The sequence below is a fragment of the Eucalyptus grandis genome, chromosome 8 (assembly GCF_016545825.1).
Source record: "Eucalyptus grandis isolate ANBG69807.140 chromosome 8, ASM1654582v1, whole genome shotgun sequence".
NCBI lineage: Eukaryota > Viridiplantae > Streptophyta > Magnoliopsida > Myrtales > Myrtaceae > Eucalyptus > Eucalyptus grandis.
In genome coordinates, this window is record NC_052619.1 from 898,550 (window position 1) to 970,638 (window position 72,089).

At 39.1% G+C, this 72,089-nt stretch overlaps 2 protein-coding genes and 1 pseudogene across 5 annotated transcripts; 1 reads left to right on the top strand and 2 right to left on the bottom strand.

Annotated features, from left to right (window-relative positions):
* The first annotated feature begins 13,891 nt into the window (after positions 1–13,891).
* LOC108956857 lies at positions 13,892–20,764 on the top strand (annotated as a pseudogene).
* Positions 20,765–30,146: 9,382 nt separating this feature from the next.
* On the bottom strand, positions 30,147–33,356 carry LOC120287737. The gene is made up of 2 exons (XM_039301063.1): positions 33,040–33,356; positions 30,147–31,752 (listed from the first exon to the last, which is right to left on the bottom strand). Exons 1-2 carry the CDS (start codon positions 33,254–33,256, stop codon positions 30,392–30,394), a joined length of 1,578 nt encoding a protein of 525 aa, XP_039156997.1. The 5' UTR covers positions 33,257–33,356; the 3' UTR covers positions 30,147–30,391.
* A 1,479-nt stretch (positions 33,357–34,835) lies between these two features.
* LOC120287738 lies at positions 34,836–39,920 on the bottom strand. 4 transcript variants are annotated; one of them, XR_005546007.1, is made up of 7 exons: positions 38,665–39,783; positions 38,520–38,558; positions 37,455–37,513; positions 36,403–36,656; positions 35,546–35,623; positions 35,377–35,431; positions 34,836–35,286 (listed from the first exon to the last, which is right to left on the bottom strand). XR_005546007.1 is itself a non-coding variant. In XM_039301064.1 (7 exons), exons 4-7 carry the CDS (start codon positions 36,641–36,643, stop codon positions 35,257–35,259), a joined length of 387 nt encoding a protein of 128 aa, XP_039156998.1. In that variant the 5' UTR covers positions 36,644–36,656; positions 37,455–37,513; positions 38,520–38,558; positions 38,665–39,778; the 3' UTR covers positions 34,836–35,256. The 4 variants fall into 4 exon arrangements, 3 of the variants coding, with proteins under 3 accessions (XP_039156998.1, XP_039156999.1, XP_039157000.1); XM_039301064.1 differs by having other exon boundaries at positions 35,546–35,606; positions 38,665–39,778; XM_039301065.1 differs by lacking the exons at positions 37,455–37,513; positions 38,520–38,558; positions 38,665–39,783 and adding an exon at positions 39,800–39,920 and having other exon boundaries at positions 35,546–35,606.
* Between the last annotated feature and the right edge of the window lie 32,169 nt (positions 39,921–72,089).

Here is a 72,089-nt window from a genome sequence, read left to right on the forward strand (position 1 = left end):
AATCTCGATTTCTATAGTTTCTTTCCAAAAATTGCTTTCTAAGGAAGATATTGCTTCAGAATAAGTCAAATGATCATTATCAATAAGATAAGTATAAAAATCATTCCCAAAAGAAGTTTCTTTCCTTATTCTTTTGCTCATTTTCAATTCATCATTTGAGTTTTCGAAAACGTTTTTATGAAGAGGTGCATGAGAAATAATATCAACACTTAATGGAAAAATATGCTCAAAAAATTCTGCATTTTTTGTCTCAACTATAGTATTATTATCAAGCACGTCACTTTTTAATACAAGAAATCTATATGTAACACTATGTTCAGCATAACCAATAAACATGCAGTCGGATGATTTAGAGCCTATTTTCCTTTTCTTAGAATTAGGAAGCATAACCTTAGCAAGACACCCCCACACTTTCAAATATTTTAAATTAGGACAATAACCTTTCCAAAATTCATAGGGTGTTTTACCTGTTTTCTTATGAGGTATTCTATTTTGGATGTGACATACAAATAAAAATAGCTTCACCCCATAAATTATTTGGAGCATTAGAACTAACAAGTATAGAATTCATCATCTCTTTCAAAATCCTATTTTTCCTTTTAGTTATGCCATTAGATTCAAGGGAATAAAGAGGTGTAGTTTCATGAATTATTCCTTCATTTTCACAAAATTTGTTAAGCAATACATATTCTCCACCTCTATCCGATCTAATTCTTTATATCATTTTATTCAATTGGTTTTCTACCTCAGCTTTATACAAAAGGAACATATCAAAAGTTTCATCTTTATGCCTAAGCAAATAAATTTTAGTAAATCTAGAATAATCATCAATGAAGATCACGTAATATTTTTTACCTCATTTAGTCATAATTTGCTTTAAATCTCCTAGATCGGTATGAATTAAACTCAACAAATCTGATTCTCTATTTATAGAAATACAAGGCTTTTTTGTTAATTTTGTTTCGGCACATATTATACATTTATTAAAACATGGGTTTTTAATTCTAGAAATTAAACCTTATTTTTACATTTTCCTAATATAAGAAATACTAACATGACCTAATTTACCATGCCATAAATCAATAGATTCAACCAAGTAAGCGAAAGTAGTAGCATTTTCATTGATAACATTGGAAACGTTAAGAACAAAAAGTCATTGATTACAATAACCCTTTCCTACAAAGACGTTATTTGTTGTCATTACAATTTTATTAGATTTGAATGACACTTTCACCCCAACCTTTCTTAAAAGCGCTACTGAGATCAGGTTTGCCCTTATATTAGGGACATGTAATACATCATTTAGGGCCAAAGTCTTGCCAGATGTGAGTTTGAGAAGAACATTTCCTTTCCCAAGAACTTGAGCCGTTCTTGAGTCGCCAAAATAAATAACTTATTCTCCTTCCCCTATTGGCGTGTAGGAGGAAAATGCATTTTGTTTGCACAAATATGCCTGGTAGCACTTGAGTTTACCACCCACTCTTTCACATTGGCTACAATGTTGGCCTGGAAAATAACCGCAACAATTGTCATTTGCTTTAACCAAATTGACTTTTGGTTTAGCAGGATTGTCATTTCCCATTATCCTTTTTCTGCAGTGCGCTACATGATGACCTGGTTTTCTATAGACAAAGCAAGAGCCTTTCTTTTTTAAGGTGGGATGAGCAACCTTGGGTTTGTAATTAGGTTTTTTGTTATAATACCTATTTTGGCGATGTTGAAATTTGCCTTGCACTAAATTTGCTCTGGTAGCAATTTCCTTAGCTTTGGCAGCTTTGATTTCCTTGCGAGTTATATCCTCAATGATAATATGCTCGATCAGATCGGCTAGTGACAATTGCTTGTCCTTGTGCTTGAGTTGTTGCTTGTGGTTATTCCAAGACTCATGCAACTTTTCAATCAGCAGGCCCGCAAGAAATTCTTATTGTAAATTGATGTTTTCAGCCTTCAAGTTCTTCACTAACTTGTGATATTCATTGATTTGTGTCTTGATCTCCTTATCATCGGACATTTCCCATCGATAATAATTTCCGATTACAAATTTTTGTCTGCCCACATCTTTTGCAGTGTACTTTGCAGTCATGGAGTCCCATATTTGTTTCACCTCCTTGTACGGACAATAGACATCAAACAATTCATTAGAAAGAGTACTAATAATTGCGTGCCTACATACCTTATTAGCGTGTATCCATTGATCTCGAAGCTTGTTATTAGTTGGTTCGACTTCCATAAGTGCGAAAGCCACACCGTGCACATCTAGGATAGAGAAAACCCTTTCTTCCCACTTTCTAAAATTGTTGCCATTGAAAACTTTGATCTTTGATATGTCGGGGAATGGTTTGGCATATGACATATGTGGTAGTGGTGGTAGTGCAACTGGATTGGTGGAGATTGAGGCATCAGCAGTATCAACTTGATGCTCCATGGGACTTATCCTTAAGATTGTAGGAAAAAAAAATGATGAGAACAAATAAATTTGTCTTAGGCGTGCAAGCGTAACCATTGTCTTTAAGGATAATTCCGCCCCTTGGAGAGCGAAACTCGGTGCGATAGGCTTCTGACGGCTATCCTCCCAAGATACAACAGACCTTCTTCTATATTCCGCACTGAATATTAGAAAGAATAGAAACAACATTGTGTATAACTCAGCAAGGAAATTAAAGATTTCAAAAGGAAAAAATATTCTCTGTTTCATTTAGTGTATATTTTAAGATTGTCTTATGAGATTTTATATTCAGACAAAATAAAGCCGTTAAAAGAGCCATTGTAAAATAATGAAGAATTTTTTTGAGAAATAAATTAAACATTATAAAATGATTGAAAAGCCGTTGTATGACCGTTAAAAAACCGTTATGTGACCATAAAAAATAATGATGATCTTCAATGCGTTCATAACTATTATCAAATTTATTATTGTAAATATTTCAAAATATTATTGAAATATCCAACAGCCGGAGAGATTCTTGCCAACGAGGAAGAGAGAGGCAACTCGGCTGCGAGCGCAAGCGATGCCGGAGCTGGAGAGGCGACACGGTGGTTCATCGGTCAAAGAGAGCTCGGTGGAAGAGAGAGGAGGCAGCGAAGAAAGAGAGAGAGAGAGAGAGAGAGAGAGAGAGAGAGAGAGAGAGCGTGTAGAGTGAGGGGAGAGACGAGAGGGAGGAGAGGAGAGAGGACGCTTAGTTCAAAGTTTAGCCACATGGTTTGGGCCCACGCGAGAATCACCGCTTGCTGTCGCCCTTCGTACTTTCCACGCTGATGTTTCGTAACACGGACAGACCTTTGAATCCAGTTCCTAGTCGGGTTCCCACATGGCACATGGAGTTCCCGGTTGGTCTAGTTCCCATCTCAGAATTGGGAAACAGATCGGACCGAAAAAAGCAGAAACCGAGAATCGACCGGAGGAACCTGTTCGATTCAGTTCCCGGACGGCCCAATTGAGCCAACCAACTTTTATGCGAAAATTCTTCAAACTACTTGAGCGAGCATTAACCCACCCCTTACTCATTTACCTTTCCCCATCGCTTTTGCTAGAAGGCCAAATTATATAGTATTACCACCGTCTGGCTTCATTTTTATTGGTAATCTTTCAAATGCTCTTTGAGTAATTGTTCAATGTGGGATTCTTGAAGGCTTAGAGTAGACACTTGCATGAGGGGCCAGCGAGAGAGAGAGAGGGGGAGAGAGCGCAAGAGGGAGAGGGTATTTTCACTAGTGTGAATGCTCATATTCTGGGCAAGTTAATAAAAATTCTAGTAATTAAAAAGTGGGCACTCTTGGGAACAGAGATGCACTTGACATGTAGCTGGGGAGTCTTGAAACCATTTATTATATTTTTTTTTAATCGAGTCCCAGCAGGACCATAAGATCACCGAGGTAGCACCAAGGGCTGCATAAATCGGCACCGGGCTAACAAAAAGATTAATAAGATCACTAATAAAATCATCGAGGCAGCACCGAGGGCCACATAAATCGGCACCGGGCTATACAAGAAGATTAATAAGATCACTAATAAGATCACTAAGGCAGCGTGGAGGGTCACATAAATCGGCACCAGGCTATACAAGAAGATTAATAAGAACACTAATAAGATCACCGAGACAACACCGAGGGCCACATAAATCGACACCGAGCTATACAAGAAGATTAATAAGATCACTAATAAAATCACCGAGGCAGCACCGAGGGCCACATAAATCGGCACCGGGCTATACAAGAACATTAGGGCCATACAAGAAGATTAATAAGATCAACGTAGCACCGCCTATACAAGAAGATTAAAATCAGAAACCCAGGCACCTAGGAGTAAAATCATGGTCAGGAGAAAGCCAAGCACTACGGCCACCGATCCAATTCCTCTTATTATTGAGCTATCACGCAGTTTGCCTCCAATAGCAGCTAAAAACCCAATCGAATAAACAATTGCAATGACGGGAATTAGTGCGTCGTTAATAGGAGAAGCGTTGCTCGTCTTCAGACCCACAAGAGCAAAACTTCCCTCAACGATCACATCCCACAATGAATCTCCTAGGATCGTCCATTTCAGCTTGCTATGAAGTTGCTACGTTCGATCCAAGCGATGGACGTAGCCTTCCGCGCACATTTCTCCCTCCTCAAGAATATCAATAACGGTATGTTCAACATTCTCATGGGCTACAAATGCATGGTGCTGTCTGTGGAGAAACATTTCTTCTAAAAAAGACAAGTCCTTCAATTAGAATCCAGTTCTAATAATAATCAAAGAAACTAAAGAATGAACGGGCAACTTATATTGTCTACTTTACCTCTATCATCCTAGGTCCTGATGACGGTCAACGGTCAGACGGGTCGAGGTCAACGGGTTGGATCCGCCGGGCCAGACGCGCCGGTCGGACCGGTCGGGCCGGTCGAGCCGGATGGGCCGGGTCGAATGAACTGACCGACACGTGCCACACACGTGCGCGGCTGATGTCACGATGATGTCAATCGATGCGTGCCGCACGCGCCAACGATCGCGCGCATGCGTCGCACGCGCCGATGACCCCCATTCGTTTCGACCATGCGTGGCAACACGTTTGGTGGCCCCCGACGGCGATTCACCACTCGTTTTTCTCGTATCGACGAGACCTTTGACCCTACATTATTAGAAACGAATTTTGATTTACAGAAAAAAAAAATGGGGTGAACAATACATGGGTGTCGGGAGTTTTCCATCCCCGATTGGCCGATGGCAGTGTTTCACGAAAATTCAATCAAAAACAATTCATAAACATGAAAAGGGGTTGGGAAACATGAACGATGGTTTTGATACCAATGTTGGGAATAACTGATTCCCTAAAACTGATCCGATACACAATCGAACTCCTAAAACGAATGCAGAAGATAAGCCCAGGAATCACATGTATCACCGATCAAAGATACACCACGGAATCGAGTGTACCTTATTGTCCACAGATTAAACACCAACGTTGAAGTTTGAGGAAGAATCATGATCCCGTTCTACCGAGCAGCATGCTATTGCTATTTGGGGCAAAAAACTCTGAAAAAGACGTACGTTCTTTTTTCTTGGAACGTTATGTTGTCTTATGTTGTCTGGAGGGGGAGAAAGCGTCTTCATGTACGTACGTTCCTTTTCCTTTTTTACTTTCCCTTGAAGCGTCTCCTCCAAAGGACGCATCTCTTCAATATAAAAATGTTCCCCCAAAAGACACAACCCTTCCTCCATGGGCCCTTAACTTGCGGGCCGGGTTCTTAGACCCAACATGGGCGGACGGGTCTACTTAGGCCCATCATCACAATTAAAAAACCCATCACCTAGAAGGGTCAAACAACAGGCCTCCCTCTTGGAACAGACCATTTCGAGTGGCGGTGGCCAGAAAGAAGGCCGGGGTGCCTAGAATCAGGCTGAGGAGGCTCTGAAGTGATTTCATCCAAAAAAAATCACCATGGAAGGAGATGGCGCGGATGGGGGTGTATGGGGCAGGTTTGTGTCAAAAGCAGAAGCCATGGCACGGATGGGGTTGTATGGAAGCCTTATGGTGAAACCGCCAGGGGCTCCTCCCTTCCTCGACGCATTTCTTTCTTTAAAAAAATAAAATAAAATAAAATAAAACAAGTCTTCATCTTACGCGTCTTATCCTAATCTCGAAAATCATTTAAACACAATAATTATCATTCGTGTGTTTAGTCGTAGAGATTACGTAAGTATTAAGGCTGTTGGGCGTGAGAGATGTGGAAAGAATAATTCCAAAGAAGATTCTAGAAAGAAAGAGGAAAGAAACAAAAAAAAAGATGAAGACGCATCAACACTCAACACTCAACACTGACCGACGCCGTCCCCCAAAAAGAGGCTTTGCTTGAATCGTGGAATTGATTTTCTCTAGTGGGGTCCTAGTGTCCTTATAAGATCCTAAGATTTGGTTTCTTCATATTTAATTGTTAAAGTAGAGGGAGACGAATGTTTTCAGTTGTTGGGTCATTGAGACATGAATCTATTCCAACTTATAGATGGTGAACCGAATTATATTGTCAATAAAGAAATGGATTGTTTTAATGCAACTCACTAAAAATGAATAATTTTAAAAATATTTTTCCTAAAAATAATCACTTGTATTGCGGGAAAATTGTTCAAAAAGTCCTAAACCTATCATACTTTCGCCAATTTAATCCTAAGCTTTCCAATTTTGTCATTGAGTCATTTCCACCTTTTACCAATTAAGTCTATCTAGCCTTTAATTGAAAAATTGCTGACATGGTAATTTTTAATAAATTTTTTTAAATATATATATTACATTTTTTTAGTTAAGGCTGATGAGGGTTGCCGGTTGACCCTCACGGACCCTTGGGCGAGAGTGTTATAGCCCTCACTAGCTTTAGGCAAGAGTTGGAATGGCCCAGGTTGGCAAAAGCAAGGGCATGTGAACCGTCGCCTAGAATCATGAGGGCCTCAACACCCTCGTTAGATTTGGCTAGGCAAGGGTGTCATGCGCCCGCTTTCGCTAGCTATCTAACCCCGTAAAAAAAATCATAAAAATCATAGAAAAAAGTTAAAATATCATTAAAATATTATTTAAAAAGTGGTTAGTGTCGGCTGTCCACATTAATAATTTTTAGTTAAAATTGGCTGGATGAACTCAATTGATAAAATGTGAAAAGATTTAGGACTCCATTGACAAAATTAAAAAAAAAAATTAGGATTAAATTAAAAAAGTACAATAGATTTAGAACTTTTTAGACAATTTTCTCCTTATATTGCTTAAAATTAATTAGTTAATAAAAAAATACTTTTTATCATTGGGAACAATTTATGTTTAAATATTTTCGTAAATGATGAAAATGTTTTTTGTTTATTCATTTTTGTAAGTGATATATACAATCATTTTTTAAAAAATGTTTTTATATCATTCATTTTCTATAAAATAAAAGGAGCTTAAAAGATTTTTGTACAATTATAATCTTCGCCTTTTCTTTCAAGAGAAAAGGACATTATCAACTTTGAGCACTTTGCACCCTCAATATTGAAAATTAACATTTTAAGACCCAGAAAAAACCTATGTTTTACCATTTCATATATGCAACGCCCGCAGAAGAAATGCTATGAAAATCAAGAATTAGATATTGCATAATGTAGATTTCTATTGAACCCTCGCGATGCAAAAACTTGTCATAACCCAGATCTATCAGTAAATGCTCATGTAATCTACAGAGCTCCCTTCATTCCCTACAAATCCATCCTCTAAACCAAAATCCACCCATCTTCGGAACCCCACCTTGTTGTCAACGAAAACCTCTCTCTAGAAAGTCTGGGAGCGATGGAGGGCAGCTATGAAAACCAGCTCCGCTTGTTGACCCTCTCACAGTAAACACATGGGAGATCTCTGGGCTGCGGATGATATTACGGAGTTGAATAATCACATCCCTGAGGCAAACCAAATGGCTGGTGAGCATCTATTATATGGAAAATTGTTTTCGAAGCCAAATGTTAACTTTCCAGCATTCTGGGCTACAATAAAAAAGGCATGGAAGGTAGAAGAAGTCAGATGTGAGGTGATAGAACAGGGTTTCTTTGTTTTCATATTCAAATCGGAGATAGATAAGAAGAGAGTATTCAAACAGGCCCTTAGTCTTTTGCCAGTAATTTGCTAGTCTTACAAGAAGGAGACCCTGCCGTTCCCGAGCATTGTTATGAATTCAAATCCTGCTTGTTCTGGGTGCACTTGATAGGGCTTCCAAGGGCTGCAATGTCGGAGCCGTGTATTAGCAAGATTGCTGGAAAATTGGGAGAGGTAGAGGATGTTAGAATTGATGCTCGGAACAATGATTCTCGAAAGATAGGCAAAGCAAAAGTGAAGCTGAATCTAATGCAGCCCCTTAGAACTGGCACAATCATTCACGTGGGAGATCGCAACTGGTGGATTGACTTTAAATATGAGAGACTCCCACACTTTTTCTATTCCTGCGGTTATATAGGCCACTATGCTAACTATTGTCCGACATATCCCTATGAAGAATCTGGACTTCCACAGGACAAACCAGGCCACTATGATTCTTGGTTAAAGGCAGAGGTGAAAACTCTTAGCCCTTGCTGGAATACCTTCTACGGTGACATCGATTTTACCTTGATAAAAGATGAAATGGTTCCTGAAACCCCTGTTATCCCCTCTTGTGATGTATCAAACAGGAAAAGTTCATGTGATGAGAGTCAAGCCCTTGTGCTTTATCAACCTGAGACACAAACAATACCAGAAGAACTAGATTCAGCAGAGCTTATTGCACAAAAGAAAGGGAAAAGGACATAGCAGCCTTCAGATTTTCTAAAGACATATCAAATACAGGATGAGGGTGTAGCGACTCAGGGGGTAGTGAAACTTGGTCCAACAAAACCAACACCCAAAAAATTGAAACGGTTTGCTCCCTATGAGAAGAGGGTTTCACTGACAGCTCTAGTGGATTTGGACCAACTTATGGAAACACCAATTCAAGTATGGGAAGGTGAATATGTAGGGGCTTTGGTGGCTAGCCCTAATAAGCCACCAAAGGAGCCATGAAAATGTTAAGCTGGAACTGTCAAGGTCTAGGCTCTCCCTTGACAGTCCAGCACCTACGAGCCTTAGTGGCTTGTGAGAGACCTAATCTGGTTTTTCTTATGGAGACAAAGAATCAATACCAGGTGGTGGAAAATATCAAAAAAAGACTAAGATTTACTTCTATGTTTGCTATTAACCCTATCGGCATTGCGGGAGGACTAGTAATCTTATGGGATGAGTCGGTGCATATCTCTATCGAGTATAGCTGCCACGAGATGATTGAAATTTCATGCACAAATGCTGGAAATGGAACTAAAATGAAGATTTCGATGCTACACGCGTCAACAAATTTCCAAGAAAGAGTCTCTTTGGAACTTTCTTAGAGCAAGAAATGGAAACACTTCACAACCTTGGCTATGCATAGGAGATTTCAATGAGGTTTTATACCATTGGGAGAAGGTGGGTCGAAGATCAGTGGAGAGATTCCGAATGACAGCCTTTCGAGAATTTGTTTGATTCATGTTCGTTAATAGACATTGAAAGTAAGGGGTGTGCATTTACGTGGACTAATAACAGGGAAGGCGAGGAATTAGTCAAGAAGAGACTTGATCGAGTATTTTGCAACCTAGAATGGAGGCTCTTATTTCCTAATGATGAAGCCTTTGTCTATCCAGCAATAGGTTCTGATCATGGTCCTCTAATGCTTTGTTTAAATTCAGTGGTACCGAAAAGACAAAAATTATTCAGATTTGAACCTTACTGGGTAGATCATCCTAAGTGTGCAGCTGTAGTAGATCAGGTTTGGAAGGCAGTACATGGGCAGCACCAAAACCTGGTAAGGAAAACAAAGCAAGTAACTCAAGATTTGAGAAAGTGGAGTAGAAGATCTTTTAGAAATGCATCCAAACAGATTGATGAGTTTAGAAACCAGCTCATCCAGATAATGAATAGAGTAGACCAGACAAATATGGGAGAGGAATACTATAATTTAACTGAGAAAATTGGCACATTTTGGCGCCAAGAAGAAATGTATTGGGGCATTAGATCTGGAATTAATTGGCTGAAGTGGGGTGATCGGAACTCGAAATTTTTCCATGCAACGACCATTCGAGGCGACAAAGAAACAAAATCAACATGCTCAAACTTGATGAGAATGTGTGGAGCCGCAAGCCTCGAGTTATCAAACAACACGTCACAACCTACTACAAGAATCTATACCAATGGGGGCACCGACACTATCGCCGAGTCTTAGAGCAATGTCCCAGCATGGTAGCAGAGAAATGAATGAGGCGCTCATAAGACCGAGTCACAAAGGAAGAAGTGCAGCGAGGTTGTTTTTCAAATGGGGGCAACTAAAGCCCCAGGACCGAATGGTTTAAGTGGCCTATTCTATCAAAGTCAGCGGCATATCATTCATGAAGACATATTTCAGCTTGTAAACTCTTTTTTCAGAGAAGGAACCTTTGATCCGGAACTAAACCTAACCCATATTACACTCATCCCCAAGGTGGCAAATCCTGAAAGCATATCAGAATTCAGGCCTATCAGCTTGTGCAACTTCAGCTATAAAATTATCACAAAAGTCATGGCGAATCGACTCAAACCTTGGCTCCATCTTATTATTTCTCCTGAACAAAGCGCTTTTGTTAGCAATCGACAGATACAAGATAACATCTTTATAGTCCAAGAAGTTATCCATCAACTACGAGTTAGAAAAAGGCGAAGAAAATTCCAGGCTGTGCTGAAACTAGATATGCATAAAGCATACGATAGAGTAGAGTGGGACTTTCTATGTGATTGCATGAAGAAGATGGGTTTCAGTGATAGATGGGTGCAGCTGATCAGATTTTGCATCTCCTCAGCCTAATTTGGAATTTTAAGCAATGGTGAAGCAGGGGAAACCTTTATTCCATCGAGAGGTATACGACAAGGCGATCCGCTCTCACCTTATCTGTTCATACTTTTGGCCAATGTCCTCTCCCACATGGTGCAAAATGTTGTTAGTGGTGATAGCCTAAAAGGTATCAAATTAAACCCTCACTGCCCCACTCTTTCCCATTTATTTTTCGCGGATGATGCTATTTTCTTTATGGATGGAACATTTAGAGAAGCTCAGAATCTTGCAAACTTACTGAATTGCTATTGCTTTGCGACAGGCCAGTCAGTTAATCGTAACAAATCTGGGGTGTTCTTTGGGGAAAGCTGTCCACAGGTTTTAAAAAGAAACATAGCATCGGAATTGAGGGTTCCTATCTTAGAAAAGACTGGAAAATACTTGGGGATACCATCCGATTGGGGTCCAACAAAAAAACAGATGTTCAATTGGATCATGGCATGGGTGGATAGAAAACTTGAGGGTTGGAAGGAGCAGTTAATTTCAAAGGCGGGGAAAGAAGTACTAATAAAAATGGTTGTTCAGGCTCTTCCCCAATATGCCATGAATATATTCAAAATACCCCTATCCATTTGTCGAGCGATTGAAAGGAAAATTTCAGATTTTTGGTGGCGAAAGAATGCAGCACAGAGAGGTGTTCACTGGAAGAGTTGGGATGTCTTAAAGATGAGAAAGGACCAAGGTGGATTGGGATTCAGAGATTTAATGGAACTAAATAGGGCAATGCTGGGAAAACAAACCTGGAGACTCCATCAAACTCCAGAAGCCTTATGGAGCAGAATGTTTAAAGGACTCTACTTCCCTAATGGTAGCCTATGGACTGCTACTAAGGGTGCCAGACCATCATGGGTTTGGCAAAGCCTTCTACTTGGCCGAGATGCTCTTGAACCTGATTTGAAATGGGAGATTGGGGATGGCAAATCTATAAACTTAAGAGAAGATCGTTGGCTCATGTCAGGCAAAATTGGAGGACCGGCGAATCAAAATGACCCAAAGCTAGTTGCAGATATTATCGAGCCACACTCGCGCACATGGAAAAATCAACTCATTAATGAGCTTTTTGACAGTAACATTTCAGAGGAGATCCAGCAAACGACACTCAGTATAAACACCAGACTTGACCACTTAATATGGATAGGGCATCACTCGGGGAACTACAAAATCAAACATGGATACCATAGACTACGAGCAGCAACCATAACAAACACAGAGAATCAGCCATCATCTTCTTTTCAAGTCCCCAACAGACTATGGAAGGAAATATGGCACCTACATACTAATCCCAGAATCAAGCACTTCATGTGGAGCTTATGTACTGAAGGCCTTCCTACAAGACTCAACCTGTGCCGGAGGAAAATCTTACCTGAGCCTACTTGCCCTTTCTGTCGCAAACATCCAGAGTCCTCCGAGCACCTATTTATCCTGTGCCAGTGGATAAACGCAATATGGTTGAACTTCAGTGATCAAATCAGCACATCCCCGACATCAGTTACAAGAATAGATCAGTGGGTATGCAACTACCTCTTCTCCGGCATCTCAGCAAGTCAAAAGGCGACCTTCGCAACCACTCTGTGGTACATATGGAAAGCACGAAACAGCCTAATCTTTCAAGGACGGAAAATAGAACAAAACAAGATAATTAGTGAAGCTCGCCTAGCTCAACAACTATTCGAGAAGTGGCAACCACAAAGGACAGCGCTTACCTCGGAACGATACTCATGGGTACCTCTAGATTTGGACGCGTGGAAGATCAACGTGGATTGCTCATGGCGGGAGCGGATCGGAGGGATCCATCGCTAGCATTTGTAGAGGAGCTGATGGGGTGTGCACCGCTGGTTTTGTGCAGAAAATCCGAGCTCAATCGGCTCACATGGCCGAAACCCTAGCTATCCGGCATTCGCTCGAGTGGTTGAAGGAGAAGAGAGCACATTACAGAGAACCACTTTCACCCGCACGAACCGAAGCCATCTTCTACGTATCTAGCGGCCCCCTTCTTGGCTGTTCGGTCAATTACCGGGCCGCACAAAACTCCATGGGCCTCGCGGCCCTTTGTCTGGACTACCGCAAGCTGCTGGGCCAAATGAAGGATGTCCTCTTGCAATTTGAACCGCGCGAGTCCAACCGAGCCGCGGACTGGATTGCAAAATCACACAGCTCCGGTTCCTTGCTTTGGGTAATTGGGTTACTAATCCCCCGCACGAACTCTTTCTTATCTTATGTGTTGATTTTCCTAATATTTGTATTCCACCTACTTAGTATCAATCAAACCATTCTCACTTCGACCAAAAAAAAAAGTGCAAAAATGTAGAGCCTTAATTCAGATATTGAGAAGCATAATTTTTGAAAGGGTTTTTACCAATAAATTCATAAATAACACACTTATGACATATTTACGTCAAATAAATTTTCGTCTAAAAAGAATGTACGAAATAGAAACCACACGATATATTTTCCCAAATTAATTTTTGTTTTACAAAATTCCTGATCTAAATTTTACCTCCGTTAGCATTCCATTCATTATCCTGTTAACATCCATATGTTTCAACACACTTGGTAGACGATTGCAAGGCAGATTTTATAGTGAGAATGTCATAATCAATGTGGAAAATTTCACGTGTGTGGACACGTAGGCATTTTAATAAAATGTAGATTTAGATCAAGAGTACAAGTTTAGCATTTTCGGTCTAACAAAAATTAGTTTGGCAGCAAATGTATCGCACGGTGCCAGTTGGGCATTTTTAATGAACTTAACCCTTTCCGAAATGTAGATTTTTTTTTTTTTTTTCAATTTTCTCTAGTTAAAGAAGGGCAGCTCACAACCAGAAAGAGAAAACAAAGAAAAGAAATAGAGAACAAAGGGGAAATTCATTTGGAGGCCCATGTGTCAAGTCCAACTCCGACGCAACACACCATGGGCTTTCCCTCTTGGGCTTAATCCGATTCCAGACAGCTCCGAAAAGGGAGACACAGAGAAAAATGTCCTTCTTCTTCCCCGTCGTACTTGGCAACGCTTCGACCGATCGAACTTCCAGCGCCGCGCAGCGTTCCCTCCGCCGTCGTCGTTCGGCGGCTCTTCCTCGACACTCCGAGCTTCAGTCCACGTCCGAAGCCCGACACTTCAGGTCCTTTCTCTCTCTCTCGCGTGAATTGTCGGCCTCGGTTGTTGATCAGGCAGTAACCTCACCTTGTGAGCTGGTCGCGGAGGTTCCGCATCGTCCTTCATTTAACGCATTGATGCAGTCAATTCGGAAGGCCCTCAAGTTTTTCCTTCCGTATTCGCTTCTCCGATAGAATTTTCATCGCGTGCCTTGCTGTTCCCTTCGTCGGGCAGTTTACTGATTGCTTAATCTTGTGCTGAATTAATTCCGAGTGTTAGTGTAGTGGGTGAGGGCAAGGCCTGGTTCATGGTTTTGGTTTTTGGTTCGGTTCTTTGCCTTGTAAGTCTGTAAATGAAGAAGCTTCAATCTTTACTTCTTAAAACCAAATCCTGTGTCTTTGCAGAGTTTTCTTTCCAATCATCAGCTGGGCATCTTTGCCTTGATATATTGTTCGTTGTTGCAATCTTCCTGATGGCAACTACGGCTTCTTCCCCACCTCTGCATATTTTAGGTACTGAAAAGTCTCTATCTTGATGCTCGTCCTGTGACTTGATGATTCGAACTTGACTTGTGTTGGTACAACTTGCTTTCTAGTTCGCGAACCGGAGGGTTCTCTCTGTGGAATGGACTCCCATTCGCTAATGGTCAACCCAGTGTCAAGCTTGAGAGGACTCCGTGCACAAGCACCGTGTTCAGCGCAGATGGGTCCAGGCTGATGGTGATAAGGTCCAACTCCATGGTTGGCGTGTATGACTGCAGCAACTTCAAGGAAATCAGGAATTTCGAGATCCCCAATTTGGCCACGGCAGCATTGTCCCCGTGCGGGACTTATCTCCAGACTTTCCAGAAATCCTCAACGCCACAGAAGAAGAATGTGATCTTGTGGAAAGTTGAGTCTGGGGAGTCTGTTTATCAGCTACTCCAGAAGAACATAACTAAAACGACATGGTACATGATATTATTCAGGATCATCAGTTGGTCAATGATAGATTACTCATGATAGCGTGTACGCATTATATAGCATTGCACCATTAATTTTCCTCATTTATGTGCATTGCCTCTCCATATTTTCACCACTTAATGGTTTGTGTGCTGCTCTCCAGGCCCTCCATCCGATTTAGTTCTGATGAAGCTGTTGCGTGTCGACTTGCGACAAATGAGATACAATTTTTTGATGGTTGTGACTTTTCAAAAGGTTTCAAATATAGGCTGAGAGTTCCTGGAGTTGCTGCAGTTGAGCTCTCTAAAACTCCGGGGTCCCACATTGCAGCATTTGTTCCAGAATCTAAGGTTTGTGTTTCATGGCTATCTTGAATTAGTAAGGGACTAGTTCATAACCTTGACTAATGTGCCAACTCACGAAAAGTTCTATGACCAGGCCAGAGCAGACAACAATGTGATGAACAGTATAAGTAGCTATAATGTCTAGTTGCATTCCTTTTTTATTAGACATTAGTTTCAAGCTGACTTTATGACCTGGAACCTTTTAATAACAAACTCTTAGATTGGTTGGTTTGGTATCTGCTGCTGATTCGAATAACTAGTAGAGATTCGGATTCTCAAAGGATGACACAGGTGCTTTTAACTGCTCCTTTTGATGTTGAATGAATACAGAGATCACTTGTATTACATGATTGCAAAGAGCATGATGACTTAGGAAGATCCATGTTTAGCACCATGTACGCACCATGTACTGTAGAGAAAAATAGTCTTTATTTGCAGCGACCTAACGTTTAGTGTGTTTTACGGTCAGCCATTACTGCTTTAAAGCATGCGGGTTTTATAATTTTGAATGGCGTTTCCTTCTTGTCTGGAGAGAAATGAGTTTGGTGCTTAAAAGTAGGTTTGTAGAAAGTTTTGTCCTTTGTTATTATATACGAATGGTCCTTTATGTATATCAAGTAACTTGACCTTGATAAGATAATTGTGGTATATAGGGTGTCCCTACCAGTGTCCAAATATTTGTGTGTAGGGAGGATCCGCAGAGTCAACCTGTTGCGCGGCGAAGTTTCTTCCGCTGCTCGTCCGTGCAGCTGCACTAGAATTATGGGTCTACTGGACTTCTGGTTGTGGTGCAGTCTGATGTTGATAAAACCAACCGGAGTTACTATGGGGAATTGAAGTTAAACTACCTGACAATAGATGGGACTCATGAAGGGCTTGTGCCTCTTCGCAAGTCTTTATTTGTTTTCTTACTAAAACTGCCTATGTAATTATTTTCTTGAAACTTATCTTTTGCAGTTTTGGTGCTTTATCAGGTAAAGAGGGACCTATTCATGATGTTCAATGGTCATACTCTGGTTCAGAGTTTGCTGTTGTTCATGGCTGTATCCTTCACTGTTTTCAACTAGTATCATCTCATTTATCACATGGGAGTATGATGGACAAACATCCATCTTCTTATTAAGATTGTATCCTCAAGGATCTCTGCTAGTGTTATTCAGCTGGTGGAACTTTGCAATGATTGTTCTTACTCTTTAGTAGTTAATTTGAGCTCTAGAAGGTACTAGGCCGTTTGATCTCAGTTGGATCTTTGGCCTGTGATAGAAGATTAGGATGCTCAACTAATATGAAGTTTGGTAAATTGTGATTAACTCTAAATTTGTTGTGTTATGGTTCAGAAGTTTCTTGTATTGACACTTCATTATCTACATTAGACATGTAGGCATCACTTCTCATGCATTATTGGAACTTTGTCGTTGCAACTGTTAGCTTTCATTTTGACTTTTCCTTGATCTGATCTAGTCATGCCTGCTAAGGCAACCATTTTTGACAAGAAGTGCAATCCACTTCTTGAGCTTGGAACAGGCCCTTATAATATCATCAGATGGAATCCAAAGGGAAGTGTATCCTTGTGAAACATTATTTGCTATGAGTTGATACTGAATCTAGTTTTCCATTCTGGTCAATTATTTTCTTTTTTTACTTTCTTTATCCTTTTCCATTATTATTAGAGTGGCTTTTTTGGGTTGTTTATTTTATATTATATATATTTTTGGTTTTTTTTTGGTGTTTTTTTTTTTTTGTTTTTTTTTTTTTTGGGGAGATGGTTTGTTTGGATGAGAGTCAGCTGCATTGCTACCCTTAATTCACTGGTTTACAGTTATATGTTTGGCAGGTTTTGGTAACTTACCTGGTGACATGGTAGGCTATTTTCTTTTTCACTATTGCTTTCCTTTTCGAATTTTTTTGTTTCAGAATTATTTTTCAGCTGAAGTGACAATTTCGTATATTCCCTTTTATTAGTACTGGGGATGAAGGTTTCTTCCTCAACACCCTACTTTTGGGTTCTATCCCTGTTGGTCGTTCTTTTATTGAGGAAACCAATAGACAGGTTTTCCTTATTTATTGTTCTGCCCTTTTGCCGTTACTCATGTGTGTCTTCAATTGTTTACAACTATTCTTGCAAATTCATGTAGGCACTGCGGCTTTGTATTGTCGGAAGGATCCGAGTATGGTTTTTTGTTTTCCTTTTAAAAAGAAAAAATATGTTGATAAGCTCGTTTAAGGAAGGTTAGGAAATCTGTTGCTTTTCTGCAAGAGCATTGTTTGCATTTGGAAAACAGTTTTCCCACATTAGTACTTCTAATAGTGTGTGAGGTTATTGGGATTGGACTCTTGGTTGGTTAGTATTTGTAGACCGAGAAGTTGGAACACCATAATATGTCTCATGATAAAGGAAAGTGAAGCTTTTAAAGTTCTGCTGATTTACTGATGAGTAGAAGCTAGTCTGGCCTGTGGGCTCAGGCCCCTTATGAAGTCAACTTAGTAGATTGAGAGCATTTGGAAGAAATATGATGGCCGAAAACTTGAAGGAGGGGCAAAGTTTAGTATTTTTGACATAACTGAGCCAATAATGTTATAGAATCTGCGTTATTATTGGTAAAGCTTAGAGGGCTCAACGCAGATGGTGTAGCAAGAAATTTGGGCTGCAGGAAGCATCTCTTCTGTTAGAGCAAGAGAAGCTTTCATTTAATCACTCTCGTCATCAGTTGATGCCATCTGAAGAGAGATAGATGAGGCCTTTTACTATTTTAATTTGATGGTTATGTTATGAATGGTACTGAAAATAACCAATATCAGCACACTTACTACTTATTGAAGTTTCTTCATTCTTAATGACTGTATCCCATATAAAAAAGCAGTGATTGTAGCTTTCTAGATTTTATTTTCTCCATTTACTTTCACTTTAACGTAGCTCCTGCAACTGTGGTCTGTGTCCAACTAAGCATGCTTCCTCATCATAAGCAGTTACTTTTTTGAATTTCTAGGCATTTTGGGATTACAGGGAGAAGAAACGGCTGGGAACAACAAAAGCTGAATGCTCTGTGACCAGTGAGTGGTCTCCAAATGGCTGCTATTTCATGACTGCCACAACAGCTCCAAGACTACAAATTGACAATTGGTATGTTGGTTCTTCTTTATATCTAGATGTTGTGTCATCAACAGATCAGTCGACTTACTATGTGGGTACAACATGATAGTAATTTGTCCTCTTGGTCTTATGGGAATGAGTTCTGTTGTACTTGGTAAGAACTTTGGATAGCTTTAGTGGTTGAATAAATAGTGGGATTATCATCGATAGCAAATTATAAGTTGTATAATTTTAGTCTAAAGAACCATTCATAGTTTAAACAAGGTGTGTTTGGCAAATCTTTTTCATTGAGCAAACGGTTCAATTCAATGTATGTTTTGATTATTATACCTTCTACCTCTGGTATTAGTGTCGGTCAAACTACTTGATAGTTAAAAATATTCTTGCTCATCCTACATTTTGGATTGTCCTAGGAGAGATGTGAGACCTTATCTAGTGCCCAACGATACGATAATCCGTTAAGCGCCACTAAGTAATGTGCTGCTAGTTTTGGTGAGATAGTGTCATGGGAATGTATTTTTTGTCTTTTGATTGATTTATCTTTCTTGTGGTAGTATTAAAATTTTCCACCATAATGGATCACTATTCTTTAAGAAGATGTTTGACAAGTTATACCAGGTTAGTCTTCTCTGCATGATCTCGTATGAATTGTATTAAATCAGCCCAATCCTTGGTGGAATAGAAATGGCTAACAACTTGCACAGGTTGAATGGAAACCAGAATCACCCGAGAGATTTTGTGAAGTTGCTGAACTGGTAAAGTTTGTTGACTCTCTAAAGGTGGAAGAACGAAAACCACAAGGCGTTGATTTGTTTTGGTAATCAGAGTGCTAAAGAAGACACTCCTTTCTAGAGCTATGTATATTTTAGGATCTGCTGAAGAACTTTTGCCACTTAAACAGGACAAACAGCAAAATCATCTCAAAATTCTGCAAATGTAACTTCTACCAACATGCCTGCGCAGAAACCTGCTGCCTATCGTCCACCACATGCTAAGAATGCAGCTGCTGTCCAGGCGGAGGTGATGATCAAATATTTATAACATGTTCAATCTATACCATAGCAATGTGGGATGCTTGCCTGATAATTGGTTTTTCTATTAGTCCAGTAATAGCATCGTCTGAACTAGTTGGCTGTTTATACGGAACATTCAGGTGGAATTTGCTTTAAAACTTAGAAATTGTTATTTAAGGCTCACTTTTGTTATTCTGGCTCATGGTCTGGCTGTAGTTTCACAAGATGGTTGTTTGACTCTAATGGTTCTCCCTCATTTGAATTATCTGCAATGAGATGTTGCAACACTATTAAGAGATTATCTCCATTTCTATTAGGAAAAAGCGGAACGAAACTTTGTGGAACTCATGCAGGATTTGTTACATTTAAACTCAAGTAAGATTGAAAGGCATAAGACGGGCAAGGCTACTGCACATGTTTTGCTAGTACTATCATCTGTATGATTTTATATCCTTTCTTATGCTCAGTTTGAATGTGCTGCTAGACATTTTTGGCTCATGTAAAAAATGCCTAGCCTTACTACCTCCATTTTAGCTACAGTTGAAGCCATCATAGTCCTCTCCATGTCAGATTGACTGTTAATTTGATTTAGCACGAAATGTTTATCATGCAGTTGCAGTCAGCTGAGACATTATGAAGGAATTAAAACTAAAGTGCAATCTTCTTGTTCTTGTTCTACTCTTCCCCTATTGAAGTCAAGTGTGGAACTCAGTAGTTCTACTTCTTCCTATAATTTTTTTTTCTCGGGGGGGGAAGTGTTAGGGGTTATTGTACTGTTTGATTTTAACTTTTGTCTATGAAAGTCTGATTTCCTTTGCTTATGTCGTGCAGCTGTTTGGAGAGAGCTCTTCGGAGTAAGTTTTCTGTTACATGTTTCATTCATTGCTACATCGTCCTTTAGCCAATTGTGGCCCCTAACTCACAATGCTGGTTGATATTTGATAACAGAACACTGAGCAAGAATGCTCTGAGAAACAAGAAGAAAAGGGAGAAACAAAGAGAGAAAAGCTGCGGAGGCTGGTTCTGCCTCGAGTGATTCCTGATATTATACTTAGTGGGAGTTCCATGTCTAGAATCTTGGTCACTGGTTTAATTTCCCTCACATAACAAAGCGGCCATAGGGAAAAGCAGCAGCGGAGTGCCTTCTGGCATTTCCCCTGGAGTGGAGCTACTCCAATGATGCTGGAATATTAGGCTTTTGAGTGAAGATTGGAAGACATAATTTTGAGGGGACGATCAGAACACTTCTTTGCTCTCTATTTACTGTTCTCTAAATTCATTGGGATGAGGGGTAATATTGTATGAAACTAGGAACTTTTTTCAAATAATGTTCGAATTTCAGCAGTGCCATATCTGTGAAATAGCAAAAAAATTTCCAGTCACTTAGAATCTACTGATTTGGCAAATGAGTCTTGTTCCCATGTGTCTTGGTCTATAAATCTATATATAACGAAAGCTATTGCAGAGAGAGCATTGTCAGAGCTTGGGTGCTATTTCTTGCCAATTTGCTTGGTTGGAAATGTTGGGTGGGTTCCTCTTTCGCCAAGGCACCTCCTCTATATTACCCCTTCATTATTTCACTATTTAATTGTAACTTCTTATATTAAAGAAATGATTCTGAGTTTAACAAATAATTTAATATCGATGGAAGACAAACCATTATTTTGAAATTAGCGTACTCAATCAAGATACAATCAGGAGTACATGGAAAATATAGGTTAGACCATAATTGCTCCAAATTAAATTATTAATCATATTTTCATTTGTCCGGCCCAATTTTCTTAAAAAGCTCCAAAGTTGACAAATTTCTTCCGAGCGGCATTCTCTGGAGTAGGGAAAATTTGGTGTTTAATTTGACTTGAGCCAATGTAAAGCGTTACCTTGCATTTGATATTTTTATGTTGCGACAAAGTGAGAACTTCTTTTAGCTCCGTTTGATTCGACTTTAGAAAAGTGCAAATATTTTTGAGTTAATGAATTTTTTAAAATATAAATAATATCTAGTAAATTGTGATATTAAAATGCATTGGAAAATAATTTTAACTTAACTGTCGTTTAGTAAAAATTACAGTTTGTAAATGACTTTTGCTAATTTTTTTTAAAAAGTTTCAAATATTTCTTTATGGAGGTTATCTGCCGTTAGCCAAAATAGCCATTGGACAGCCTCGTTTAAGGTCGCGTGACTCAGGCCAACGTTTGCCTAGTTCAAGCGATTTAGGCGATGCCTAAGGTCACGCAAGCCTAGGCAATGATAATGCATTTTCCATATAAAAAATTATTTTCTTGTCTTATTTAAAGAAACAAATCAAAGTGATACTATCCAAATAATAAGAAATATATGAAAAACTCAATTGCAATTTTTAAAATAGTATATATTATTCTTCGGCCAAAGAAAATCAACCGAGAATCGTTTTCTTTTTCTTTTTTCTTTTTTTTTAAATTTTAGCTTTGATTTATGTGATCTTAAAATTGATTTTGTAATATCTTAGATCCATGTACATCTTCTCTACTAATTCATTATTTTTATCTTGATTTTTTCTTTACTTCAATTGTTTTATGCATAATCGATATTATTGATTTTAAGTGATTTTAATTTTAGACAATTGGAGAGTCCTTTCTAGAGTAATTTAATTTGAGTGAAATGAATAAGAAGTCATTTCATTGCACAATGATTTTGTTAGTAGTTACAAAGTCAACATTTTAAGTGTTGTTTCATCTTTTAAATTTAATATATTTATATAATGATATTAATGATCTTTTTTTTTAGTAAGTGATAATATTTTCTAATTTTATCAAATTTACTTTTTTTCTTCATATTTAAGAAAATTAGTTATGTGGGTTCTCTATTGATATTTTTGTCTCTCAATTTGAGCTTATATATATATATATATGAGTCAAAATTGAACCGGTTTATTAGTTCCCTTCAAAATATTTTGTGGTTGGCCTTTGAACGTCCTCTCAAAACGACAGTAGGACGGTCAGGCTAGCAACATCCAATACATGTTAGGAGACATGCATGTGTGGGGGCACGTGTTAGGTCAAAGGCGTTAAGCCTGTGCCATCGGTTATTGTAGAAAAAAAAATTAAAAACATGCACTCTTTACAAGGTAGACTAGGAGACATGTGTCATAGGTCGATCGATTAGGATCGTGATCGTGCGGTGACTTAGGTTCTTGGGATGCCTAAGTCAAGCCTTATTTGGATCGATCGCTCACTCACTCACTCGCTCACCTAGATCGTAGAGAGAGAAAGTTTCTAGAGAAAGAGTTTTCAAAGAAAGAAATGAGCCTTTGATTGCAGAATGGTTGAATGGATCCAAATGAGGAGGAGGGCACCTCTTCTTATACTAGAATCCCTTTGATTATAATCATTGATCGAGATTTCATCCAACGGACGAGATTGTACCGTCCAACCTACCAACTACTGACACTAATGGCAAGAGAGTTCTAGACTTCAACTTAATTACTATATCGCCCGCCTTTGGAACGTTCCGGAAGCTCTTTTGTGGGAAACCATGGTGATCTTGGGAGGTCCTCCTCGAAGATGCATGATCCTTTAGCCATAGAAACCTCTTGATTGTGACATTCTCCCCCACTCATTCGAGCGACACCCTTGTCGCTCATGACTAGAAGAACGGTCTTCTTGGCACAAGCACAAGCCCTCTTGTTTCGATTTTGCTTGGTTCGGAGTTTTTCGAACTGTGGACCATATGGCTCCAACTTCGGCTTGGGCATGGCACGCAGCAAGCACTCGACCTCGGGGAAGAGTACTTGGATCGGCATGTTGCGAGTTGGAGTTGGAGGAGGATCCAACTCTTCTTTCGGCTTCTCCATGGATGCCAGCTTTTGTTGTGGCTTGTTCATGTGCTTCTCGACCTTCAAGCTCTTGTCGAGGCGTTGGATCGTGGTGATGGTCTTGGTCATTCTGCATAGAGATAAATAGAGCATCTTCATTCCCATTTTGGAAATTCAAATCAAGAGCATGGTTCTGCACTTGATAAACCATTTGGTAATGCAATGTTGCTGCAATAGAGTCAACGGTCTGGGGAGCTCTAGTGAGCTGGATCTAAACTTTTAGAAATGAGAGTAGCTGGGGGTTTGAAAGAGTAATATCGAAGTTTGGATATAATGTTACAAAGACTATTCCAGCATTTAAAGTGGTTTGGATAGTGTCAATACATGCATGCTAGTATTCTAAAAACCGAGTATCCAATAAGGTTATTCTAACCACGACTAGCAAGCCTTTACGACCGTGAAAGGTGAGAGTAAGATGAACGACTCTATAATGGACATGAGAGTATCCTTATTGGGTCTACTGCTTGGGAAATTCTGATAGAATTTGAAGAGTAACAAAATATGGCTGGAATGGGATGTTGACCGAACTTGGAGGACTAGACGTACTCTTTTACTTCCTTTGGGGTTTGGCGGATGAGTTGTCATATAGAGTAGATGGGAGAAATTGATGAAGTAAGTTTAGCAAAAGCATAATAAGGGTTCATAAGAGGGAGTTGAGTTTCAAAGATTTTGGTTTCATGATTAAGAGAGACTTCATAAAAATAGTCGATCTTAAAAACATTTGACACGTGAAAATCTGAAAGAGTTGAGGAGGATGGGGATGAAGTAAGAATAACCGGAGCTTCTAGTATCTCGGGTTCAGTCATAATGTAAAGAGATCTTCTCAACACTAGATTCACCTACTGAGCACATGGAACATATCTTATTACAAACGAAACCATGGCTCTGATACCATGAATGGACCTAAATGCAACCCCATCGGAAACCCAAGAAGCCAAAGGACACTATGTACCAAAGGTACTTAAATGGAGATTCCTTAGTTGATACTCTTGGTGAAAGTTATAAATTCCAATTTGTGGTTTCTTATGCTCCAACTTCACCACCAAAGTTCATAGAGCCACCTTCCACATTCCCAGCCTTGCCACCAACACCACCCCCTTCTCACAAAAAATCAGCTATTTCCCTGTTCTATAAGTCAATCTTGAAGTGGGCAAAAATGAACTCTTACTCACCTAAAGCTCCATAAGAGGTACCACTTAATTCTTCCATTGTTATGTTCCAAGAGGCAAAATTTCCTCCTCTTACTCGAGAAGGTTCGAAACTTTCGTTCCCTACCCTAGAAGAATTCATCGATCCACAAGGGAGATATCGACATACTCCAAAAGTACCTACCCCCACTAATATGGAAGAACATCAAAGACAAAAAAGGATTCATATTGTGGAAGTCGTTCTGAATTGGCAATCGGAGACTCTTTTAGCACACAACAATGCGTTTAAAACAATTGACTCCAAAATTGTGGATGTATAACAAGATCTTCGAAAATATGATGAAACCACAGCAACAACAAAAAAATGCTTTCGGATTTCCAGAAAAGGCTTCATGCCTTGGAATCTGGACAATATTTGAGATATCATCATCTCGAGAACCCTAAGGCGGAAATAAAAAAACTCAAAAGGCAAATCCAATTCCTTGAAGAAGGAAGATTCAATCATTTCAATTCATTTCCAATTACATTGTGGATTGAGCATTCGCTTCCTCTTCCATCTTAGAATACGTATATCTTTGCTGCCCTTATAGAAGCTCCCATTAGACAAGACAAAACCGATGTGGTAGAAATGCGAAATGGCCTCAAAGAATTGGATCAAATAAGGAAAGAAAAGGAAAAAGAAGATGCCTAAAAAATCCTTGATAGCTATAAAAGAAAAACCAAACAAAATGATGCGCCGTTAATCTTCCTCCGCTGTCGCATGAAGGGTGCGTTTGGATGATGGAGGAGCCAAAGCCGTTTAAAAAAAAAAAAATTGGGTCTTTTCTTTTCAGAAACAAATAAATTGGATATATTCGATTTATTGTATCTTTATTTTTGTATTTTTGTATTTTCTTTTCTCTTTTTATTTTTCCAATTGTGGGCTGGTGAGAGCTACCACAATTAGAAAAAAAAAAAAAAAAAAAAAGAGAGAAAAAAGGAATAATAAAAAATTTGTTAAAAATTATTAAAAATTCAAAAAAATTTTAAAAAAATTAAAAACATTTACGTTAACGCTAACTATGCCATAATGTTGCGACCTAAAATTTCGGGATGTGAACCACTTAAAATTTGGCTAATAGATTGTTAAGCTTAGACTTAACTTAGGCTCTCCAAGCCCATACCAATTCACGACTTATGTTCAATTTTTTAACATGCAATTGATTTTTAACTTGGAGTTGCCACTAATCAGTTTACGGTAGGTCAATTAGATACCTAAGTAAAGTAACGGGAAATCTATTTTTATTCCTATGAACCAGAGATTTATGAGTTCGGGGATTTGGTTACGCTAGATTTCTCTAAAGCCCTTTCGGTACATTTCTCTTTTATTTTTCAAAAATGCTTTTGCAGGCAGCTTAAATTAATTTTAAATCTATTTCCTTAACATGTGAGGCAATCATGTGGGTACGCAAACCACCGATTTAACACCCAAGTAAAACAGTAAATAAATTGCAAGACTTACTTCGTAGCAACGAAATCATTTGCGTTGTTAGATTAGAATTCATATAAACAGTCCTAGATATGATTCCTAATTAACATGCAATTTCTTTTTTTTTTATTTAATTAATGAGAATCATGCTCTATGCAATGCAATATAACTAAATGACCTAATTCTAATGAAAGACAATTTCTAATTAAATGAACCTAATAACAATTTCTAAATGACGTGCATTTCATGAATCTAATCCTATATGACATTTACATGACATTTTATTTTTCCTAAAAATGCAATCTATCCTAGAAAATGGAACTAATTTATTCTAAGACATTTTTGTATTTTTCATGAAATTCGGAATTAGAAAAAAATGTGAAAATTATCTAACTAGATTAAGATTCTATTCAATTTGCATTAGGAATTAGGTTGAGCCAAATCCTAATTTAAACTAAAATATTATCTTAACCCAAATAATCCTAAAATGCAATCTATTTAAGAAAATACCTAAAACATAATCAATTAAGAAAAATATTATCTAAAATTAAACTAAGTGCAATTTTACCCTAATATGCAATGACGTGCAAAATATGTCCTAACTACATGACATATGCATGATGATTTTTTTCCTTTTTTTATTTTTTTAATTTCGAAATTAATAATTGCCAAATAATTAAACATGCAATCCAAATTAAAAAAAGAAGAAGAACTAGCAACCTAAATTAATTTTTGATTTTTGAAAATTCGAAATAAAATTCCTATTTTGAGCATGCAAACCCTAAAACTACCCTTTTTTGATTTTTTTTTAAAGAAAACTAATTTAATTAACACCACAACAAATCAAGCAATATTGATACCCAAATTGATGAACCATATCTCGCGCATGAGATTGGGTTGGCCAATTTCACATAAATAAAATCACGAATCGTATCTCGAGCGTGAGATCGGATTAGTGATTTTTCCAGTATTTATTGCGGGTCGTATTTCAAGCGTGAAATCGGACCTTCAATCATATGTACGTTGCGAAATTAGGAAGATTTCCCAATTTGAAAGACTATTCGGGAAACATGGAACAAGATAACATCATTCGGGGTTTAATCAAGAATGCAATACCTCAATTGAGCAAACGAAATATTCAAGAATTAATTTAGATGGGAATTTTACCTACCTTGATTGTTGTTTCCTAGTTTGGATGGATATCAGTAGAGGTGTTAAATGGGTTGCATAACCCATTTATAGACTCATTTATGGTTAAATAGGTCATTAATGGGTCAAGCTTTCTTTCATAAAGCACCCATAATAGGTTTTAATGGGTCAAGACTAAGATATATGGGTTTTAAATGAATTAGAGAGTTGACTCATTTATGACCCATTTATCAACCCATTAAAAATGAACCTATTTATTTTCACTCAAAATCCCACCATCTCTCTCCCTCTTTAAATTTATAATTTTTTTTTTATAAAAACCGAAATTATAATTATTTTTTATTTTTATTTTTATTTTTTATTTTTTTTTTTTTTTATTTTTTTTTTTTCTTATTTTTTTCTTTCTTCTTCCTCTCGGTCGCCAAAGCACGGCGATGGCCGGCGACCGGCCAGGCGAGCGGCGTCGAGCGGCTCGAGCTCGCCGACCGGCGAGGCGGAGGCCTCGCCACGCCGGCGAGCCTCGAGCTCGCCCCGGACCGCGAGCGGAGGCCTCGGCCGACGTCCGGCGAGGCTCGAGCCGCCGGATCCGGCGAGGGGCGAGCTCGAGCTCGCCCGACGCTGGCGAGACTCGAGCTCGCCGGCGTCGGCGAGCTCGAGCTCACGGATTCTAGAGACTCGAGCTCGCCGACGTCGGCGGCTCGAGCTCGCCCGGATCTGGCGAGCCTTGAGCTCGCCGGCGTCGGCGAGCGGGCGAGCTTGAGGCTCGCTGGCCGGCGGGCGGCCGAAAGAAGAAGAAAAAAAAAAAAAGAAAAAGAAAATTAAATATTATATTCTTTAAAATAAAAATAATTAAAAAATTAATTTTTAAAAATAAAAAATAATTAAAATTCAATTTTTTTAAATAATTATTTTAAAAATTTTAAAAATTATCCATTAAATTTGTGTTGTATAAAACCATTTTAGCAATATCATTTTAAAATATATATATAAACTTTTTAGATTTCGTTAAATGGGTCGGGTATGAGTCGGGTACGGGTTGAGTATGGGTTAAAAATTTTGCTTACCGTAATAAATGGGTCATAAACGGGTTAAATGGGTCGATTTGGATTGGACCATTTATGACCCGACCCAAACCCGACCCGACCCACCCGTTTAACGGGTCTAGGTATCAGATCGTAGGAGTCACGATCAACTTTGCTTCACGATAGTTGGCTCACGATAACGTTTTGGGAATCGCTCGCGGCACTCGACGTGGAAAGGGCTCTTGGCTCAGTGAGGGCTGCGTTGATTTTGTCGGACACAACTGAAAGTCTTCAAGTGGACTTTCCTGTTTGCCAGACGTCCCCTCTTCAGATTGCCTTACTATATTTTAATATAACCTCCACTGGAGCTTTTTTTTTACCACCGTTTGAAGTTCTCCTCTTAACCTGCAGAGGCACAAAAAATTTAATGCGAAGAGCGCCAAGAGGCTTTCGGTGTGACGCGAGACTAGCAACGCCGTCGACGGGAGGATGGAGCAGCTACAATTTTCCTGGTGCAAGGTCACGGGCAACTCAGTCGTCACAATACGGGTCTTCTCGGATCAGCACAAGTAGTAAGGACGCCCTAGATAAGTGACAGCAGCAACGTCGCCCACGTTGGCACTGGAAGGAGCGACACGGACTGAAAGCAGCAGCGTCTTACTCGAGGCTGGCGTGGATGGAAGCTCAGCAAGGATCACCAAGCAATAACTCGTCACGGACAAGGCTCGGGATGACGATCAGAGCAGCAGTGCGGTGGGGCAGCAATCTCGATCGTCCCCAGCCAGGGAGGTGGATCACGAGCGGCAGCTATTCGGGCTTGTGGCAGCGGCACAAGTAGTGGACCGGCAGCAAGACTCAGCAGTGTCGGTGTGAAGCTCGCAGCAAGAACACAACGTCGGGCTGTGGAGATGGAGGAGGCCAGTCGCGGTCCTCTGGGGAAGAAAGACGACCGACTTCTCCTCCCTTTTCCTCTCTCTCAATGTGCCGTGTTTTTAATGTATTGTCGCCCGAAATTTTTTTGTTCAATTCTGTGGCCTTCCCTTTTATACTGCCTACCTCGTATTGCAAAAGAGGAGATTTGCATAAGAAAGAGAATCGTTGAAATTCACATTTCCTCCATTACCTCTTGCATGCGGATCCTGTGTTTCCCTCAATATATTTCCTTGCGTTACCGAATTGGAAATAACAATCAGAGTGGGCGATATTTTGTCGTCGCCTTGCTTCTCCTTCATATTCTATCGGCACGAATTTATCTTGAATTGTGGGAAGCATAATTTATTATTATCTTATTTCACGATTCCCACACCTCTTGCACTTTGCCGAATTATTCAATTGCCCTCTTTGCTTCAAATCTATTCAAGACAAACCAAATATACTGCTATAGATATGTGTGAAGAGAATATACATTTAGTATCTCCAAATTTCATTTTTCTTCGTTATCTTCCTCAGCAGAAACATTGGTCAACCCTTTGGATTTTTTGGTGCCCAAGCCAATTTTTTGAAGTTCGTACGTGAGTGGGCTCCCTCCTTGTCCGCAATATTGAATGTCCACTTCCGAATTTCGCACGAGATCCATGCAATGCAACTTTATGTGGACTCATTGTTATGATAATGCTCCTAATATCCATGCAATTAACTTATATTTTTGCTTAGGAGTCGTGGTTGATCCCTAATTTTTTAATGTGATCAATGATAAAATAGGTTACCAAAATTTAGGTGTCAACACATAAAAACAGTCAGCACACAGATAAGTGAATTCCAAATAAAATTTGTTAAAAAGCTTATACGTACAAATTATTAAAAGATTTATGACTAAATTGATGAAATAAGAAAAAAAAATTGACTATATTAACCATCACACCCCATAAATTTAAGAATTTTTTATAATTACCGCGTCAAAACCTCATATTAACAATACTTCTCTTTGAAACTCCAATGCTCACACGATTTATTTTATGGCACAAGCATCACCGATCAACTGTATATATTAATACAAACTTTTGGATGGCTTAACATAATAGACGGCCAGAGAAAATTTTCATAAATTCCTTTTGCGTATTGTGAATCATTGCAGAAAAACTAGCGTGAAAGTGAAACTAAATACTGGAGACTCAGCGAACATCTAATAGAGAAGCCGAGGGGAATTGTAAAGAAAAAAAAAGTAAATCATGAAATCCACCAAATACGTGGGTTCCGGAGACTCATCCTCCATTTTCTGAAAAAACAAATACGTGGGGTCTGGAGACTCATGCTCCATTTTCTGAAGAAAAATAGATAAAAAGTAAATCATGAAATCCACCACATAGATGGGACTGAGACTCGTGCTTCATTTTCCGAAAAGAGAGAGACCGCGGTCTTCCGAGTTAGCTCATCCAATTTTGTAGATGATGACCAAGGCCATGGTCATCAGAAAGCCCAGTGCCGCAGCCAGCAATCCGATCGCTTTCATTTTGGCACAGCGGAACCATTTGCCTCCAAGAACAAATAAGAAGCCAAGCATGCAATCAAACACAAGGACATAAAACAGCACGTTCCTAGCAAGCAAACCATCGCTACTTTTGTAAGCCAGAAGGGAACAAACACCCTGAAAGATCACGGCGAGCAACGGATCTACCATGGTGGTCAATCTCTCCCAGTTGTCTTCACGAGCAACATGATAGGGACAGATATCCACAGATCCTGACTCACCAGGAAGATGATCTGAGGTGTGCGTGCCTCCCATCTCCATATCCCTGTTTTCATGAGCAGAACCATGGGACGAGGAATCTCCCCAGAACATCGGTGCCTGCCCACCCTGAACCTGATCCAAGAAAGGCGTGCCTCCTATCTCGATATCACCTTCTTCACGAGCAAGAACAATGACCTCGCTGCTAGAGCCGGGATTGAGCATCGTGCTCATGCCTTCGCTAGAAACATTCGATGTAGTTGGCCCATCGTACTTGGGGGACGTGGGTGGTCTTGCTTTCCCTCTATTCAATCCGGATTCGTCATCACCTATGATCAGTGTCAGCTCAAGGTGATTGGGTCCGTGGCCTCTGCGGGCTTGAGGGAAATGCGGGTCCCAGGTTTCGCAATTGGAATGGCTTTCAGTCAACTTGGCCGTTCCATCCAAGGACAGCCTCCCGCCTTGCAGCGGGATGGATCTGGCATGTTCATGATTAAGACCATGCGACTTGCCACTTGGATATGCGCCGTGAGAGATGGGACTGTACATTCTGCTTGTTCCTTCGCCAAAATCATTCCCATGGAGCCAGAGGGACCTGTAATCTCTTGCTTGCAGGTGACATATTTCTCCCTCTTCAACAGTATCGATAGCTCTGTCTACAGGAGCAAGATAATCGAGCGTGGTAAGATAATCGAACTCACCACGCATTCTGCTTCTGCCTTCGACTGGAGAAACCTTCTGAGTCGGATCACAGGAATGGGGCCAGGGGAGACAGTCTGGTCTTGCTCTCGCCGGCAAGCTGTTCATCCTGGATCCATGACCATCCATCATCCGTTGCAGCTTAATCAGAATGGATCCATTGCATCCTCTGAGTGCTTGAAGCGTACGGGATTGTCGGCCACAGTTTTTGCACTCATAAATGCATCCAGGGAAGTAGCTATTAATATCCTCAGCGCGTACACAGGCGTCTTTCCACAAGACCGGGGACAAGTGGCAGAAGGACTCCGGGGACAAGCGGCCGAAAATTTGAAGAAGAAGTGAATCCGGCAAACGGATGGGTAGCTCTGAAATGGATTGGACATGGAAGATAGAAGATGTTGAAGGTCAGGTCGTCCAATTGAACTAATATCGTATTAGGAGGGTATAATTTCTGGGAATGACGATACAATCTTCACCTTTATGACTTTCTAGAGTTTTGAAGGGCATATTACCAAATTACCCTTCTTCAAACCCTATCTTGGGCGTTGGAATATTTAGATATGACAGAGAATTAGTGAATTTGCAAAAATTGTATGTATATCATCAACACTTGAGCATATGATCGAAAAAGTATTTTATATGTCGATATCACACAATTGATGTGATGTCACAATCATACTTTTAGTAGAATCAATTTTGTAAATGATGAAAGACTAAAGGATTACGAACATATATAATTGCACAGGTCGGACAAGAAGTTCATGCAGTTGAAAGTTAATTAATTAAAAAATTCATTTAATATTCTTAATCTTGTATCCAGAATGCAATGGATTCATGACTTTTATCAAGAAACTTCTCTTTGAAAAAAATTATACCTTTGATTCCACTTTCCCAAGAAGCTTTGAAGACCTAAAGCTCGATGTCTTTAGCCTAAACACCTATCTTAAAAAGTTGAAAGCCCTAGAGGTCCCCAATCTGGCTTTTGGGGATGCTGAAACTAGAATTAAATCATTTATTTTCTCCCAAACCACCCTTATCAATTCTTTAATTTTCTGATGTTCCATTTTTTGCCTTTTTTCCCTCTATGGCCGGTGAGAGTCGTGGCCATTGTCCGGCCTCTCTTAGATGTGGGCGAGGCGGAGGTGGCCGCGGGCAAGGCCAGCTCCCTAGGGCCTGGCCGCAGGCGAAGAGGACCATGGCCTCGTCCCCAACTCTAGAGAAACGTTTCTTTTGAAAAAGACTACTAAGTCCTTCTGGCCTTGGATCCCCCATCCCCAAAACTACCTATAAGTGGATTTCCCGTGGAAACTCAGATCTAAACTGATGAAAGACTAAATTGACAAGAGTTTCGCTTATTTGATCGAATCTCACAATATGTCATCTGTTTATTGATTTGGCCTATTTCTTAATTTGGAGAAAGCTAAACCCACCCAAAACAAATAAAAATCTCTCGAAATCGAGAGAAGAATAGCATGAAAAGATGCCCCCCAAACAGTTCGTGAGTCGTGTTGGAAAGAGAGGGGAAATCATGTGCTGTTCTTGTACCTGTATCTATCTGTTTAATGAGGCTACGTGCCATGATCAAGGGGAAATCAAGGGGAGATGCGATGAAGGAAACCGATGAACGTGCAACTTATTAGAGATCCGCTTACGTTTGATATCAGAGTCGGTGGAGGCTTCTAGCTCCTCCTCACGACGCTCCGCCTGCCCTTCTAGGCGAGGACACTCCTCTAGCTCCTCCACACGACGCTCCTCCCGCCTTTCTAGGTTAGGACAATTCTCGTACTTCTTCTCGTCAGTACCGACGAGAAACCCATCTGACTCCTCAGTGGGCAGCTCAATGGGTATGTCTCCGACGAGTATCTGCATCCCTCTCTCGCTCTCTGTGAGTTGCGCCACAGAAAAAAAAATGGAGAGAGAGAAACAGACTTGGGCTTTTGGGGTGGAGGAGGGGAGTTGTGGAGGCGTCGGGGTGTTAGACTAAAGGTGGGGTGGTCGTCTCTGACAAACGCGCTTTTTCGTGGAAAGTTCCTGGTGGGTGGTTGGGTGGGGACGCGTCTTTGGAATATTAATGTGGTGTAAGGCTCATCTCTTTTCTCTCTCTCAGATCGTACCAGGAAGGTCTTTATCCCTCCAAGAGAAAACAGGTTTTCCTCTTTCCCCTCGTTTTGCTTCCCCATGGATCTGAAGACGCCGCTTCATCCTGACTCCCAGAGCGTCCCAACCAGTTCATCCCGAATCGATCCCCATCATCATGAAGCTTCCATCACGAGTAGATTCATCGTGACGGTCACCTTTGTAATCGGTAACGCCCTAGCCCTTCTTCCAACGTCGATCCTCAGGCGAGACTCGTCCACCTTCAGATCGCTAGCGCTGTCCATCATGCTCGCCTTTGCATCCGCTTTTGTCTCACTGCTGTTGATCCACTGCGGGAAGGCGGGTTTAGCAGAGAGAATTTGCCGATGGACTTCCATCGTTGCCATGGCTGCAGTTCTAATCTCGCTCCTGTCCGTCTCGGCTCTCCGTCAATCTTGAAGAACAAGTTCCGTCGAGGTCTCAAGAAGTCGGCACGGCTTTTCTACGAGAGCTTGATTTTAGGTGAAAACAAAAAAAAAAAAAAAAAAAAATTATGTTTTCCTTTTAACTTTTATCTTACTAAATGAATTGATCCTTTCTTGCACTGAATGATTCTTTCTCTTCACTTCTTCTCTCTTGTCTATACGACCAGCTATGGATTTTCTGTGTTTCTGTATGTAATATGAGTTGAGACAAGTTATGGGAATTATGGCAAGTGGGCGTGGATTGATCGAAAATGCAGAGGCCGGCCGCCTTTTAGGGGAAAAAAATCAGAAAGGATGAATGCTGCTGCGCTTTTGTTTCTACTATCTGAGGTTTCTCCAGAAACTTGGTCGTCATCTACATCGAATCACAATCATCAGAGTACGAATTACTCTGCTGTTATCTTGGTAGGAAACTAGAAAGACAGGAGGCCCCTCATCCTGAAACGCGAGATCCGAATGAAGTGTGTGCGCCCAGATGCACCGGATGGTTTCGCGCGGTTCAGACAAATTTAACGAGTCCATCTCTTAGAATCCAAAATCGTCGATACATTCTGTTCTTGAATGGGACTACATATATACCCGTGGTTCCCTCTTCTTCTTTTTTCTCAGATCCCTGTGGTTTTACTCCTTAAAACGGCTTCAAGTCTTGCCATAATTCTCTCTTTTAAAGGATCACCAGGCATTGAGCACTTTCACCGGAATGTGTCCTTCCGGCCTATGATCAGAGCGTTCGAGAAAGACGACACCTCGCGTTCTAAAAGTATACCGCGATTCATGATCACGCGTTGGAACACAGTCCATCCTTATCTCGAATTCATTTGACAATATTCAGTCCTAGCTGAAGAGAAAAATCCCTTACTGAACATACAGTATTGGCTTCTTAGAAATAAATGAAAAAAATATCTTACAATCTTTATTAACCAAATTCTGACAAGATTTCTCGCTAATAATACAAGGCCTTCAACATGGAAAGCAATCTCAACTCCTAGCAAAACTCCAGTCTTCCGATATTAACAAAAATGGCCTGCCACTGATGGGCAATACGTATCTTCTAGGGTTCCTAAGTCGGCCCCTTACATCCCCGGAAGACACCAACCGATGCTTGTGCAACCGTAGAAACTCGACTATGTACTTATACTCCTGTCGCCCAAGTCACTGGCGGGTTGATCCAAGGTCCGCATGACAGATTTCCACGCAAAGTAGCATTTAGCTCTTGAACCTAATGCTTCAATTGATTCCTGCATTAATACCAGATGCTTCTCCACCATAAGGTATGGAAGGCTTCCTGATCTCCCGAACTCACCCTTTTCATCGGACCGCTGCCTTCTCGTGCTTACTCTGCATGTGAAATGAACATAAATAAATTCCAGACAATATCGAAAGTCGACGTGAGATTATACATCCAACTATCTGATTTTCTTCACTCACCCGATACTTCTTCCTTGGACTTTTCATTTGTTTCTTCCGATTACGCGTCAGCCCTCTATTTTTCTCCATCCAAAACAGTTTTCACAGCAAAAGTTAAATCTTTGACTGTGGCAACCAAGTGGCTAAGAACATTAATGCAACTGACCAGAACTTTTGCACGCAGGCTCACCTGGTAAGTGACATGGCGCTTTCCATCGACTGTTTCAGGCAAGGATGGAATTGCCAAATCCCTGTAGGCGAATCAAAGCTAACCACAAATTGATCACATTCTGAGAGCAATTTTACCATAACATGGCACCAAATATTTCCATTATGTGTCACAAAAACAAAAAGAAAACTCATGCATTCTGCAAGCCATAGGTCAACGATTTTGACGCATTGGTAGCTATCCCACGCCTTTTCTTTAATCTGCATTTGGTTTCTGCTTTTTAATTAGATCCAGAATGTTATGCACCCTCCTTGAAATTTTCTCTTTCCTTTTCCTGCTAAGTCCACCGGATATAGTAGCAAAAAGATTGATTACATCTTTCTTATTTCATGATAGCTAATAAAAATCTTAGAAATGTAAGTATAAGTTTTAGTTTAATCCAGCTGCACGATAAGGTTCAGTATCCTTTAAAAAGAAATAAATGATTTGTTTATATGAAGACACATTATACACTCGCACCACGTTATTTGGCGCTTTATATTTGGTAATAAAAATTTGTCTTCATTCCAAAAGATCGTTCAATGTTAAGACTGTTCCTTGTAAGTAAAGGTTTCAACCCTTGATATCAAATGTCAGAAAAATTTTCAAGAAATAAAAATGGAGAAGAAAACAAATCTTGAATAGGTACATTCATGGAGCTCATACATGACCGGAGAAATTTCTAGGATCTCCTTGTTCTATACCCAACACATAACTATTAATCTACTTTTCAAAGCATAAGTTGTAATTGATTGATGAAAATGGGTGCCTAAAATCACTCTTCTGGGAGCATGTTAAGATTAAGATGGAACATATAGGATGAGCAACAGAAAACAAACCTTGAATATATCTCTCTGCTTTAGTGGCAAGTTTTGCAGCTCGTTGCTGCTTCACCTGCTTATAAAACTCATCTGCTGACTCTTTAGATTCACTGTCCTCAGAGTCAGCACCTCCATTAGCCTCAAGATTCCCATCTTCGTCACCGAGATCATCCTGACTTAACTCCAGCTCCAGCCAATACTTGAATCTCATGTTTTCTCCACCTTTCTCCGATATCATCCCTCCTTGGCAAGTCATCATTGCCCGATATGACCTTCCAGGAGCAAGATGAAAAGCTTCTCATTCATAATATTCATTTCAGGATTAATATGGTAATATCACTTAGAGCTTTCTTTGAATCCTTCCAGAACTAATATGATACTCTCACTTGATTTGTTTAAAAATGTAGTAGAAATTCAGTGCAAGTCAAATCCATAAAAAGATCGTGCTTAGGTTGACTTATAACTGTAGGTTAACAATCATCTAAATGGAAGGTACATCAATCTATCATCTTTCATCTATCATATTCAACAATCAAAAAAGAGCTAGGACAGAGAGAGGTACAAGACAACATGGAAATCTGAATACAATCATGAGAATAAAAAACAGTTCCTCAAAAACTTCAAGGGACAGGAAAGTAGAATTTTTTCCCCCAATATTTAGGTATTTTACTTCACATGATCCTTACAAGATTATCCTATGACATGAAAATAAGTAAAAACAAAGTGTTAAAATGTGTCAGCCATATACACATATTGTAGCCCATGATGATTTCCTTTATCTTCTGCAATGTTTTAGGTATATTACTGACATCGTTAGTTCCATCTATACTGGATTATCCTTACAGTCTTGTCCGTTCTAGAGCAACTAATTCCTGAATCATCAGAAACATCTTATAGGAACATTCTTCAAGGACTGCACCGAATGGAAATTTACTTTCATTTTGAATTTTTAACCCATATATTCCCCTTGGTAGGAGGCAGTCTAGTTGTTGCAAACCCATTTTGATCAATTACATAACCTCTTGAACTTAAAGGAAAAAAATTGAACATAATCATGCCTAGATCCAAACCTTCTGTCCCTTGTTTTCAACCCACGGAAGATTGGAGAGCTTAGTTAATTCCAATGATCCTGCATGCCCATTATTCAACCCATGACAAGATGCTACATCTTTAGTGGCATGATCATCAAAATCTGCATAGGTCTCTAGCTGCCGGTTGAAGAAGGAACTTAAGTAAATGCCTTAAATTAAAGGGAAAAAACCACCAAAAATCCCAAACTTTGCCCAAAGTGACAAATTTATCCCAAACTTTTTTTTTTGTGACATGAAAAACCCCGAAGTTTACCAACTATGACATATTTACCCCAAACATTTTTTCGTGACACAAAAAACCTTGAACTTTTTTCATGTGACACATTTATCCTAAACTATAGGGCATTTTGGTCTTTTTACTTTTCAAATTTTTTTTTTTCTCTCTTCCCTCTGCTTGCCATGAAGGAGCCGGCGGAGGGAAGCGGGCGTCCGGCGAGGGCTGCCCTCACCGGCGCCGGGCAATGGTCGCCCTCGCTTGGGTTGACTAGGGCCGCCCTCACTAGCGTCGGGCGAGGGCGACCCTTGGCTGGGTCGGCGAGGGCAGCCTCGCCGACGTTGGGCGAGAGCCATCCTCACCCGACGCAGGTGAGGGCGGCCCTCATTTGCGTCGGATGAGGGCCTCCCTTGCCAAATCTAGCGAGGGAGGCCCTCACTCGACCCTTGCCGAATGCTGACTTCCCTCCGCCGACGAGGCGACCCTCACTGGACGCCGGCTTCCCTCCGCCAGCTTCATCATGGCCGGCGAAGGGAAGAGAGAAGAAAAATAAATAATGAAAAAGAAAAGAAAAAATAAGACGAAAATGCCCTTGATGGGATAAATGTGTCATAGTTTGCAAAGTTTGGAATTTTTCATGTCACAAAAAAAAAAAAAAGGATAAATTTGTCACTTTGAGCAAAATTTAGAGTTTTTGGTGGTCTTTCCCTAAATTAAAATAAAGAGCAGGTGTGGGCAATTAAAGCAGTCTTTTGGTTTTTGTCCCCTTTTGAAGCATTTGAACTAAAAACATTCTTGCGCCTCAATTTTTCCCCAAGGGCAGCCCTCACCTTTAACGTCTTCAAGCTTTGCACCCCAAATTGTTCCTTCTGACAAATTTTGCAATAATCAAATACAAGAATATTTAATCTATTTTATGCAGCTAGGAGAGAAAGGAACTGACATTTCCGGCGCTTTCAATTGAGCCAGACTCACCTGAGGTTTATGTTTCTCTCCATTATTCTGATTATCCTGAATGGGTTCATGAGGTTGAAAAACCAACATTCATGTTCATACCAAAGACATAGGAAGGCAAATATACAATCTTGATTAAGATGAAACACGCATTTTTTGCCTCTTGAACTTGAACGTCAATAAGCAGTAGAATGGAATTGTCACCTTCATCAGACTATCAGATTGCAACAAATTTTTATCATTCGCCAACTTTTCTGCCATTTCTTATGAAGTACTTTGTTTTAGAATCTCTTCAAGGTGAGACGGAAGGTTTTCATCAAGTTGTTTCATCTGCCAAAGGTAGCGCATCTAAGATTTGTGACAGTAGACAAAACCCCAAGCAATGCAGTACAGCAATATGCTCACAAACATTGAGTCAGTAGTACAGTCATATGCACGACTCACTAGAGGATAAAAAATTAAAAAAAAAAGAAAAAATCTTCGGGCACTTGTATAGTTAGTCAACACTCAAGGAAACCAAAAGCTAACTGCAAAAGATGTTGAAGCACGAATATAGATGCGCACATTCCTGTCAACCTTCCAGTCATCCCCTTCTACCCTCAGAGTACTACAATGCACTAAAAGATCAGGGATTACAGAAGAAAGATTGTCATTTTATAAGGATCCAGTGCCAGTTAAAATTGATTCCAGCATAATGAAAAGGGAGACCCCACAAATAAATGGCTTACACAACTCAACCAAATGGTTCTTAGTCCTCAGTAAATGGAAATGTAAAAATCAACGGAGAGTTTAATAAAGATGTTCAACTAGCAGCATAGACTGAACCAAAGAGCCATACATACTAATAGAGACAACTACAACAATATTTAGCAAATCACTAAACATAAGAAAATAAATAAATAAATAAATAAATGACACAGGCTAAGTACGTCCACACTCCTTAAGCAGCATATTACCCATAGTCACTATGACAAGAGCAATGACCCGTTCAGTGTATTGTGACTTTGCCCATCATGCCCAAGAGATTTTTTACAGGAATTAACAAGTAGGCTGGAAGTTAACAACGACATTTATTGACATGCCACACAGCATGCATGTGCAGATTTACAGATAAAATCACTAATAGAAATTAAGAGCATACAGCTTCTTTAAATACCTTATCCAGTAAGCTTTTGATCTCCACAAGGCAAGCTATAACAGGATGATCATGAACTGGTTGTCCATCAGACTTAAGAAGGAGATAAAAGGTAATTGCTTGGCAGTAGGCCAGCAGCAGAATCTGCTTCATACCAAATAGCGCGATGCTCCTGTCACTGTACTTTCCCTCTTTTTGACCTTCATAGAATAGAAGGCACATGCCGAACAACAAGAAAATATGAGCTGCAAATTCCACATTCAACACAAACCGTAGACAGCAAGTAATAAAGAAACAATGCTGCATACGAGCCAAATGGACTTAAAACATTATAGGAATACAGCTCAAACAATAAAAAACATTAAAGACCCAAGCCAAGAAGACTTTAAAGTGAGACACCAAAGCATTCCACCAAAAGCACAACAGAAAATATTGGATAGCTACAATTCATCCCCTTCAGTGAGATCCTTCCTAGGGACCTTCAAAGTGATCGTCGTAGAGAAATGAATTTCTGCCGATAAAACTTGAAGAAATCTTGAACAAAGTCATTCCATACCAGAGAGATTCAAAAAACAAGTCATCTGTTAGCATGCGCCTCTTTGACAGAGATATACATACCTTGCTTAGAAGCAGATTGATTCTGCTTTCAAGCTCTCCAACTGCATCATTCAGCTTGGACAGCAGTGCCACTGGTTCTGGAACAGAACTGCAAGAAAAACATTCTATATTATGTATTTATTATTAATTTCTATGTAATCCATAAGTCCAACCACTTCTTTATTTGCTTCTCTCTTGTAGACAAGAAATTTTCTCTGTAGAAATTAATATAGGAGAAGAAAAGAGAGCGATGTAGAAATTGACAGAAGGAACGAGGAGAACATGTAAACTGATTAGGGTTTTCCATGTCTCACACTTTTTATTATTAATAATACTTAATGACCATAATAACCCTATCAGTGTTAATGGCCATAATAACCCTATCAGTATTAATGACCATAATAACCCTCACACTGTAACACCCCCCTCAAGCTGGAGCATAGATATCAAGCATGCCTAGATTGTTACAAATATACTCAACCCTACTACTCCCTAAAGACTTGGTGAAAATATCAGCTAATTACTCACTGGTCCTAACAAGATTAGTAGAAATAACTCCAGCTTGAAGCTTCTCACGGATAAAGTAACGATCAACTTCAATATGCTTGGTACGCTCATAGAATACCGGACTTGAAGCAATATGGATTGCTGCCTGATTATCACACCACAGCTTCATTGGCGCAGGATCTTCGAATTCAAGTTCAACTAATAGTTTACATATCCAAATTAATTCACAAGTAGCTTGAGCCATAGCTCTGTATTCTGATTCCACACTGGATCTAGCCACAATATTTTGCTTCTTACTCTTCCAAGATACTAGGTTTCCTCCCACAAAAGTGCAGTAACCCGATGTAGACCTTCTATCTGTAGGAGACCCAGCCCAATCAACATCCAAAAATGTTTCCACTCCTCTATGACCATGATCACCGAAGAAAAGACCACGACTTGGAGTTTTCTTCAAGTATCTCAAAATTCTGACTACAGCATCCCAATGAAAGGTACAAGGAGAAGACATAAATTGACTCACAACACTCACAAAAAAGGAAATATCGAGTCGAGTGACAGTCAGATAATTCAATTTTACAACAAACTTTCGATACCGTTTGGATCATTCAATAGTTCGCCTTCATTTGCCATTAATTTTGAGCCAGCTTCCATGGGTGTATCTAAGGGTTTTGCTCTTAACATACCTATCTTTCTAAGCAAATCCAAAACATATTTATGTTGTGAGATATGGGTACCTTTCTTTGCCTGTGCCACTTCGATACTCAAAAAAATATCTAAGTCGTCCTAAATTCTTTGTTTGAAACTGTTGTTGCAAATGCAATTTCAATTCATCAATCCCTGCAGAATTATCTCCAGTTATGATAATATCATCCACATAAATTACAAGAAATATTCGACCAGCTCCTGAAATATGATAAAACATAGAATGATCACCACTACATTTAAACAATCCAAACTGAAGCACCGCTTCTGTAAATCTCCCAAACCAAGCTCTAGGAAATTGCTTCAAACCATATAAAGATTTCTTCAAACGACAAACATGACTAGACTCCCCCTGAGCAACAAACCCAAGTGTTTGCTCCATATAAACTTCTTCATTTAAATCACCATGAAGAAATGCATTTTTAACATCAAGCTGAAAAAGAGGCCAACAAGCAAAAGCAACCAACGAAAATAAAAGACGAACATAGGTCATCTTAGCCACTGGAGAGAAAGTATCACCATAATCAACCCCATAAACCTGTGCATATCCTTTAGCAACCAATCTAGCCTTGAGGCGAGCAAGAAAACTATTAGGATTAACCTTAATAGTGAACACCCATTTACATCCAACAGTAGTTTTTCCTTCAGGTAGAGGAACAAGATCCCAAGTTTTGTTTTGGTCAAGCACCATTAGTTCCTCCTCCATAGTTGTCCTCCAGCCTTGACTAGATAATGCTTTAGCAACAGTTTTAGGAGTAGAATGTTTATCAATAATGTCTAGACTAGCTCGAAAAGAAGTAGAAAGACCAAAATAGGTGACAAACTATGCAATAGGGTGTTGGTACAATTGCAAACCCCTTTGCAATGAGCAATAGGGATATCAAGATGAGTATGTGATAGGCTTACCTCAGACTTAGAAGACGGAGAAGACGAAATAGGTGGAGGTGCATCTGTAGGGGGCTCCACATGCTGATGATGACTTCTACTGTATACATGGTGAACTAGTGGAGGGATTGGAGGCAAATCCAAATGTTTCATAATGACATATGTAAAGGAATTATCATCCACTATAGGAGGCTCCATTGGTTCATTAGAATAAATAGTCAACTCAAAAAAGGAAACATCTGCAGTGGTGAAATACTTATGCAGAGTCACATCAACAAGCATCACTCAACCCAAGCCAATGTTGGCCAGCCCTCTTGAGTCTAGATTTGATGCCAGCGAGCATAGTCGGCTCAAATTTGGCCTCATTGGCTTAGATCTGATGTCGTTCAGCATCACACGGTCTTGTCCATCCATTCAAGATCTGACGCTGGTTGAGATGGCGCCCCTCCGTGTAAGCTGATTTGATTGGTGTGGTCCTCTAAGGTTTGCTTGTTTGTTCGTTGTTCTCCAGTTTAAAAAAAAAAAAAAAAAAATTGCAGCAACTTTGTTTGATAGAGATGCTGATCCTGTTCACCACGAAATTGATGTTGGATGAAGTGGTTTCTGATTGGGCATAATTTATGATTTGGGCATTTGTCTTGATGAAATAGGATGAGTTGATTGAAGTATTACGTAGATTTGGACTATTTGAAACAAATCACGGTAGTTTATTGAATTAAATTAGTTAGAGGGATTTGAATTTAATAATTATGCTAAAAGTTCTTACGTTATATTGGTACACATCGAATTATGGCGGAGAATAGATGTGTAGTAGCTGAAGTTGTGTCTACATGCTCTAATCGTTTGACAGAAGAAGTTAGAAGGGATCACCAATTTCCAACAATTGAGGAAAATCGTGTTGTTAGTGTTGATCAGAAGAGAGCAACAAAATCATCTAACATATAAAAGATCTGGCTCTGATACCATGTAGAAATTAATATAAGAGAAGAAAAAAGAGCGATGTAGAAATTGACAGAAGGAACGAGGAAAACGTGTAAACTGATAAGGGTTTTCCACATTCACACTTTTTATTATTAAATAATACTTAATGACCATAATAACCCTATTAGAGTTAATGACCATAATAACCCTCACACTTTGTAACATTCTCATTCAACATTGTTGCAATTATTGCAAAATCTACTGGGTCTCAATAATCCCACCCATTTCCTCTTATCATGTGTGGTTGTCTCCATTAGCCTTTAACCCTAACATGTCTTCCTCATCTAGCTTGACAAATTCTTTTCCCAACAAGGAGGTGGCTTATAAAAATCCTATGAAATCAAAAAATGGAACATATCCTCTGAAAGACCACATTACAGGAGGAAAACGTTATGAGATATACTAGGGGAAATCTACCAATTGTCTTTCCTTTTTCATTCACGTTTAATGTTTGCTTTCATAAGTAAAATCCAGAGAATCAATTTGTCGAATCAGGTTTATTTGTTTCTTCAAAGCCATAGCCAAACAATCTTCAAGCTGTCTAGTAGGTTTTCTAAACAAGGAAGAAAAATGTTGCCGAGTTCTACTTCTAAACATTTGGCTTGATTGGCTCTTCCTGCCTGAAATTTCAGTGGCTAGTTCTCATGAATATGAAAGGACTGAATCACCACCTGATGGACAGGAATAGCTAAGATGCACAGTGGAATCACAGACAACGAATTATCCAGTTCTATGCAAAAAGGATTATGTGAATTGCATAAGCTTCCACAGTCTAATTTCTGGAAGCACCATGAAGAATGATGAGTAAACATAGTGCAGCATTTTAACGTACCATGACCAATTATTAACAAGCATCAGAAGATCCGTCTTTGGAGATCTTTTTTTATTTTTGATAGATTAAAAGTCCAACCATAGGGCACCAGGGGATGAAAACCCATACACCAAAAGAACCCAAAAAACTAAAGCCATATAAAAACAGGTCATAGTCAATATCAATTGTACATTCATGGTCAATACATTGAGCCGGTCTATCTAATTTTCCCATACTGATTTTTTTCCCAGAAGAAGATTAAGTTCTTTCTACTTTCAGTTGTGATTCCTTAACCAATAGCAACACATCAACCGAAGCAGCTCTTAGTTCACTTTAAGAGAGGAAATACCTATATACAACATCCATTTGCTCCTCCTTTGACAGTGCTTTCAAATCTTTCTTGACCTCCTCAAAAGCTGTTAAGATATCATCTCCAGTGCCTTCGCGTATGGCAGATTCAAATTTACCTTTTCCTCCAACCATAATTTCCTGCAGAATTTCAAATAAGTTGCAATTGAAATAGCACTAGTACTTTGAAACTCCACCCACCTCCAGGGGAAAAACATTTCAGAACAACGTTAAAGCCACGGAGTAAACAAGGTTATCAGAAAACACCACCCCTATAGTTGGTTCCACGGTGACCTCATCTGGACTAATATCTTCAAGCCCAAAGTCCTTCATTGATAATGATTTTGCTCTCTCCCTCTGCAATCTTAACACCTATGCCTCTTCCTCTGCTGGAATTTCCTCATCGCTAGAGGTTTCGTATAGTTTGAAAAAAGAATCGCAGAATTTAAGCCTGCTCAAAACCAAATATAAAGGTGTTCAGGTTATTAAGAGAAAAACTTGATACAAGTAAAATAACAACCAGTTTGTAGTTTAACAGAGAATCCCCCTATCAACTTAATGAAGCGTAATGAGGGATGAATTCAGATATCCAACTCAAACTTACCTCATCAGCATCAAAGTACTGTCTCTTACTTCTGCCCCAAACAGCCTTCTTGTCTTCATCTTCTTCCTCTTCACTGTGCATCTTGTCTTCCACCCCACCAATTTTCGCCCACAAAAACTTTTGCTGTCTTGCAACTACAAACAACACAAACAACAATATGTAAGTTGAACTTTAAAAGTGGCAAGTCAACATCACCAACAAAAACCAAGCATTTTCCGCTACATGAAGTCATTACTCTTTTAAGAAGTGGTGAATCATCTTTAGGGGAAAAAATTGAACCAAGGCAATGGCATATGAGATATTTTATTCTTTTTATTCACAGGCAAAGAAGAGGATGATGAAGTAAAGAATTGTAGGCAAAACTTCTTGGGTTTGGTAAGGATGATCATAGACAAATGACCTTGCTCCTATCACGCAATATGCTGAATGGTTGCCCACTATTAGTATAGGTTATTCATAGAAGACATAATACAGGTGAAGCTACCAGTTATGAACCAAAATGACTTCCCTTACGGATAAATGTAACCATTCCCATCCATCTAATTATCCCAAAAGAGTATACACGGCAGCACGTGAAATTGATAATAGAAGAGCATAATGCTATTGGCTGCTTCACCAATACATTCTATTATGGCTGGCTTGGCCAAATAAGAAAGTTTTTCCTCTCCATACAAATTCACAAGGAAATATGAAAAGTTAGCAGAGCTTCCTCAAAATCATTTTAGTGAATCATATTCAAGAAAGACCAAATTCCATCACTTTTATTTCATTTTATAACATTTCAAATTCACCCTTAAAGGTTTTACCCTTGCAATTGTATGAACAGGCAAACAAGAATGTAAAGCAGAGAAAACCAACTCTTGGAGACTGGTTAAGAATTAAATGACTATTTTTTAGGCCAACCTCATCAATCACTGGCACCTAATTCCCATAAAAACCCAGACTCAACAAAAATGAACATGCACTTAGACCGCAATTTCAGAGTTCTTCATCTATTAGTAGTAAATGCATTTACTCTCAAGGAATTCACGGCCAACAAGACTTCCAGTTTCTTAACCAGAACTATTGACTGCAGAGCTTATGCCAACTGAGCTTCAGATAGTAAATATTGAGCAGCTATGATAACTTACTCCAGAGAATTAGGAACTCTCTGATGAATTGGCATTGTAGAAAAGGACAACTTGAGTGGGCAGTAGTAGTAACTCAAGAAAAGCAAAATAACATGAGACAAATCTTAATCTTCGCAGCAAGCCTGGTCAAATGAGTGTCATCATCTTCATCCTCCTCTTCATCGTCTTTGTGTTAGATGAAATTCCAAGAAACCATACTCCATGAATTTCTCTTTCCAACAAACAAATATTGGGGAACAACCAACAATTTCAAAGCACCTATATATAAATGGCCAGTAGAATTCCAGAATTTTAAAAGTAAAGATCAGTTCACGAGAACATCAGAAAGGAAGTCTCTCATGCACGTTAATTTCACAACAGTTCCCCAGCTAATATGAAAAATATATAAAAAAAGAAACCACAATGGAAATGCCATGTGAAAGGTCACATCACCACAAAAAGATATCTCTCACAACACCAGTTTGATCCACACAAATGTTCAAATGCAAATCTCATTCAAACATTTATATAATTATCACTAAATTCCTTAAAAACCTTCCCTACAATGAGCTCAACAAAATTCAGCTCTGTCCCAAACCAAGTTCACTGGATGAACTATACCAAATTGGCAACAAAGGGAACTTATGTACCTTAAAATCAAAGACAGGCTCTTCATTGTCATCATCTGACTCGCCAGCATCACTATGAATGTTACGGCACAACATTTCTTTGTTTGTAGTAAAACATCAATAAGATCAACCCATTATAAAGCAGCGAACTTCACATTGGCATTTACACAAACAGAAAGCACACAGCACCAATTAGCAGATACTCAGTCAAGGAAGAGAACTCACAGGCATCTATTTCGTCATCAATGTCTTCTGAGGCCGCGGCTTCATACATAGCCCTTCTCTTAGAGCCCCTCTTCTCCTTCTTCTGACTCCTGGGCCTCTTCCCCATGGTCTTGCTAGCTCAAGTCCTTCAAGTCCTTACTGCAGGACAAACGAATGAAACGAAATTTTCAGTGGCAGACCCAATTACAAGTGATTGACAAAACAACGCAGAACTACAACCAAATGTTAATTCTTTAGCAGCCATCATGCATTATCCTACCACTACAAGCATCAGAAACACAGAAGTGAAACTGAACCGACTCTAATTGAATGAAGGGGCCACGAAAACGAGACAGACCCACCGTTCAGCAAAGAGAGAGCTGAGGAGGGCACGAAGAAAGATTGAGACTTTGATATCAGAGGAGGCCAAATTCGCAAGAAGCCGAAGCTTTTTCCCTGTTAATCTCCCACTTCTACCTGCAGCTGCAACTGCAACACGCAAGCATGAAATATATTTATTTTCGTTATTCACTTTTCTTCTTTTAGGGTTGCAAGAAAAGTGAAATAAGAGAACCTGGTGGCCTTTTGCCACCTCCAAACATTGGGCCTAAATATGAGAAAATATAGTGCAGCGCTTTCTTGTACCTTGACCAATCGCAAACATGCATTGGAATATTCGTCTTTGGAGATCTTTTTTATTTTTTGATAGATAAAAAGTTCAACCATAGGGCCCCAGGGGGGTTTGAAAACCCATACACAAAAAGAGCCCAGAAAAAGTAAAGCCACATACAAAACAGGTCATAGTCTATATCAATTTTATGTTCATGGTCAATACATTGTGCCAGTCTATCTAATTTTCCCATACTTATCTTCCCAGCAAAAGATTAAGCCCTCGCTACTTTCAGTTGAAATTCCATAACCAATAGCAACACATCAACCCTGGCAGCTTTTAGGTCACTTTAAGAGAGGAAATACCTGTATTTAACATCCATTTGCTCCTCCTTTGATAGTGCATTCAAATCTTTTTTGACCTCCTCAAAAGCTGTTAGAATATTATCTTCAGTGCCTTTGATTACGCCAGATTCCTCCAACTCAAATTTCCTGCAGAATCATGAATAACTTGCAATTGAAATAGCAATATTACTTCGAAACTCCACCTACCTCTAGGGGGAAAACACTTCAGAACAACTTTAAAGCCACGGAGTAAACAAGGTTATCAGAAAACACTACCCCTAAAGTTGGTTCCATGGTGGCCTCATCTGGACTAATATCTGCAAGCCCAAGGTCCTCCATTTATAATGATTTTGCTTTCTCCCTCTGCAATCGTAACACCTCTGCCTCTTCCTCTGCTGGAATTTCCTCATCACCAGATAGGTCGCCTGTAGTTCAAATAAAGAACCACAGAATTTAAGCCCGCTCAAAAGCCAAATGTGAAGGGTTCCGGTTCTTTAAAAAAATACTTTACAAGTGAAATCACAATCAGTTTGTAGTTTAACAAAGAACCCCTGTATCAACTTAATGAAGCGTAATGAAGGATGAATTCAGATTTCCAACTCAACGTACCTCATCGGCATGATGGTACTGTCTATTACTTTTGCCCCAAACAGCCTTATTGTCTTTATCTTCTTCCTCCTCATCATGCATTTTGTCTTCCACCCCACCAAATTTCACCCGCAAAAGCTTTTGCTGTCTTGCAACTACAAACAACACAAACAAAAATATGGAAATCGAACTATAAAAGTGGAAGTCAACATCACCAACAAAAACAAAGCATTTTCCCACTACATGAGGTCATTATGCTTTTAAGAAGTGCTGAATCATCATTAGGGGAAAATGAACCTAGACAATGGCGTACAAGATATTTTACTCTCCTTTTTCACAGGCAATGAAGGGGGTGAAGAAGTAAGAATTGAAGGACTTCTTGGGTTTGGTAAGGATGATCATCACTAGGCAAATCACCTTGCTCCTATCACGCAATATGCTGAATGGTAGGCCCACTATTACAAGAGGTCATTCATAGAAGACATAATACATGTGGAGCCACCAGTTATGAACCAAAATGACTTCTCTTACAGAAAACTGTAACCGTTACCAGCCATCTTATTATCCTAAAAGACGATAGATGTAGTGTCCCCAGCATGGCAGCACGTGAAATTGATAATAGAAGAGCATACTGCTATTGGCTGCTTCACCTGTACATTCTATTATGGCTGGCTTGGCAAAATCAAAGGATGTTTTTCCTCTCCACACAAATTTACGAGGAAATTATTAAAAGATAGCAGAGCTCCCTAAAAACATTCCAATGAATCATATTCAAGTAAGATCAAATTTCATCACTTTTATTTGATTTTATAACATCGCAATTCACCTGTAAAGGTTTTACCCTTGAAAATGACACAAACAGGCAAACAAGAGAGTAACGCAGACCAAACCAACTCTTGGAGACTGGTTAAAAATTAAACAGCTATTTTTTAGGGCCAATCTCATCAATAACTAGCACCTAATTCCCATCAAAACCAGACTCAACAAAAGTGAACACGCACTTAGACTGCAACGCATTTACTCTCAAGGACTACATGGCCAACAAGACTTCCAGTTTCTGAACCAGAATCATTGACTGCAGAGCTTATGCCAACTTAGCTTCAGATGTTAAATGTTGAGCAGGTATGACAACTTATTCCAGAGAATTAGGAACTCTCTGATGAATTGGCATGTAGAAAGGACAAATTCGGTGGGCAGTAGTAGTAACTCAAGAAAAGCAAAATAACTTAAGACAATCTTACCCTTTGCAGCAAACCCAGTCATCTTCTTCTATGTCATCATCTTCATCGTGCTCTTCATCATCTCCGTCCTAGATGAAATTCCAAGAAACCATACTCCATGAATTTCTCTTTCCAACAAACGGTCCAATTACAAGCAGTTTCCAATTCCTGTGCACTTCCCCAACTGCAACATGCACGCAGGAGATATATTGATTTTCGTTATTCACTTTTCTTTTTTAAGGGTTGGAAGAAAAGTGAAATAAGAGAAGGTTTCGGCCTTTGTCACCTCCAAGCGCTGGGCCTAACTTTCTTTCTTGGGCAGGGATGGGCTGGGTTTCACACCTCATTTTCTAAACTTCTCTTCTTCTTCTTCTTTTCCCTCTTTGTTTGACGCACCGATTCTCTTATCATTGAACTCATACGAGAGTGTGATAAAAAGAAAACTCATATGAGAGGATTCATTAAATCGTTTGGGACTCCCTCCTGCACTTGCAAGAGAAATCTAAGGTGCAGGTGAAATCTATGGCGCATGTGAATGGAGATTTGTACAGTAATTTCCCTTCAAACTGCTGATCAATCTTGGAAGCTATCACGGGCCGAATTGGGAGCAAATGGGCCATAGTGGATATCATTGACGAATGAATTTTTCTTGCTAGCCCAATTGGATGAGGTGGAACTTGTCCATTGCTCCATAACGGCTAATCAAATCGCAGACTGTATTACGAAGGCTCACTGAAACAAGCCTCTCCCCTTTAATTGGTTGCCTTTTTCCTGCAGCCCTTTTGGAATATTTTGTGTTCAGAAACTCAATTGTCCAACTCTAGTAAAGCCGCTTTATGAATGAATGAAAGCACTTTTTCGACCAAAAGAAAAACTCATATGGTAACCTATTATTATTTTTTCCCTCCTTAAAAGTCTTCAAATCATATTTTGGATAGATGTTATTTTCGTGGATAAGGATGTAAGTTTCAAAACTTCAGAAATGAAAATAAAGAAAAAAACTTCTTCATTTTCCTTTCCTCTAAAGTTGGGGTATCCTTTTCTAGTTTGGTTAATGAGAAGGAAATCGTCCTATAACTGATTTTCTTAATCTTAAAATAGATAAGCGCTTGTACACTAATTTCTTTTCACTGCCACTTCATATATTTCCAGGTAATATAATAAGGATGGCAAATTTTAGATGTTGATTTTTGTATTTACCTTTAACTCTTTTTCATAAAAAAAGAGGATGGATAATATCCCCGATTTAAAGAGACTAAATCCACGGTATATATCAATTTTCTATACTAGAACAAATGCACGCTAAGCACGCCCAATGAACTTTGTATGGAAAGGATAGAGAATTAATTGACATACCCTAGTAATGCTTCATGTAAATGAGCAAGGAGATGAAACAAAATAAATGATGCATTTGTTCCTATGGTAAATGAAATATTTGAATTTTTTTCCTAAAAATGATTAGTTGTATAACTTACAAAAATAAATGAACAAAAATATTTTTATTGTACAAAAAAATTATTCAAACTTAAATTGTTATTGTTAAAGAAAATATATTTCAATGACTAATTTTTTTAAGCATATATGTAATTATTTGTAGAAAATTATTTTTTAAATCATTCATTTACACAAAAATAAATGGAGCCATAGTTTCTTTGAAAATGGGTATCTTATTTTTTTTTTTTAATTTTAACTTCTGTCTATGAAATTCTAATTTCCTTTGCTTGTGTCGTACAACTGTTTGAAAATGGGTATATTATTTTTTTATTTTAACTTTTGTCTATGAAATTCTAATTTCCTTTGCTTGTGTCGTACAGCTGTTTGGAGAGAGCTCGTCGGAGTAAGTTTTTCATTACATGTCTCGTTCATTGTCATATCGTCCTTTAGGTAACTAATACTGCTCCTCATTCACAATGCTGGCTGACTTTTGGTAACAGAACATTGAGCAAGAATGCATTGAGAAACAATAAAGAGAAACAGGAGAAACAAAGGGATAAAAAGTCTGCGGAGGCTGGCTCTGTCTCGAGTGATTCATGATGTGACAGTTAATGTGAGTTTCATGTCTAGAATCTCGGTCACCAATTTGATTTCCCGCGCATAAACAAAAAGAGGCCACGGGTAAAAACAGCGACGTATTGCCTTCTGGCATTTCCTTCTGGCATTTCCTTTGGACCGTAGCTAATCCAATGATGCCGGTATTGGGCTGTTGAGTGAAGATTGGAAGACTAACTTGCGAGGAGATGATCAGAGTGCTTCTTTGCTCTTTGTTTGCTGTTCTTTAAATTCATTGCGATGAGGAGTGACCGTACGAAACTAGGAACTCCTTTTCTTCACATGATGTTCAAATATCCGAGAAATAGCACGAATTTATTTTTCGATTCATTTAGCTTCTACTTATTTGGCATATGGGTTGTGTTCCCATGTGTCTTGGTCTATGAATCCACATTTAACGATAGCTAGTTGCTAGTAGAGCGTTCTTAGAGCAATGGTGATATCTTCTGCCAATTTGCCCAGTTGGCAGCATTAGAGGGTTTCTCTCTCACCGAGGCACCTCCTCTTTATTACCCCTTTCCCTTGCCCTTTCTCTTTATTATTTCACTATTTAACTGTGACTTTTTATACTTAAGATTTGACTTCTCACTTCGACAAATAACATAATGTACATGGAAGACCAAACCTACCTTCTTTAGAAATTATTGAACGCAATTAATAATAAGGAATAGGGTTAATATCATGAAAATTTGATATAACTGTGACAAATTTACCTAAAACTAAATTTTTATCATAAAAAAACCTCAAATTAGTACATTTATGATAAATTTATCCTAAGCTAATTTTTTTATTACAAAAAATCAAAACGGCACATTTGTTATAAATAAACACTCCGTTAATTCTTGTTAAATTGGATTAATATCATCACGAAAAACAACAAGTTGATACATTTGTGTCGAAAAGGAAGATAAAATTTCAAATTGGTACACCCATCAACTATTACTTGTCATCCAATTTAGTTATGTAATGGTAAAACTTGACGAAAATTAACAGATGATAAATTTGTCAAAAAAATTAATTTAAGATAAATTTGTCACATATATACTAGTTTAGATTTTTATGGTATTAACTTGAAGGAATATATGAAATATATAGGCTATACCAGGTTCATGATAATTGTTCTAAATTAAATTATACTCCTGTGTGTCTAAATATATCAGGTCCAATTCCCTTTAAAAAATACATACTTTAATATATTTCTATCAAATGGCATTTTCTAGAGTACGGACAATATATGAGGTCCGTACTGTGAAGCCACATGAGCACACAACATTAATACTATATCATGCTTGTAGAAAGATTTGGCTTAAACACAAACTCAAATTACTTTTTGTCGCGACCTAAATTTTCAGGGGCAATCCTAGAAGTCTAGGTTAATGGATTACTAAGTCCGAAGACTTGGCGCGGACCCTCCCAAGTCCTACCAATCGCGACTTGATAGAAATTAATTCATTTAAACATGCAATTTCAATTTGGAGTCGCCACTAACCAATTAGGGCTGGTTAGAAACCCAGTAAAGTATGGGAGAATACTTTGCTATTGCGAACTGAGATTCAATAGGTCAGGGGACATGATTACGCTAGATTAATCTAACGCCCTTTCGGTACCTTTTATTTTAATTTCAAAAATATTTTGCGAGGCAATGTTGATTAATTTAAACCTAAGTTACTAACATGCAAATGGTGGTCATGCGGGTGCGCAATCAATAAAATAACATTCAAATAAAAAATGTTAATAAAAATGCATGTCATAAACATGATTTCTAAATGACATGACACTTAATTTTTCTTTTTTTTTTTAAAAAAAATAATTATATGCAATCTTAATCTAAATTTAATATGCATGGATTTTACTTTAATGATATGTGAGATGCAATTCATATGGTATGACTTAAACTTATTACTATATGTATGCAATCTAATTTTTATAATCCTAAATATGCATGTGCTTCATGACATGAGATGAATGACATAATAATTCTATATGCATGTTCTTTTTGTGATTTTTTTTTTTATGATTTTTTTATTACACATATGCAACCTATATTAAACAATGATGACATGACATTGGATTAATTATGAACTAACCTGTTAATTAACCGGGTAAAAGACTTTTGTGTTTTCTTTTTTTTATTTGAAATGACCTAGTAATTTTCATTAAAAAAAAAAAGGTGACATAATGATGCAATGCTAATTTTTGGCATTTTTTATTTTTATTATAAAAAAATACTATATGATGAGAATGTTAAAACATTAACCTATAACCTTCTAATTAAAACGCAACATGTAATATGTGCATTATAAAATCTATATAACCTAAATAACATTTTTTGTTTTTGTTTTTTAATATTCTTTTTGTGTTTTGGTTTTATTAAGGAAAATCATCCTAATTCTACATGAATCTTAAAAAAAAAAAAAAAGAAACTAAAATACGTTGCTTCAAATGTGAAATGAGTATAAACCTAAATATCTAATATGATGCATGATATGTGATGAGCAAATAATAACACGCTAAAATAAAAATCCATCCATGTAAATCAATGGCATTTTAATATGAATCAATGATGCAAAGAAATTCATGAATTTTGCCATAAAAAGTTGAAATAATCAAAAATCTAACCCGACGTCTCGCGGGTCAATATTTTTGATTATCATAACTTAATATGACAAATTTCCTAACGATAAAATAAATCAAAACAAATCAAGTTAGAATATAAAAAAAACATGAAATCAAATATCTAGGAAATCACCTAGTCCAACTCACGGTTGGCTTGAGGAATGGCGAGGAGCAGCTGGTTGAACTGCGATGGTGGCTCGTCGTTCGGAACAAGGGCTATCCGTCGGAGCTCCGGCGAGGTTCGGAAGTAACCAGACCTGCAGCAAAACAGAGGAGGCAGCAAATGGTCCTGTTCGGGCGTGGAGCCGCAAGCAGAGGAGCAGCAACGTCGGGCTACTGGGACTGATTCGGGTTGAGGCAGAGCACCAGTGGAGAGCTCCCGGAGGTACGGTGATGGTCCGGCAGAGGTGGCGTCTCACGGGTGTGTGGCAGCTCGATTCCGACGTCGCGGGTCAGCAGTGGAACTCGGAGCAGGAGCGGCGGGCTTCGGAGCTGAAAGCGGTGATGGCGCGGTGGCGTCGGTTTCAATGGCGGAACTTGGGCGTCGTGCTCCGGCGAAGGGAAAAACCGGCGTTACAGCGGGTCCAAGTTCTGGCTCGCGGGCGGAGCAACTTGGATTGCAGCATCGGGTCGCTGGTCTTCGGCTCCGAACAACGTCAGCGCGGTGAACAGGGATGTCGGGGCGAGTTCACGGGTGCGGAGGCGCAGCGGCGGAGGCGCGGCAGTGTCGGTTGCTGCAGAGGCGGAGTCGCGGTGGCTGAGGCGCGGTAGCGGCTGGCAGAGGCGTTGGAGATGGAGGAGTGGTGGTCGGCAGCTTGTTGGGCGTCGCAGAGAGCAGCAGTGCCGTGTAGAGCAGAAGCAAATGGGGAAGAAAGTGAACAGTAGGGGTCTTGTCAACCTTTTTCTTTGTTTTCTTCTTTTATTTCTTTCCCAATGACCGGTCACTTCCTCGCTTTCTCCCCTTTTCTTTTGACTTTTCTTCTTTTCCCTCAAAAACTGAAACTCTTTTCTCTGTTTTCCCTTTTCAATTTCTTTGACCACCTATTTTTGGACGAACAATGAAGAGAAGCCCCCTACTTATAAAACGAAAACTTGAGTTCGTTTCGCCCGTGGAGATTTTCGCTCAACCTCTCGCCGGTGGAGATTTTCGCTCAACCTCTCAACAACAAAGTGGCTCCAAAATCACACGGTTGAGTTTTTGAATTCAATTTTTCAAATTTGTTTTTTTTTAAATTTTCCTATAATCAAAGATTATTTTCTATTTATATTTTTAAAATTAGGTGTCAACACTTTTATTCATCGGCACTCGCATATATGTGGCAATCACACACTTATAATAGCAAAGAAAATGTGTTTTTTATTATTATTATTATTATGACCGAGGGACCACTGGAAATCACCCTTCGGAAATCACACGACCCTTCGCTGCTTAGTAGCACTGGTGGGGCCTCGCCGCAAGCCACTATTTAGATGTGAACCCTTGGGGGCTGGCCTAGTAAACCACTCTTGGGACCCCCATTTAAGTCGCGAGTATCCGAATATTCGAACTCGTTTCCTCGGCGATGAGGTAGTAAAGCCCAATTATCACGGCTATCTACGGATAGGTAAAGAAAATGTGTTTTGTGCGTGAAAACATCCACATTATTAATCTACCTGCCTAAACGCACATTATCACTTCATTCCAAATCTAGGCTCTATTTCTGTCTTGTCCAAAAAAAATTCGCTACTCTAAAAAATGAGATAAACAATCGGTTGGGATGTGCAAAGGAATCAGAAACCATTCAGACTATTCGGAACCGGACCGGACAGGATCGGAATCGGTGATTCTCATGGGGGCTGGTCCAGTTCCTGATTCCAAATTAATGGAATCAATGAATACCGGTTCAGTTTTCAGTTCTAAGTGTGGAACCACCGGCCACCCACTCAAATCGGATCGATTCGATAAATATATATTTTTAAAAAATTCCATCTTAACTACTTAATAATTTTGTAGTTTTTTTTTTTTATGACTAATTTTGTCTCTTTGGTGTGTAATATGATTAATCCTTTTTTTTCATTCTAATAATCTATTTATTTTCTTTCTCAACCAAAATAAAATAGACAAATGTAAAGGAAGGAGAAAACCGATTTGAGAAGTCCATAAGAGCCAATGGTTTGTTTAAAGAGTATAATTAGGTCTCTCCTCAAGAATTCCCATAAGTAAATTAGGTTGACATAGAAAAAAGATGGATCAAACGATTAGTGTTTTAACTTCTATGGAGATTATGATTTTTAATGTGGAGTCTAATTCTTTACATGTTTCCAATGTCGAGAAACCTTAAGAGGATTTTTTTTTTTGGTCTGAAACCTTAAGAGGATTACAACATGACTTTTGAAGAAATTTAGTTTTAAACTAAAGAGTATTACCTATTCGTTCTGCCCTATAATTTTCAATTCTTTATAAAAATTAATGGATCGCAATTCAACCAAAATATAAGATCGAATAAGCTTTGTATGGAACAGGGATCGATTCCATGGACCCATTCGGGAACCGAACCGGACCGGCGGTCCAATTCCTAGGTTGGTCTATAGATCCAACAGGCAGGATCTTGGCTCTAATTTTTCAAAGTTGGTCCTTAATGGGCGGTTCTCGATTCCAAAGTGAGAACTGCTCACCTAGACCATGCTCACCCCTAACAATCAATGAGCTACAATGCCCAGAAAGCACAATGACCAAAATTCGTATAGCAGTAGTAGATCAACTCCTTACTTATGATTGACCCAAATCGCATACATATGTGATAGAACATTATATTAGAGACTGAAATTCATAAATCTTCAATGTAGTTTGAAACCTGGTCGTTAGATCGTCAACCATGAATTGAATGTACATTTATATAATAAAAAAAAGTGGCTTTCAAAGAGAGTCACAACGATTATTATGTTCTCCACTTGAAATGCATGCGGATGAAACATGATAAAACGATGTGCTGATATCGCAATAGTAGCCACTAATAGACACGGGTGGGGATCTTGTTCATATCATTTGCTGTCTATTGGCCAGAAGCCTCATCTCCTTAATTAAGGCATCGCCTTGACGAGCAAAACATATCATGCACCTAGCCACACTTTTATAATTATCATGTAACCGGACCGAAGTCCCGTGCCATCTCATATAAGCGAACCTGATTCCCACGTCACTTCACATAAGTGGACCTAGGCCCCACGTCAATAGGTCATGACTGGAGCCCAAATCATTACATTGCATAAATCATATGCCAGTATAGTATCAATGTTGTTATTTATATTCAAGGCCAGATATTATCAAATCCCCCTGTCAAATTGAAATTCACAATATCTAGGAAAATCACCGCCTATGCACATGCATAAATTTACTTTGCATGAGTGCACTAAGATTCTGTAATGCCCATGCTATATGCAATATTAAATCCTTGTAGATCATGTATACAGTGAAGTAACATTTCCTATAAAATTAATCAACCCTAATCAATATAAGGTGACTATTCGACAAGGGTGAATATATCACAGGAGCAACTCATTTTAATATTGCCAAAACAGTTATCCACCACAAATTGATGAAAACAGCAAGCCCAATATCTTATAACTTATCAGCAAACTTTGGGACAAGAATAGCAAGAGTGCCACAATTTTTTTACGCATTCATTTAAGCACGAAAACTTTTTCTTTGCTCACTTGAGTACCACATTGGAGCATAATCGATCATTTGAGTGTTAATTTCGGCAAATCATCCTACGTGAGTTTTTTTTTTTTTTAATTTTCATTCTTCTAATTTTCTTGTTTTTCTTTTGCTTTTTTTTTTTTTTTGGTAGGGCTGGCGAGGGTCACCGGCAACCCTTATTGACTATAACGCTCTTGCCTAGATGGGTGAGGGCCGCCCTGCCATCGGCTATAAGGCGGCATTGTCCCAAATCCGTTGAGGTCGCGACGGCCTTGCCAAGGCCTTCCCAACTGACAGCAAGGCGGCCCTCGCCTAGTGTACTCTCATCACATTATTCGAAGAAAATGAGTTCCTAGTTTCGAACGGCATTACCCCTCATCACAATAAATTTAAAGAACAGCAGACAGAGGGTAAAGAACTACTCTGATTATCTCCTCGCAAGTTAGTCTTCCAATCTTCATTCAAAAGCCCAATACCGACATCTTTGGATTAGCTCCACTCCAGAGGATATGCCGGAAGGCATTGCGCCGTTGTTTTTCCCCGTGGCCCCTTTTTGTTTATGCGCGGGAAGTCAAATTCGTGACCAAGATTCTAGACATGAAACTCATATCGACTATCATATCATGAATCACTCGAGGCAGAACCAGCCTCCGCAGCCTTTTTTTCCCTTTGTTTCTCCCTTTTCTTCTTGTTTCTCAATGCATTCTTGCTCAATGTTCTGTTATCGAAAACCAACTCCGGTCTGAACACAATCGCTGAAGATAATTAAATTAACAAAACTGGCCTGCCAATAATAGGAATATGCATCTGCCGAGGCATTACATCCCTGATAGACCCAAACTGATTCTTTTGCATTTTAGTCACTTGAATATATACTCATCACAACTCCAATTAGCGGCAAGATCCAAGGTCCATGCGACAAATTTTAAGCCAAAGTAGCATTTAGCTCTTGAATCTAATACATCGACTGATTCCTGCATTAATAGCATATGTTTCCCCACCTTAAGGTCTGGAAGGCTTCCTGATCTCCCAAACTTGCCCTTTTCGTTGGATCACTGCCTTCATATGCTTAGTCTGCACACGAAATGAGACATAAATTCCAGGCAATATCAAAAGTTAAGCCTGAGAATATCCATCAACAAGCTGATTCTCTTAACTCACCCGATACTTCTAGGTCAGATTTTTCATTTGTTTCTTTCGATTACTTGTCAGTCCTCTATTTTTCTCCAGCTAAAACATTTTCAGGGAAAAAGTTAAATCTTTGACTATGGCAACGAGTAGCTAAGAACATTAATGCAACTGGCCAGGACCATTGTATGCAAGCTCACCTGATAAATGATATTGCGCTTTCCATCGACTGTTTCAGGCAAGGATAGAATTGCTAGATTCTTGCAGGCACATCAAAGTTAACCATAATTTGACCACATTCTGAGAGTAATTTCACCATGACATGACACTAAATATTTCCATTGAGTTTTCATATATTGCACAAAAAAAGAAGAAGAAAACTCGTGCATTTTGCAAGCCATAGGTCCATGATTTTGATGCATCGGTAGCTCTCTCCCGTCTTTTCTATATATTCATTTGGTTTCCACTTTTTAATTAGGTCCAGAATGCTATGCACCCTCCTCGAAAGTTCTCTTTCCTTTTCCTGATATATTGTTAGAAATTTAAATATTCTATAGTAAAAAGTAGCAAAAAGATTGACGAAACATCTTTCTTATTTCATGATGGCAAATAAAACTCATAAAAATTTACTTTTAGCTAAATCCAGCTGCTTGATAAAGTTCAATATCCTTTTAAAAGAAAGAAATGATTTGTTTATATGAAGACACATAGTACACTCGCGCAAAGTTATTTTACGCTTTATAATTGGTAATAAGAATTGGTCTTCATTCCAAAAGATTGTTCAATGTTAGGACTTTCCTTGTAAGTAAAGGTCTCAACCCTTGATATCAAAGGGAAAATTGTCCAAAAAATCCTAAACCTATCGCACTTTTACCAATTCAGTCATAAACTTTTCAATTTTGCTAATATAATCCTAAATATTTTTACTTCTTGCCAATTGAATCCATCTAGCCAATTTTGGCCAAAAATTGTTGACGTGAGCAATTGGCGCTGAAGTGACAATTTATAATAATACTTTAATAATATTTTGAATTTTTTACGATTTTTCTCTTTTTAAATATTTTTTTTTTTTTTTTTTTTTTTAGCTAGGGCCAGCCAGCCTTGGGTGAGGGCATCGCGGCCCTTGGATAGGGCTGGCGAGGGTAGCTTGCCTATGGCCGGCCCCCCAAAAAAAGAAAAAACCATAAAAAATTCAAAAAATTATCAAAATATCAATAAAATATTATTAAAAACGTGCCACGTTAGCGTTAGTTGTCCGCATCAGCAAATTCCGTCCAAAATTGACCGGATGAACTCAATTGGCAAGAAGTGAAAAATTTTAGGACTAAATTGGCAAAATTGAAATGTTTATGATTGAATTGATAAAAGTAGAATAAGTTTAAAACTTTTTGGACAATATACCCGATATCAAATGTCTAAGAAAAACTTTCAAGAAATAGGATGGAGAAAAAAAAAAATCTTAAATGGGTACATCTATGGAGCTCATACATGACGATCTCGTTATTCTACAGCCAGCAAGTAACCATAAATTTACTTTTCAAAACATAAGTTGTAATTGATTGATGAAAATGGGTGCCTAATATTCACTCTTCTGGGACCACGTTAAGATTAAGATGGAAAATATTGGACGAGCAACAGAAAACAGACCTTGAGTACATCTCTGCTTTAGCGGCAAGTTTTGCAGCTCGTTGCTTCTTCACTTGCTCATAAAACTCATCTGCCGACTCTTCAGATTCACTGTCCTCAGAGTCGGCACCTCCATTAGCCTCAAGATTCCCATCTTCGTCACCAAGATCATCCTCCGGCTTAACTCCAGCTCCAGCCAACACTTGAAGCTCATGTTTCCTCCGCCTTTCTCCAATATCATCCCTCCTTCGCAAATCATCATCATCCGACATGACCTTCCGGGAGCAAGATGAAAAGCTTCTCATTCATAATATTCATTTCAGGATTAATATGGTACTGTCACTTAGAGCTTCCTTCGAATCGTTCCAGAATTATTATCATACTATCACTTGAGCTATTTAAAAAAATATAGTAGAAATCCAGCGCGAGGCCAATCCATAAAAAGATTGTACAAAGGTCGACTAATAATGATTATTGGCCAAGGGCGAGGGTCGCGTGTTGAAATTGGCCGATAACCTAAACACGGCATAATACTAATAGAAGTCCAGCAGCTTTCTTAGTTGACAAAGAAAGAAAAGCCTAGTCAAACTTTGCTTCTCCAATCAGGTGGTCCTCTGTTTCTACTTTTAGAAATTAGGTTAATTGTTTCTCCATATCGCGGATAAACCGGCCTGAACAAAAAATCTTGGAAAATGATTGGTTAAGGGTGCGTTTAGCAACTTGCCAAATAATATTTGATTATGTTCTTTTGTTTCTAGGAATAGATTTGGAATTGTTAAATTATGTCTTGAGTTTGAGCGTTTACAAAATGCGATTCGCTGGATTCCTTAAAATTGCACAAAAGAATAAATAATTAAATGAGGGATTTTTTCTTCATTGGAGTGAAGCTACTGAAGCCCATGCGCTGCCAAAATCCTTTGGCATGAAGCCTTCACGCGTGAAAAAGAAATAGGTGGGCCCAGAGTCAAAGTGTTGACTCAGGGCACACACACATTCAGCTTGAAGCCGAAGCTAAATACGTGGATGGTGGGCCCAAGTAAAGAATTTGACTTTTGGGGCACACACATAAAAGGGAAAATAAAACCCTACCTATGGAGCAGCACGTTCGACGATCAACGAAGCCACAAGTCCTCCGCGAGAAGCTTGAAGAGATACGCTATTTTGTACGTACGTGAACCAGGCGTACGTAAAGTGTTGTATTTTGAGCTTGAACGCGCGGGAATTTTGTACCGTGAGTTTATGTCCAAGTGAGTTATTTATTTATAAACACTTTCGGTTTATGGTTAAATCTAGGTATGAGAAACACTTGAGCATTTGAACGATTGTAAACTTTGATTCTCCAATTTTAGTGGATTATTTGCTGATGGCTCTCCCCGTGGACATAGGTACCGATACTCGGACTAAACCACGTAAATTTCTGGTGTCCTTATTTTTCTCGTTTATTTCTCTGGTGATTTCGTGTTGACGTAAATTGTAAGATCATGTCATTTCCATGTATTATATCCCAACAATTGGTATTAGAGCTTGGGGTTGGATTTCTTGATTGTGATTTGGAGCTTTTGCTTGTCTGATTATTATCTAGAAATTCTGTTATTGCAATTATGTCTGAGAGGAAATCTGAAATTGAGAAGTTTAACGGGAGCAACAACTTTGTGTTATGGAGCATCAAGATGCGGGCATTATTGACAACACATGGTTTGGCCAAGGCACTGGATGGAGAAGATGAGTTGCCTATTATCATGAAAGCCTCTGAGAAGGTAAAGCTAATAGAAAAAGCAAAGAGTATAATCCTGTTAAATTTGACGAATGAGGTTTTAATAGAGATTGCTGAGGAGAAGGATGCCGCAGCATTATGGGCAAAACTCCAAGCACTCTATGTGAAGAAATATTTGAACAATTGCTTATACATGTTGAAGAAGATGTTTCAATTTAGATATACTGAAGGTACGTCTATCAGAATTCACTTAGATGAATTTAATAAACTCATGTTGGATATGAAGAACGTCGGTAAGATACTTGATGATGAAGAACAGGGCATGATGTTGTTAGCCTCTTTACCAAGTCATGGGAGCACTTTACTGATTCACTGTTGCAAGGGCGTACAATTATTACCTCAAAAGATGTAAAATCTGCCTTATTCTCTATAGAGTGGCAGAGAAAGTTGCGAAATGACAGTCTGGCGAAAGGAACAGTGCAAGCACTGACTATTCGGGATAAAAAACAACATCGAGAGCCTAGTAGCATCAGAGGTAAAAGCATATCAAAATCACGACATAGAAAGTCTAAGAGACGCGTGAAGTGCTTTGAGTGTCACGAAGAGGGGCATATCAGGAGAGACTATCCAAAGCAGAGAAATAAAGTTGATAAGCAGAATGCCACAAGCAGTGTGATAAACATTGCTGAGGGGAGCACTAGTGATGCATAAGCTGTTTTATGTGTGACTGCTACTTCGTTAAGAGACGAATGTGTGCTAGATTCGGGGTGTTCTTATCACATGACGTCTCATAAGAACTGGTTTACTACTTACCAAGCTGCAGATAGTGGTAGGGTTCTTTTGGGGAATAATGCAGTCTGTAAGGCTGTGGGGATAGGGATAATTTGGATTTGGATGCACGATGGGATGGTGCACACATTGACAGATGTGAGGCATGTACCCGAGCTCAAGAAGAACCTTATTTCTCTAGGGACACTTGATGACATCGGGTGTAGGTACATCGTTGAAGGTGGCGTACTGGAGATCTCTCGAGGTGCCATGACAGTGATGAAGGGGAAGGAAGTGAATACTTTCTATCATCTACTGGGAGAGACCATGACCGGAACCGCTGCAATTTCATCAGGTGAGTCAGACTCTAACTTGACTCAATTATGGCATATGCGTTTGGGGCACATGAGTGAGGCAGGTATGGCGATGCTGAGTGAAAGGGGGTTGTTGAATGGTCAAAAGACAGGAAAACTGGACTTATGTGAGCATTGCATCTATGGGAAGCAGTACCAAGTTAAGTTTACTACAACTATTCATTTGACCAAACGACCAATTAAATATATTCATTCAGACGTCTGGAGCCCGTCTTCGGTTCCTTCAAAAGGAGGTGCTTGATATATGCTGACTTTTATCGACGATTATTTGAGGAAAGTATAGGTATACTTTCTGAAGCACAAATATGAAGTGTTTGATCAGTTCAAGAAATTTAAGGCATTGATTGAGAAACAGTCGGATAAACAAATCAAGTGTCTGAGAACCGATAATGGCATAGAGTTCTGTGGTAAAGATTTTACTGAGTTTTGCGAGAAAGAGGTATTGTAAGACACCGCATAGTACCTGGGGCACCACAGCAGAATGTCATGGTAGAACAGAATGATAGAACTTTGCTTGAGCGAGCTCGATGCATGCTTTCACATGCAGGACTTGGTAAGGAATTTTGGGCCGAAGCAGTAAACATGTCATGTTACCTGGTTAATTGATCTCCATCATATGCTATCGAGTGGAAGACTCATGAGTAAGTATGGTCAGGGAAACCTGTTGATTATTCCGGATTACGAATATTCGGATGTCCTACATATGCTCATGCGAGTGATGGTAAGCTTGAGCTGAGAGCAAAGACGTGCATATTTTTAGGTTATGCACATGGGGTGAAAGGCTATCGGTTGTGGTGTACTGATCTTAGATCACCCGGTTTTCTAATCAGTAGAGATGTGATCTTCGATGAGACTGCAATGCTTCAATAGAGGAGTTCTGAGACACAACCGGCAGAAAAGACAGATCATGGTATCATAAGTGAGGTGGAGCTTCAGGTGGAGACTTCGAAGATCTCAAAGGTAATAGAGGTTGAGACTACAAATGAAGCCGCAGTTCCTGAAGTCGGTGATAGTGAACAACTAGTAAAGTCGCAGAAGACTATAGCCGCGGATAGACAGAGAAGGCAAATTAAACAACCGGTACATTATGGTTATACATATATTGCCTATGCATTTACTGTAGGTGATGGGGTGGAGACAGATGAGCCTTCGTCTTATTCTGAGGCGATGGCTAGTTCGGAGTGGTCGCGATGGTTAGGGGCTATAAGTGAAGAGATGGAATCTCTCCATCGAAATCAGACATAGGAGTTGGTCAAAGTACCCAAGAGCCAAAAGATTGTTGAAAGTAAATGGGTCTTCAAACGGAAAGAGGGCATTCCTAGTGTTGAGGCAGCAAGGTATAAGGGGAGACTTGTGGCGAAGGGATATACATAGCATGAGGGCATTGACTACAATGAGGTGTTTTCTCCTGTGGTAAGACATACTTATATTCGTGTTTTACTTGCCTTAGTTACTTCGCGGGATCTCGAGTTAGAGCAACTAGATGTGAAAACTACGTTTCTTCACGGTGAGTTGGAGGAGCAGATTTACATGAGGCAATCAAAGAGATTTGCTATTTCAGGTAAGGAAGATCATGTTTGCTTGTTAAAAAAATCTTTGTATGGGCTGAAACAGTCTCTTAGGCAGTGGTATAAACGTTTTGATACTTTCATGGATAGTCAAGACTAGTCAAAAAGTCAGATGGATAGTTGTGTTTACTTTAGGAGATTGGAGGATGGTTCTTTGATTTATCTACTTTTATATGTTGATGATATGTTGATAGCAACTAAGAATATGTCTGATATTGATATGCTGAAGTGGTAGCTAAATGTTGAATTTGAAATGAAAGATTTAGATGCTGCAAAGAAAATTTTGGGTATGGAGATTTTGCGTGACAGGGCTACAGGAGTTTTACGTTTATCTCAGAAGAAATATATTGAGAAGATCGTAGCACGTTTTAATATGCAGTTGGCAAAATCTGTAAGTACACCTCTAGCGAAACACTTTAAACTTTCAGATAAATTATCACCGTAAATGAGGAGGATGAGGAGCATATGTCCCGTGTTCCTTATTCTAGTGTCATAGGTAGTATTATGTATGCTATGATATACACTATGCTTGATATTTCACAAACTGTGAGCGTGGTTAGTCGCTATATGAAGCGTTTTGGTAAAGCTCATTGGGAAGCTGTGAGTGGATCCTCAGATATTTGAAAGAGACAACAGACGTAGGTATAGTATACCAGAGGGACAATAGTCAGTTAGACCATTGGTTTTGTGGATTCGGATCACGCCGGTGACTTGGATGATTGTAGGTCTTTAGCAGAGTACGTGTTTATGCTAGCAGGTGGTGTAGTTAGTTGAAAAGCATCCTTACAGGATCACATTACCTTGTCTTCGACTGAGGCAGAGTACATGGCATTAACTTTTGTAGCGAAAAAGGCGATAGGGTTACAAAGTTTGCTCTCGGACTTTGGGTTAGAACAAAAAAGTGTGGATATACACTGTGATAACCAAGGTGTGATATTTGGGGTATAATCCAGTTTATCACGAGCAAACGAAGCATATCAACATCAGGTACCACTTCATCCGAGATGTCTTAACTAAGGGTATTGTTATTGTCAAAAGATTACTACAGCAGATAACCCAACAGACATGATGACTAAGTCTATTCATTTGGGGAAGCTCAAGCTTTGCTTGAGCTCTAGTGGCGTCTGTGGAGAGTGAGTGCCCGTCGGGGTATTGGGAGAGCAACATGGATGATGAGCACTATAACTTGGTATCAAACATCGAGCCAAGGTGGAGAATTGTTAAATTATGTCTCGAGTCTGAGCATTTATAAAACACGATTCTCTAGATTCCTTAAAATTGCACAAAAGAAGAAATAATTAATTGAGGAATTTTTTCTTCTTTGGAGTGAAGCTACCGAAGCCCATGCGATGCCGAAATCCTTTGGCGTGAAGCCTCACGCGTGAAAAAGAAATAGGTGGGCCCAGAGTCAAAGTGTTTAACTCTGGGCACACACAAATTCAGCGTGAAGCTGAAGCTAAATACGTGGATGGTGGGCTCAAGTCAAGAATTTGACTTTTGGGGCACACGTATAAAAGGGAAAATAAAACCCTACGTATGGAACAGCACGTTCGAGGATCAACAAAGCCACAAGTCCTCCGTGAGAAGCTTGAAGAGATACGCTATTTCGTACGTACGTGAACCAGGCGTACGTAAAGCGTTGTATTTTGAGCTTGAATGCGTTGTAATTTTGTACCGTGAGTTTATATTCAAGTGAATTGTTTATTTATAAACACTTTTGGTTTATGGTTAAATCTAGGTGTGGGAAACACTTGAGCGTTTGAGCGATTGTAAACTCTGATTCTCCGATTTTAGTGGATTATTTGCTGCTGGCTTTCCCCGTGGACGTAGATACCGATACTCGAATCGAATCACGTAAATTTCTAGTGTCCTTATTTTTCTCGTTTATTTCTCGGTGATTTCGCGTTAACATAAATTGTAAGATCCTGTCGTTTCCGTGTATTATATCCCAACAAGAATCGAAAATCCGTTTGATAATTTTTTATTGACGAAAACAAATTTGTTTTTGCGAATAGATTTGAAACATAATTAATGAGTAAAAAAAAAAATTAATTCTTTAATTTCAAGGACAATTCAAGAATCAAGCTAACCCACTTTTTTTCTTTTTTTCTTCTTGTTCTTCTTCCTTCTCTCTTCTTCTTCCACTGCCGTCGCTACCAGCCACCGCCGTCCCTCGCCATCCGCTGTTGTCCACTTTGCCATAGGCTGCCAACAACTAGTTGGGAAAGATCCGGCGAGCTCGTTAGAGGCTCGCCAGGCTAGGCGATGTCCGATGAGCTCACCGGAGGCTCGTCTAGTCACCGGTGAGCCTCGCCTAGCAGGGCAAGGCCCGGCTTAGCCATGGCTAAACGAGGCTCAACCTCACCCAAATCTTGCGAGGCCAAGCTTGTCCAACCAAGGCTCGACCGGTTGCCAACAAGGCTTAGCCAATGAGGTGTGGCCTTGCCAGGGGCCGGCAATGCTTTGGCAAGGTCATCGAACCTCGTCTGGCCAGTCGTTGGTCATCTTGAGGCTAGCGACCAACCAAAGCTTGAAGAAGAAGAAGGAAAAGAAAAGAAGAAAATAAGAAAATAAGAATTAAAGAATTAAAATTATAAAAAATTAAAAGAAAATTATTTGGATTATAAATTTTGAGAACAGTACCAAATGCAATTTTATGCTGGGAATAAAAATTTTGGACAGTTACCAAATAACTTAAAATACTTAGAAATTATTCATAAAAATAGAATAAAATAGAATAATTTCTGATCAGAAATTATTTTTAAGAATATAATGGTTACCAAATGCACCCTAACCGTACCTCTAGCTTGGAAAATAGACGGTGAATCCTTAGTCACACTTTTCCGAGGGAAAAAAGATGTTTTTTTCTTGGCAATTTCCACACACTTGTGCGGGACAAAGAAAATTTTTGAAGCTATCCTTTGACCCTATGGTCACACAGTCATGCTTGTGTCACGACTCAAAGAAATGCATGGTCTAAGAGATTTTGTGAACGAAAGCCATGACCGATCCATGAACGAGCGACTCTTGACCTATCTCCTGAAGCCCTAGGGTTTTACTCGAGCTTCTAGAAGATCCAGGAGCGGGCGATATTGTAATTGTACACCTTTGTAATAAATGCAGTAGTTGGGATAGTTAAGGAGATGCAATCTCTGTCATCGGATTGAGGAGAGATCTATGGCTACGGCTGAGCCCGTACTTATATAAATAAGGGCCTCCTCCCTTCATTTGAGACACCAAAGTGAAGTACGATCTAGAATTTCTCTCTCTAGAATTCCTCTTTTTCTATCCATGACCATTGTGAGTTGAGTGTGAGTAAGGCTAACTTATGAGAAATCCTAAGGCGATATGGGTTAGAGAACATTAGATTGATCGGCCCGTGACACTAGCATTACCCAAAAATCTTTCTTAGACACGCTAAGAATAGCAAATTTCACCCCATTTTTTCACTTTCCTTTCATGCATCCATCTGGAACAAAGAATACAATTACTTTACCCCTACTCTATCCTGATTAGTTCATCCCAAATCGATCATCATAATCATCATCAAGATGACATCGATTAACCGATGTACATCGACTAATAGGTCTCTATAAATCATATGACTAGCAAATAGGATAATTCCCCCTTTAATCGAATATAAGGTCTCATGTCTGCAAATTAATTGGGAATAGAAGTGCTAAATTGGCTGCAACTTTAAAGTGACCATTCAAGCACCAACCCTCCAACATGAGTCTCACAAAAATCTCATTTTCGTAGACGTGCATAGTGTTTTGGGATGCAACCATGAATTAGTTCATGGTAATTAGAAAGGCCAACATGGTGGCCACCGATCCAATCCCTCCCATTCTGGAGCTGCGGAACAATTTCTCTCCAAGAACAACTAAGAAGCCAAGCACGTAAAGAAACACAAGGACATGAAGGACCGCGTCCTTAGCTAGCGATGATAACCCACAAGAGATTTAGCTCCCTGAATGGTCACGTTGAACAATGAATCTACCAAGATCGCCAATCGATGCTAGGCACGCACATGATCCAAGGAGCATGTGCTTCCCTTCTCGATATCAAAGTGGTTAGGAGCGAAACCATGAGACGAGGATTCCCTTGGGCAACTGCGGTCTTTTGCTTGTGCCTTCACCAAAAGGATTATGTCTTACTTTCATTGTCTTTCGATCTCCAAACCAAATCAGCTTGACCGACCCAAAGAATGGTGTCAAAAGGAGAAATTTGTAAATAAGAAACAATTCTTTTGAAAAAAAGACTGTTAAGTGCTTCCAGACATGGATCCCATCTTCAAGACTTCCTACATATAGATTCTGATCTAAATTGATAAACACGATCATGATCTGTGAGGAAATCAATAAGAGATGCAATGGAAGAAACCGATGAACGAAATGTGCAACTTCTATAATTTGCTTACTTTGGAGAAAGGACCTGCCCATATTCCTCACGAGCTCTCTCATATAGCAAAATCTCTCCTCCTCTTCTAGGTGAGGAATATTGCAAAATGTGGAGAAGCGAATCGGATAAAATTAGTCGAGAGGAAGGAAAATGAATCAGACATCGGATATATATGAATCAGTCTGAATACCGATACATACGTCTATGGGGAGAGTAGTATGGAATTTCACTATAAAAACAAGCGATACAACGAAAATTACAATTACTCAAACACTCAAACACTCACTCAGTATTTTTCAGCCTCCAATTATATCCATATAATTCACACAGTATTTAGCTTTTCACAATTCTTAATAAAACCTCACTCAAGAAAATAAACAAATTCTACTCATAAAAATTTAACTGGCTAAAAAACACTCGGGTATAATTACAACGAAAATTTCTTTCTACCGAGAGCTTCCGCCTTTTCTCCGGGAAGGCTCACACGACTTCTCTCGTCCCAACTCTGCCTTTCTTGTCTTCTACGGTCCTCCTTTCACGGGAGAAACAAGACAAAAATGTGAACTCATTCAGGCGCCCACAATCAGCACCGACGCCCACCAAAATTCATGGGCATGCATGCACTCTTTGCATGGGAACGTATTTAATGAGGCAGAAAACATGCGCTCCTAATCTTTGAAAATAATCATAAAAAGGTTTGGACTGCCGTCTTTCAAGATCATGTCCATGACGTTCATCTCCTTCAATTAATGTTTTACCCTTTCTTTCCTTTTGTCAACTTCAGCTGAATGACATGGCAAAGGAAAGAAATAAGGAGTTAATGAAAGAAGATAAAACAAGCCCACAACTTTTTACTTTAGCCTTTGCCTTCAATGTCCATTTATGATCATGCATGCACATCCATGTGCATGCAATTAAAGAGGAAGAGAAAATGGACGCGGGAAGTGTGCACATCTTTGACAAATATACACATTTGCAGAGGGCCTTCATGCTTTGCTTCTTTATCATTAATTTGAGCTTGTTAATTTTTTTTTTTTTTTGGTGACCGAGGATCTACTGGAGCCTACTCTTGTCGGCTTACATCGATTTAGGGTCTCATGGGCCTCCACAACGACTATACATCAAGAAAAACTGGCCTAGTAATCCATTGCCGGGGTTCTCCGCTTTAATCGTTAACAACGCAAGTTTCGAATCCTTGATCTCCTTTGCTGGATGAGAGATCTAAACTAACTGTGCTACCGCTTGTCAATTTGTGCCGAACTTTAATTAATAAATTTTTTTAATGTGCATGGTTCAAATTCGAGACATAATTTTAATAAGAATCGGGATAGGCATTCCATCCGTCAGAGGAGGATCCACGTCACATCTTCCTTCGCATCATCTTGACGTTCCATCTCTTTCTCTGTCTCTCTGTGACGTTCCATCTCTTTCTCTGTCTCTCTGTCTCTCTCTTTCTTTTGTTCAAGATGAAGACGGGGTTTGAGGTGCAAGGCTTTGAATTTTGAATAGTCGTTGGTGTCGTCGGTGGGTGGTTGAACACGTGTCTTCAGTCTTTTTTTTTTTTTTTTGTCCTTTTGATTATTTTCTCGCCTTGTTGCAAATGCTCGTGGAGTTTTAAAGTCCTAAAATTCCTTTCCTCTGGAATTGTTTATTCCATATTAATACGAAATGCGGAACAAGAGAATTGGAAAGGGGATTACTTTTGTATTCCACCTGATAATAATTGCTACATTCTTTACGCGTATTTCTAGTGTAATATGTTTTTTTAAGGGCACGCATGAAAAAATTTCTACTTTTCTATTTCTCCGTTTCTCTATTTCTCATAATAGGTTTGGAACAAAAATCTGTTTGGTAACGCAATTTAATTTTTTTTACTTTTGGAATAGATTTCTATTCTAGAAATAGATTTGAAGAAGAAATCAAAAGTTAAAATTTTTAATTTTTCAATTTCTAAAATAGAAATTGAAAAATCAATTTCAATCAATTTCTATTTGTCATGCGCATCCTAAAGGGCTGTTTGGCAATGTACCAAATAGTACCCGATTCTAATTTTTGTTCACAAGAGTGGTTTTGAAAGCAAATCGCGTTTGGTAAAATTTTTGTTCCCTGAACAGATTTGAAGTAGAATCAAGAATAAAAAAAAAGTTGATTCTTGTTGGGAACAAATCTGAATACGAGAATCAAAACCAACTTTTTTTTTCTCTTTTCTTCTTCTTCATTGACCACCATCCCGCGACCACCGCCTCGCC

Coding starts and splice junctions, on each gene's coding strand:
- LOC120287738 (XM_039301065.1), bottom strand. CDS start 36,643: ATGATGACTTGCCAAGGAGGGATGATATCGGAGAAAGGTGGAGAAAAC. Junction 35,607..36,402: donor AGCAGAGAGATATATTCAAG/GTTTGTTTTCTG, acceptor ATTCGCCTACAG/GGATTTGGCAATTCCATCCT. Junction 35,432..35,545: donor AGCGCCATGTCACTTACCAG/GTGAGCCTGCGT, acceptor GGAGAAAAATAG/AGGGCTGACGCGTAATCGGA.
- LOC120287737 (XM_039301063.1), bottom strand. CDS start 33,256: ATGCAGATACTCGTCGGAGACATACCCATTGAGCTGCCCACTGAGGAG. Junction 31,753..33,039: donor CACCGACTCTGATATCAAAC/GTAAGCGGATCT, acceptor AATCCATTTCAG/AGCTACCCATCCGTTTGCCG.